Source organism: Sprattus sprattus (assembly GCF_963457725.1).
Source record: "Sprattus sprattus genome assembly, chromosome: 5".
NCBI lineage: Eukaryota > Metazoa > Chordata > Actinopteri > Clupeiformes > Clupeidae > Sprattus > Sprattus sprattus.
In genome coordinates, this window is record NC_137924.1 from 15,410,395 (window position 1) to 15,482,483 (window position 72,089).

The 72,089-nt window shown below is 41.8% G+C and overlaps 7 protein-coding genes across 7 annotated transcripts; 6 read left to right on the forward strand and 1 right to left on the reverse strand.

The window, feature by feature from the left end:
• Nucleotides 1-16,933: 16,933 nt before the first annotated feature.
• Nucleotides 16,934-25,907, forward strand: spopla (speckle type BTB/POZ protein like a). The gene is made up of 12 exons (XM_080839991.1): nt 16,934-17,080; nt 18,505-18,638; nt 19,387-19,522; nt 19,995-20,116; nt 20,250-20,401; nt 20,658-20,785; nt 22,364-22,541; nt 23,100-23,155; nt 23,260-23,382; nt 23,715-23,857; nt 23,974-24,027; nt 24,654-25,907. Exons 3-12 carry the CDS (start codon nt 19,445-19,447, stop codon nt 24,796-24,798), a joined length of 1,179 nt encoding a protein of 392 aa, XP_080696117.1. The 5' UTR covers nt 16,934-17,080; nt 18,505-18,638; nt 19,387-19,444; the 3' UTR covers nt 24,799-25,907.
• A 2,855-nt stretch (nt 25,908-28,762) lies between these two features.
• nxph2a (neurexophilin 2a) lies at nt 28,763-38,502 on the reverse strand (the record flags this gene model as incomplete). The annotated part of the gene is made up of 2 exons (XM_080838845.1): nt 28,763-29,509; nt 38,458-38,502. 2 exons carry the CDS (start codon nt 38,500-38,502, stop codon nt 28,763-28,765), a joined length of 792 nt encoding a protein of 263 aa, XP_080694971.1.
• A 5,764-nt stretch (nt 38,503-44,266) lies between these two features.
• LOC308366042 (UDP-glucuronosyltransferase 1A6-like) lies at nt 44,267-45,154 on the forward strand (the record flags this gene model as incomplete). Its single annotated transcript, XM_080839677.1, has 1 exon — nt 44,267-45,154. One exon carries the CDS (start codon nt 44,267-44,269, stop codon nt 45,152-45,154), a length of 888 nt encoding a protein of 295 aa, XP_080695803.1.
• Nucleotides 45,155-48,127: 2,973 nt separating this feature from the next.
• LOC308366043 (UDP-glucuronosyltransferase 1A6-like) lies at nt 48,128-49,036 on the forward strand (the record flags this gene model as incomplete). The annotated part of the gene is made up of 1 exon (XM_080839678.1): nt 48,128-49,036. The coding sequence occupies one exon, from the start codon at nt 48,128-48,130 to the stop codon at nt 49,034-49,036; it is 909 nt and encodes a 302-aa protein (XP_080695804.1).
• Nucleotides 49,037-54,401: 5,365 nt separating this feature from the next.
• On the forward strand, nt 54,402-58,752 carry LOC308366044 (UDP-glucuronosyltransferase 1A3-like; the record flags this gene model as incomplete). Its single annotated transcript, XM_080839679.1, has 2 exons — nt 54,402-55,271; nt 58,630-58,752. The coding sequence occupies 2 exons, from the start codon at nt 54,402-54,404 to the stop codon at nt 58,750-58,752; spliced, it is 993 nt and encodes a 330-aa protein (XP_080695805.1).
• Nucleotides 58,753-60,703: 1,951 nt separating this feature from the next.
• On the forward strand, nt 60,704-62,284 carry LOC308366045 (UDP-glucuronosyltransferase 1A6-like; the record flags this gene model as incomplete). The annotated part of the gene is made up of 2 exons (XM_080839680.1): nt 60,704-61,573; nt 62,231-62,284. The coding sequence occupies 2 exons, from the start codon at nt 60,704-60,706 to the stop codon at nt 62,282-62,284; spliced, it is 924 nt and encodes a 307-aa protein (XP_080695806.1).
• Nucleotides 62,285-62,668: 384 nt separating this feature from the next.
• On the forward strand, nt 62,669-67,550 carry LOC308366046 (UDP-glucuronosyltransferase 1A5-like; the record flags this gene model as incomplete). Its single annotated transcript, XM_080839681.1, has 4 exons — nt 62,669-63,538; nt 64,714-64,999; nt 65,109-65,503; nt 67,488-67,550. The coding sequence occupies 4 exons, from the start codon at nt 62,669-62,671 to the stop codon at nt 67,548-67,550; spliced, it is 1,614 nt and encodes a 537-aa protein (XP_080695807.1).
• Between the last annotated feature and the right edge of the window lie 4,539 nt (nt 67,551-72,089).

The window sequence follows — 72,089 nt, forward strand, 5'->3', positions numbered from 1 at the left end:
GAGGGTCAAACGTAATGGTAAACACGCGCCGTTTGAAGGCAGACACTCAAAAAAAGAAAAATACCAGGGCTAGTTCGCAGCTGAGCAATGTCCTTGTCATCAGCCCCGACCCTCTTCTTGGAAGGACACTGAGAAATGTACCCTGAAGATGTGAGGCAGAGTTGCTGTCGTCCATCTACCTCTTACTGCCAGGGTCTGGCAAGCCTAGGTGGGTTCTCAACGCGGCGCTGCTGAGGAAATGAATTCTGCTGTCACTAATGAATATGGAGGATGAGAACTATCAAGCAGAGGTGGCAACAGCCTCCTGTGGCTATGTGGATGATATTTTCTATGCTTAACTATTTACTTTGTGTGAAGATTGAGTTATGCAAACTCAGCGGATGGCATCTCACACTCACGTTGGAGTCAACCTCGCACAGAAAAAAAAGCCAGCAGTGAACACCTGAGCATCTTGATTTAACTGCGACTCTCTCACACAAATATCTCTTGTGATTCTGCAACTGTCAAATCCATGTTTGACAAGTGGGTGACTGACAAGAGTTCCCAATAAAAATACCCCACCTACTTCAATATAAAACATTTGATAGTAAAATATTCACTTAAAGTGACAACTTGAGATTTTCAAACCATATTATTATTACATAGTACCCTTTCTGCCTTTAGTATTCCATAGACTTAGACCTAGCAGATGATGTCAGACCCACAAGATGAACTTCTGGATAGATCCACTGCTAGGTCTGGCAAGAGTATGCTGCTATCCCAGCAGAAACACGCAGTATTATGTGGAGAACTCAGATACTGAAATATTGACCGTTTGGGGGTGTCTCTTGAATTGTCTAAAGTATGTACATTTTATAATTTTCATTGTTAATGTTTTGTGCTTGTGTATGCTTTTGTGTTTTTGTCTGAAAAATGTCTGTGTTTAGATGGTTGAAGTTTTTCCCCAGCCTTCGAACTCAAGTGCAGGCTGTAACCACACTGCTCTTAAGGTTAATTAGAAAAATTATCTCATCAGCCGAGAACAAATGGAGCAGTGGAGTCCCCCTGCTGGCAGCCATGCTAATCTCTGGCAGGTCCGCTCCGGGTACACCTGTGATCCGTCTCCGTCACTGGGCTGACAGTCCCCACGGGCCGCCGGGAAGGTTCCACTCCAGCGCGCCGCTGTGACTGGGCTGCTAATGAAAACAGAGGAGACCCGGCCAGTCCAGTCCTGCAGACCAGCCCCAGCAAATCTCTGAGCGCAAGAAAGAAACGCCCAGGATGCTGGCGTAAATGAACCCTAACACCACTCTCTTTCATTTCTTTATCTCTCCATTGTCCTCTCTGTCTTTCTCTCACACTCTCTTTCTCTTTTCTTTTTTTGTGTCTTTGTTTCGGACTGTTTTTTTTTCTCTCTGTTGAACAAATTTCATAAAATGGTGTGCTAGGCCAACACGTGTCTTTACCAGTGGGTGATAAATTATATGTAGAATTAAAGCAAATTTATTCAAATAAAAATGTGATTATTGCATCAAATTCACAATATATCTAATGTAACAACACACAACATACACTCACTACCCTCATACTAATGCTCTCTGTGTTCTCTGATCTTTCATCCTTCCATTGAGTCCTTGTCAAATCCCTGAACCAGGATTAAGCAGGCAGCCAATATTACAGGATACCTTAATATATAAGGTCAGACTTTCTTTTCTGAGAACCCTGTCATATCAGAGGTGGATGGATTACAGCTTAATTTGTTATCTACACTGACATTCACAGGACAAGATTAGCAAATGTGCTTGTCTTACAGCCTCCCTCGTTATTCAATTACCGGCCATGCTACTTAAGTGGTTTCATCCCATCCGAAGAGGTTAAGCAAGAGGTAAGGTCAGATGTGTCAAGGCTTATAACTCAATGAATGTTCTTTGTCCAACAAATACAAACACACACCAACCCACGCACCAACATGCACACACCAACACATTTTTATGATGAGGGAAATTACTGAAGCCTTTGTTTTCCTAATGATAATGATTAAATGAAATAATGAAATGTACCAACCTAAAGTGAACTGTTCCCCTGTGGAGTGATCAAAATGTGATCTATTACGCAATAAGTACAACATAATACATCAATGGCAATGACTGCAATACCACAAATGTAGTTGGGCAGAGGTAAAATGAAAATCTCCCAAAAAAGTAGCTATCAGACCCTGAAGTGTTAACTTTATGCATTGTTACTTCATGCCTTTACGCCTCAGAGAACAGCACCTCGTCGTGGCACTGAGTACTGGCAAACAGGAAACACACAGCTATTAAAACTCCATTCCGTTCCTAACCCTTTACAGGCTCCCTCACACTGCGGCCAAACGTTGTTTTTTTTATGCTATACTTCTCGACAACACCGCAAAACTGTCAGAGGCAGCCTCATTTTCATAAGAGAGGAAGCCATATGTTCCACTGCCTGCTGGCAAGTGACAAGTGGTGACCCTGGAGTGAGGCGAGTAGGAGAGGGGCCCCCTCTTTCTGCCCACTCTACAGGTACCCCAGTGCTGCAGCACCCCACCTTCTCACAGCTTCCTGCCACCGAGCGCATTATTGATGACAGTGGCAAAGGAAACGGCAGTCATCTCTATGGAAATAAGGCAATTTAAATGATTGAAAGTGTGTCCATAGATAACTGCCTTTCATTTGTTACTTTAAAGTGGGCGTGATGCATAGGGTTAACAGGCTTTGGGTAGGGGTGGGGGGGTGGAGGGTGGATCTGCCGCTCGGTAATTGCCAGTGAAAACGATTATATTGTTCTGAATGAAGAGGTTGTTGTTTTTTTCCGGGTGACAGTTATATGCTAGTTGTGTTTGTTTCAGATGTGTTGAGAGTATATAAGTGGAGTGCAGGAGAGACTGATAATACAAACACACACAGTCCCAGTTGTATTTGAACCCATTTCTCTCACAGGAACTCCTGAAACCATTCTGATACTTAGAACCTCTCGGTGGCACTATTAAAAGTGCCCTCCCTTGACTCCCACCCTCAGAACATCCCATTCATTCAGTTTCATCAGTTTGAGAGACTACTGACCCAGTCCCCCCCTCCCCCCCTCATCCTTTAGGTGGTGAAAGGTGAACGTGTTTTTTACTGTATTTGTGGCAAACAGCTCCAATGCAGAACGTGCACACGTGTGTTCTTGTGTGTCGCATGTCTTGTAAGCGTAAAACACAGAGTGGGGGCGTCAAAAAAATAAATGATGTCCCCTATTAGAAAGACTTATGGCATCTCTCCTCTGAGACAGAAATAAATACCAGACATCACCCTTTTATTAGTTATGCCGTGACCCTCAAAATCACGACCCCATCATTAATAAGGGAAGGCCAGATGATGGATCAGAGTATGGTTCACTGGAGCATCGCTGGGCTCCTGTTGGCCTTGGCTCGTATATCAGCGTGGCCCAGGCACGGGGGCTTGAAGGGTTCCTTTCAGCAGTATTTCAGCAGTAATGATCGGCCCACCTTAGACCCATGCCTTCAAAACATGGCTCCCATCATTAGCTGTTGTTAGGGTCCTTATTAAATTATGGGCACGCTCACATCTATGACGATATCTACTCTTCCTAAATGCTTGAGTTTATCATGTATGCCTGTATCTCGATATATCACATGTGCCTCATCCTCACGGTTGGTAACACACCTTGCATTCGTGTATTACTATTGATCCGCTGATGTATATTTCAGACATACAAAAGAGATAGAGGTTTGGAGCTCAATCGGTCAGAATATGTAATGGGCCATCCGATGATAAAATGTGGTACCCCCTGTTTTCAGCCATGTTGCATGTTTACCTGTGCTGAGATTTGAACATGAAAGTGTAGGGTAATGCAGACAAAGATGGCAGAAACATAAATGAAAACATGAGTTTAGTTGCAAGATCTATTTTTTCTATTTCTAATGAGTTACGATATCTACTCTTTCTAAATGCTTGAGTATATCATGTAGTATGTCTGTATCTCGATCCTCACAGTTTGCTAACACATCTTGCCTCCTTTGATGAAGTCTCAGTTTTTGGTTGGCTCCTTGTCTCCAAGATATAAGTTTCATCAGTATTAAATCAACTCTGAGATTCCAGGAGAGTCCAATTCCTTTCCAGTAATGTTTTTCCCTTTTCAGCCAAATTGAAATGATAGTTCCTCTTAGAACAGACATAGCTCAGCTCCTACAGGTAGCCTGCGCCGTGAGTATTACTCTTTCCTTTGGCAGTAGCAGGTGTCAGGAACAATCGTGCTTGCCTGTCAGGGCTGCTCTGTGCGATGTCTGGAGTGATTCATCTTGTTGCCAGGATCATTAACTTCCTGTTGGAGGGGCTGACAGAGAGAAAGTCAAAGCGCACTCTGGAAAAAAAAAGTTTATGTGCCGTCAGTGCCTCCATACTAATTGGAAAATGTTGTCCTTTGTTTTCTCTTCCAGAGAGATTATTTTATTGTGTCCGGGTAAAAACCCTGCATGTGAGTTCATGGTTTGCACAGATGTTGACTTTGAGTCATATATAAATCTTTATTTTTATTCCAGACGCCAAGTTCCATATAAAATAACAGACACACAAATATAAAAAATAGAGAAAAACTAAAAGATACAACACACGTAATACAGTGCATTAAAAAGTATGAAAACTTTTGTGCCAATGTCGTTTTAAGTTCGAGGTAAATCGATAACAGCTCTTCATACTTGTTTTATGTTATGGCTGGCTTTCAGTTTCAAGAAAGGAGCTCCACCTGACCTGTTTATGTACAGTGGGTTCTGTGACACCATAGTGATATGTGATTGATGGAATGATATTTTCATTTATTTTGTTCACACACACAGCCACACACACTGACATCCATTAGTATACTAATTGTCCCATTAAAGTAATGAGAGGTTCTCTCTTTGGCTATTAATTGCTTCATTTGAGTAATGTTTATTTCTGCTCCAACATATGTTTGCTGCTATACAAGTTGTTCATTTATTCAACTCATATTCATTTAGGCCATCAGGTGCTCATCAAAGCCTTCAATTAATTGGTAATAGAAACGAAAAGACCAATCAAATTAACCTCTTTCCAGTACATTACATTTTTATATGAGAGTTAATAGAATGTCAGACATAAAGTTCTCCGCCCATGCATGCCAACACGATGTGAAAATGTTATATTTCCTTGGACTTAATTATGGATGTTAACTTGATGATTTAGAGAGCAGTTTCAACCAGTCATCCTGTAAAACTTTTCATTCTCACGTTGCCTTTGATAAAACCCTGAGATCGATTTCTGAAAGAAAATGAAAGGTGCGTCACCCCATGACCTTTGTACTATTACAGACTTCTATTGTTGTTGCTTGGTAACAAGTTATTACACGGTTGTAGCACTTTCAGACTGTAAAGGGAAAAAAATGTCCCATATATGAGAAATTATTAAAGAAAAGGCTAGACATTAAAATGTATCAGAATCAGAATCAGAATCAGAAAGGTTTTTACTGCTAAGATGACCAGTTTCCCTCCACCTCATTGTATGTAGAACAATGAAGTAGCTGCTCTTTCTTCTCTAAGGGGCTAAGCTTCCATTGTTGTGAAACAAGCCCTAAACCCCTGGATATCTGCTGAAAGGTTACGATCATGGGCTGGACATTTTTTTCAACATAACACTGAGCTAGCAATGATTATATCATCACAAGTCCTAAATCTACACCAGGGTTTGGAGGTTTGTTTGTTCATTTATTTGTTTTACAATATATTACTGTTGACATCTGAAAGAAACCCTTTATGGTATATCCAACTCATATAGAGCCTTTGTGTGCAATATAGCACTCTATATCAGGCATATCACACAGGCAAGCTAGCAGTGCAATTATATCTGCAGTTTCGCTAGTTGTTGCCATTGCAGTGATTATCATAGCAGTTTGTTTTTAGTAGTGTGTTAAGCTATAGTCCAAAAAACCTCAAGCACAGAAATTAGCCCCAAGAATAGTATGGCATTCCATGTGTCACAATCCACCAGATACTGCTGGCTTCAAAATGTTGCAGGCAATAGTTTTTAGAGCTCCTGTGTAAAGCTTTACAGAGCACTAATAGGGCAATGGGAGAGAAGGGGCGATAATATAAGAAGTAAAAAGCACTAAACACGGGGAGTTCCATCTCTGGTGTCTCCACTTGATTAGTTTTAACAGCTCCTTTGATCTTTTGTGGTGATTGAAGTGTTTCAGTGAAACACGGGGGGCACTGCGAGAGCAGGGGAGGAGGCGCCGCTCCACGCGTCAGCACATGCCTAAGAGGCACAAACATCTGAATGTCAGAGTGAAATTAAAACACTTTCCCATTACTGGGGCCTTGAATCTTAATTCGTTCTTCCACAAACTATACAAACTGGGTGACAAGGTCAGTAAATTTTTATTGAATGGGAGGTGAGTGTTGACCTTTCAATGGCGTTTTTTGAAAATGGAGGGCAGTAAATCCATACTGTACACTGTAGAGGTATGTATGTGCTGTATCGCTGCACACAGATTAACTCCAGATGTGCATGAAAAGACGATTTATCCAGATTGTTTTTCTTTATGCCTTATTGACTTTTACCAAGAGGCATTATCGGAAAAAAGGGAATTATTAGCTTCTTAGGTCGAGAAAGAGGTACCACATTGTTTTTCTTTTTTTGTAGTTTAAAACATGATCTGTATTCAGTTAATTTTTAGATGTTTTTTTTTTTTGTCATTGGATTCAGGTATCCCACCTTGCCTGTATTTAGAAAGAAATAACTTCCCCATGAGTTACAAAGGTAGCTTTTTAAAAAGATAAGACAAACCTCTCCATCAATGTTTCATGGCACCTCTTTCGCTGCAGTCGGTGCTCTGAATCAGGTGTCTCTGAGGTAAACACTTCAGTCACAGGAGCCTGAAGTCTCATAAGCTGGAGACGTCTTCAAGACACACTCCACAACACAAAACAATTTTGTACCTGTAATGCTATGTCAATATCAGCTGACAGAAGACGAATGTTGTTATTGCTGTCATTTCAACATTAGCAAAAGCTGTTTTCTAGGAAAGGGGTTGGTGGTGGAGGTGGTAAAGGAGTGGTAGGAGATGAAAGTCCAAAGTAAATATTTCTACTCCTAGAAAATGTCAAAAAATAGTAGGAAGAGAGCATCAAATGTGTTTCCAGTGACAGACCAAGGATGGATTTTGGTCTTTCGTTACTGGATTCTTCTTCATGGTCTGCAGACAGATCCACTCAGTGATAGACAAACTACATGCACCAACGTGCAGTCAAAGAAATCATTAACTGGTATTGAATGCCGTACTCACTGTTTGGAAGAACAATGTATTAAGCAGCTTGCTGAGTAATTAGGTATACGATTGCGTCATTACCCAGCCCATTTGGACAGGAAATAAATCATTTTTGTGTCAGTGAACGCTGAAATGGTTCATCAGTTTTTACCTGCCTATTGATACACAGTGAGACAATGGGCCCTTGGAAGTGATGCATACCAAGCACTTCAGAATGTAGATGTTGTCCTAGGACTAGAGCATTAATACTGGAATTAGATTCAGCCCTCCACATTAAAATAAAGTGTCAAGAGACAGTGCAGACTGCAGACATTAAGAGTCTGTAGTCAGTTCAACCTTATTCAGGCAACATTCACTGTATAGGGCCACTATCATCACATTCTTTAAGGAGCAATACATTGTAATCAGCCACACATTTGTTTTATTTTTAAAGGGACTGACTGAAGCTGACTGAAGCTAACAAACACATTAGAGATCATATAGTAATCCTTAAATCCTTCTTCAGGCACAAATCAGGCCAATTACAACGAGTGCCAAAGTGACTTTTCCCAGTCATCTATCCAGGGAATTCTGCTGCCATCAATTAGAATTGTCGCTTCTAATCTGTGCCAGCTTCCCAGACACTGGTCATTTCCCATTAGAGTCATTTTGCTGGGATCCCATGGACCGATAGACATCTCTGTGGCTCAACAGAGGAGACATAGAGGAGACAATAATTAAAGAGGTGGCATTTACTCCCAGTCAGGCTCTCTCAGAGATCTGAATCTGCAATTACCTTCCAGAAAATAGCATTGTCAGGGCAGGGCCAGTGTTAATAATGGCTCCCATGCTCTGCTGGGATCCGGAGCCCAATCGTTTCTACTGAAGCTGCAGTTTGATTGTTTATCGCTGTACCCTGGGTTATCAGCCACGCGACTGTAGTAAATGTTAAAGGGGGAGAGAGAGAGCGAGAGAGAGAGAGAGAGAGAAAAAAAGGGGCTAGGGTTTATTTCTGCTTGTTTGAGCATTACACAATTTCTGAAATAGCTACGAGATCAATGCTGATCATAAATTGCCAAATCTCTATATCATAGAACTATCAGAGCATAGCATAACCCACACTGAATGACCTAGAAGTATTACTAATATCAGTGCTGCATCTAGAATGGCATATTGAAAACTGGGCAACAGTGTCAGGCTGGTGTTGTGAATGCAGCCTACATGGTGCATGATAGGGATAAGATAAGTTTCCCAATCGGACTTCCTTTTAGCCATGCAGCTCGAAATCACTGTGCAGCTCTTACCAAGCCCACCACACTCCCAATGTGCACACACACACACACACACACACACACGCACACGCACACGCACACGCACACGCACACGCACACGCACACGCACACGCACACGCACACGCACACGCACAGGCACAGGCACAGGCACAGGCACAGGCACAGACACAGACACAGACACAGACACACACACACACACACACACACACACACACACACACACACACACACACACACACACACACACACACACACATACACACAGAAGCACGACGCAGCAGCCGTGTCCAAGCTCTAGGTTCCCAGACACTTGATAAAGTGCAAAAGGACCATTTGCACAGAAGGCAATTAAAAGCTTTACTGGTTCCTGCAGGCAGAAGGTAGTTTTGGGGCCCCAGTCGACACATGAGCCACTGCCTTATTGGAAAAGACTGCTATGAGCAGTGAAATGGCATCAGTAATTTACGCCAAATAGGCTCCAGGTAGCATACCAGTGCCAAGAAGAACACATCTGCATTAATCAATATGAAATTACCCCACATTTAATTAGAGGAGGGCAGCCATGCACCTGACCATAAACGGGATAAAGAGAAAATGTGTTGTTTATCAATAGTTATGCAGGGAGACATTGAAATATGAAAACGATTTTTTTTACAATCTATAACGTGTGTACACTTGCATGCTGCTTTACAGATAATCAAACCTTTTTTCCTCAAATGTATTTGCCACTTAAATGTTTAACACGTCACCTTCCTCACCTTATTACAATAGCATTCGCAAACATCACAACAGCAACTTATGGGAGCTGCCCTTTGGAAAGTGCAGCAAAATATAAACAAACAGAATTGTCCAAGAGGGGAGTCACTTTTTGTTTCTGTGAAGGTGTGAGCACCTGCTCAGTTCATCACTAACCAGTCCCAGGACATTCTTTGTAGGGACAAATAGTTCTGACGAAGAGATGCTCTAAGGGGAGCTGATAAGAGTGTCCTTAAAATGACCATACAGTAGCCGGTGCAAACGAGGAGATAATCAAGACGGCCTGTGGATTAAGACATTTGCATATCTCCCGATCACTGTGATTGCGTGTCTGTTATCCGTTGGCTAAAACCTGTAATGATTGGTACTGTTTTGGTTTGGTTTTGTCGGGCTTATGTCTCTTCCTGAGCCAATCCTCGGCACTTTCCTCGCTTCAAAAAAAGAAAATGTTGTTTGAGAGTTGCGCCCCCACAGCATTAGCACCCTCCTACCCCTGACCTCCTCCCTTGGTGCCCTTAGCAGTGTTGGTAAACACAAGTGAAGGTGAGGCTGCACCAGACTCTGCCGATCTGACCTCTCTCGGCAGGCTCTGACCTTCCTGATCTGTCTACTGCATTGCTCTCCCTGCCTCGTTTTTCAGCACCGCAGACGGGTCCCACTCTTTATCGCTCGCGGGGATCAGCAATCGCTCACTGACCACTTTCACATTAATGCAGCCTGTCTGGCACGCTGTCCACAGGGCTCCTTAAGCACTGCAAATACAATGGGCTCGATCCAATAACGCTGAGGAGAGAAGGGGCACAGCTATGTGGGGTGGAATTTTCTACAGCAGACGAGGTCTTTTGTGAGCATTAACGCCACATATAGCCTAACCCATTCAAATTCAAAGTCTCAGATACAGCCATACTCATTTGAAATGGATAGGAACATAATATTCTACAATAGCTGTGCAAGAATTATGGGGTCAACATTTTTAATATCCTTATCTCATGTTAAAATTCAAATTTTATTTCAAGGCAACTTGTTTGTGTCAAATGATCAAGGTTTGGTTGGGTTTGCTGCTCTGAGCGTATCATTTTCCATTAATTTCTCTCTGGGTGAAAATACAAATTCAAACACAAATAGAGCAGTGCCTCTCCACTCCACCTGTCATAAAGTGAGATTAGAGAGAGGGAGTCGACAGGAGCTTGTCAAGTCGCAGGCACCATAGCAGTGAGCCGGTGCGTGAGTCAGGCCAGAAGAAAGGTATGTTATCTGCAGCTCCCCGCGTTAGGAATGAGATGTACACCTGCCACTGCTCTGAATTAGAGCCTTTTATTCCCCTCTCTCTCTCTCGTCTCACAACCCCCCAGCCTCCTCTGTTCTGACAGCCAGGGAGACATCTTACATGTACAGTAGGCTTCAAATGACAAACCAAGGATTTACTTGTGGGGGGGTGAGGAGGGGGGATGGGGTTCAAATTTTCCAGTTTGCTTAGAAAAGGGAAACAAACTGTATGCAGGCTGAGCAGCATTCTGTGGTAATGATCCAGCCAGGGCTTGTCTGTCAAAAACAGAAGCGTCCCACTGGCTCCGGCAGCATGAGAGAGCATCATATCAGACAAAACTCAAAGTAATTTCACACATGGTCACATTTCAACATCAGTTATTATTTAGGAAAATACACACCAAACCATGTTCTACAGTGATGTGAGCCAGATAAAGATTAATTCGAGACCGTACCTTGTTAAACCATCTTCAGATGAAGAAATTGTGCAGTCTGGTAAAATTAGTATCTCATTTCCATATGAAGCGGCTCTATTAATAATGGGGAGCTTGTGTGCAATTTCTCTCTCCATTCTATGGGAAATGAGCTATGAAGAATGATAGTAATTGTCAATGGACATTTCAGTAATAGAGCATCTGCTTCAGTTCTTCATGCTACATAATCATCCTTGTCATAATCCAAAAAAAAAGAACCAGAGGTTTTTGAAAGGGATAAAACACCAAATACTTAATTAAGTTCATAAGACGACAACAAGTGTAATTTCACCTTGTTAGCGGTTTCATTCCATTTGCTCACTCGAGCTTTCATATTTAATCTTCTCACACATTTATGTCTGTGTTTGCGTGTAATGCTCTCTGGGTGATGTTGATATTCAAAATGTTTCCCATCTGAAAAAACATGAAAAACAAAGACCATTTCAACACAGAGACAGTGTCATTTTCTGTACAAAACTGCCTTTGACTTCAAAGGGACTTCATAGAGTCTATATCCTGCAATTCTTTAATGGACGTTAATTCTGAACACGCTGTTGTATTCATTTTGGTCTCCTGTGATTTGCGCTGATCCTCTTACCATGCATGAAGGTTAAGAAAGATTTTTTGGCAGCAAACCTCAGAGTGGCCACATCAGTTCATCATTCTGACCAACTAAACGGAATTTAAGCTCTCATTTCATCAAGGCTAAGGGTCATGTGCTAACGAGAATAAATGGCCTCTCAGTGTTATTCCAGAGATGACATCTGGGACAAGGAGGAATCCCAGCCTTAATAACAAGGTTTGTTAAAGCCTGCGGGTGACAGACAGGCTGCCACTAAAAGCTACCCCAGAGTGTGCTAAGGATAAATGGTTAGTGAGTTTCTTTTAAGTAATGTTTGAAGTAACTAACGCAATTTAGCATCTAAAGCCATTGTGACTGAATATAGCTATGTCCACATTTTCTTATTTCAGTACTCTCTTGATATACTTTATGTAGGGCCTAAATATGTGTGACAATAGTAAAACAGTGCGTTCAACTTTTTCTGCATATTTCTACTAAACCCATGAGTAATGCCCTTCTGTATATTAGGCAAATACTTTACATAAATCGTGCACTTAATTTCAGAGCTGCTTCAGTTGGTCAGAGAAACCTTACAAGTTGGATTATCCATGGAGAAAAAAAAACCTTGTATGTGACACACGGCTTGAAAAACGAAGGACCAGTCTTTTCCTTGACATTGTGCTTCACAGCCAACACAGTTGTTAAAGAGATTAAAGAGTCTGGGTACATGGACGATGGAGATGATGGATTTAGCAGGATCAAGCTCATTACGCATGCAGTTATTCAGAAATCTGTCTCTTGAATATGTGTACCTCACCTCTGGTCTGCCAGCTCATGCGTGAAACGAAAGGTGCAACACGCAGGGCTGTTAGACTCCCACTGATCCAGCTGTTCATATCACTGGATGCACCAAAAGAGCAAATAAAATGGAATATTTGCATACAATGATTGATGCTGTGGCAGTATTATCTGCATTATATATAAATAGTAGCACTGAAATATGTGTAACATGTGTGTACGCACATATGTTAAGCATGAGAGCCTTCTGTATCAAGGATATTAGCAAACATCAGTTTCAGACAGATTGCACTGGGATGTCTTAACAAATGCTGTAGGTTTTCAAAAGAATGCATGTTCCTTTCAATCAGCAATAACACTAATCTCCTCAAGGGACATACTTAACTCTCTAAGGCCTTTACACTATGCCACCCAATTCTGAATTTAAAAATAATGTCTTGCCCAATCAGCATTGTCAATCATGTTGTAAGGAATAGCAGGAAATACATTTGTTGAAGAGATATCTTCCACAATGCTGCACTTAATGGAACAAATGAGACCACGACATTTTGAAAAAGCAATGAAAGTGCTTGTGAGCAAAGTCGTTCTGAAGTGAATGAGATTAAGCATGTTTGTGTGCAAAGTCATTCAAAAGTGCATGAGATTAAGCATGTTATTCGATCTTATCAAATCTCCTGGAGATAGACAAAAAGGGTATAGTATCAGGCCTGGGCATCTGGTGTTCAATAGCAACGACAAGCCTGCAATGTCATTTGATCAGAATCAGAGTTGCTCTGTCCATGTAATGCCAATGAGGTACAGCGTTTTGATAGTGATGTGTTGATGTTTTGGATGATGTTTTAAGTTAGAGCTAAAGAGGCTGGTAATGAGTCAGTATGGTCAAATAACTATAATTTGAGACTATTTTATGTAAAAAAAAAAAAAAAAAAAAAAAAAAGAAAATGCGTACTTTGGAATCATCAAAATGCTCTTATTTGAGAAGACTTTTGTGACGTTGAGAATTGTGACAAACAGTAATGGAAAAATCTGTCTCTCTCTTCTTCCATCAGCTAGCAGCTTTCAGTGTTCTGATAAGGTCATCTCAGGGTCAGCTGGTCACAATGCCCTTATTCTCAGTTGTCATGAGAAACGTCTTTGCCATTTTTCATCTCACAGGCCATTTACTGGGTGTCATAGGTAATATCTCTACTTTTTTTAACACAGGACATTACCAAAAGGGTGCACCAAATAACATCCACTATGCACGTAGTTCCTTACATGAGGTCCATCCACTTTTTGTGTTTTACACTCACTTGTGTATCCCACATAATGCAGGTTATCTCTTTGGCTGACCTTGAAACAATCCAGGTCAAAAGAACAAAGGTTTATAAATACATATAATTTATTAACTTCCATTAAGTTTAATAGACAAGCAGGACATCTCATATCTACCATAAATGCCCACATTTGATGAGATGCGTGTTGAGCTTTTTTTCTGACAGATTTCTAAGAATATCTGCCTTGATGAAAATCTGAATGCTGTGAAATTACATGATCATCCTATTCATACTGTGTGTAGCCATAACCTATCATTGAAATGCCAAGATATGTCTCTACATCCAATATTGTATTTAGTGCTGATGGAAGGATAGTAGTTTAGTGCAATTAGTGTATTATTCATTTCCGTTCTGATTTTGGGATTGTTTTATGTCTGAGCCCTTTTCCTAGTATCACCCTAATTTGTCATCATCATGGGGATTCTATAGTTAATGCTGAAGGTTTTCATTAAGACATGTCCAAATGGGCCATTTAGTAAGGTGAGTCATGCTTTAGACATTGCTTAAAAATTAAACACTATTGTTGTTTTACTGCTTTTTTTTGTTACTACCACTCTTAAGTTACACACTGATAATTCTATCTCAAGCGGGAGTTCAAATGAACAATCATCTCGATCTTGATATGAAGTTGTATCCTACTAAACAGCTTCCTAAGGACCACTCCAGCATGCTAAAACAGAAACAATATTCCCTAAATAAACTAAGACATGAAAAACATTGAAAGCTGACAAACAGAAGAGTGAGCTCAAACAAGCATACACAGACATACATTTATAGAGATAGAGAGATCCAAAGACACAATGGCTTATATTGTCAAATATTTCAGATTTTGACATGTTTACAAATTGCATGTACATTCACTTTGTTTTTACTTAATTGTAACCTGTTTTAAATACAATGCAAAGAATGAGGCTAAATGCACGTCAGCATGTTTTTGAACCCAAAAAAGGCTAGTTTGTGTTTCCAGAACTGTATCATTTATTTGCTTTGGTCTTCAGATAAAGGACCCCCTTCTAAATTTCACAATCCAAGTATGTTAGCCATGCAAACATGAATTCCACATGATTAGGTTCATATTCAGCAAGTCTCTGTGAGAGGCTTGCATGCTGTGTTATCTCATGCCTGCAGTGCAGAACTGTGAATTGTTTCAGCGTAGCTTACCTAAAGCAGCTTTGTGTTTACTAGACAGACAACACCAGCCTTTCACTTACAGAAAAGTAACCGCACAAACATTTTTGTTCTTCACAAAATCACTGTTGTTCAGTAAGCGGCTGAGACTTTTTTTAGGTGGCTGTTGTTCTTGCCTATGCAGTTAAATTAGTAGTCAACACATATAAAATATACAGTGCCTTCCATAAGTATTCACCCCCTTGGATGTTTTTTCCCTTTTATTGCTTTTATAAAATATCGTGGTCAATATAAGTTTGTATTTTTGACCAAAAAAAACACACAAAAAAGCCCTTTTTAATGTCAATGAAAACAGAACAGAGGTCCAGCCAATTGGTGCTAGAAGTCTCACAATTATGAAATGGGGATAAGTGTGCAGTGAATGTGTCTCAAGTGATTGTAGTATAACGACACCTGTGTCTGGAAGGTCCATTCACTGGTCAGTATTCAGTAATCAGTATTCCTGGCTACTGTTACACCATGAAGACCAAAGATCACTCTAAGAAACTCAGAGAAAAGGTTATTGAAAAGTATAAGTGGGAAGGATACAAAAAACGTCCAAGGCACTAAACATCCCCTGGAATTCTGTTAAATCCATCATCAAGAAATGGAAGGAATATGGCACATGTGTAAATCTGGCTAGAGCAGGCCGTCCCCACAAATTGAGTGACCGTGCAAGAAGGAGACTATTCAGAGAGGCCACAAAGACACCTATATGACTACTCTGAAGGAGTTACAAGCTGTAGCAGCTGAGATGGGAGAGACTGTGCATACAACAACTGTTGCCCGGGTTCTTCACCAATCAAAGCTTTATGGAAGAGAGACACTGTTGAAAAAAACTCATATCAAATATCAACTAGAGTTCGCCAATAGGCATGTGGGAGATTCCATGGTCAAGTAGAAGAAGGTTCTGTGGTCTGATGAGACCAAAATGGAGATTTATTTCAACAGTGGCTCTCTTCCATAAGGCTTTTATTGGTGAAGTACACAGGCGACAGTATTCCCATTCCACTAATTGTGAGTCTTCCAGCACCTTATGTCTGGACCTCTGTTGAATTAGGTCAGTCAATTTAAAGGGGGTGAATACTTATGCTTTCACTTATTTTACATTACATATTTTTATTTCATTGACATAAATGTGTAGAAATATGTATTCACTGTGAGATTAAAGAGGGCTTTTTTTAAGCCAACTTATATTGACCATGATAGATTAATTAAAGCAATAAAAGGCAAAAACATCCAAGGGGCTGAATACTTATGGAAGGCACTGTAATTGTGACAAAAAAGGGTGCTCTCTCCTGCATCTCTCAATATTTGGAGAGGAGCTATTTGTACAATGTTTTAAACCAAATAATCCAATTAAGCTATGGACTGGTAGAGCAAGGGCATGGATTCCCAGGGACCACAAAACATCACCATCACGTCAAAACCAACAAAAACAAACATCACATAACCCTTACAGTGTAGGGGGAAAACATCTTTTGAATTAATTAATAATTTGTCAATTATCCTGCCAAATGTTACTTTTTAATTTGTTTTGAAAGTGAACTTGTGGTCATTGCCAGTAAGACCAAAAGCTGTGTTTGTCCTAGTGTCACAGACACAGATTGAGTCATTGAACGCTACCACACGACAGTCAAGGCAACTAGCAGGGGACATGTGGCTTTTGAAAAGTCCCATAACGCTGCCAGCAAGAAAGTGCCAGTCTACAGTGAATTTTCAGGACCTGGTTATTCATTCATTCTGTGTCCTTTATAAGACTTATTCATTAGATAGAGAGGGATGCAGACCAATCATCAATATTGTAATCTGTCTTTATAGTATATTATTTTGTATCAAAGTAGGCGTATATGGGTTTTTAGACTTAGACATCAAATGTAAAAAGATAGCCTGATGTGATATCTAGTATGGGCTCCAAGCATAGGCTCCAACTTGACGTTGACTTGAAAGCAGGAAGTTGGGGATGTCCCACTACTGCGCTTGCGTGTGTTACTGTGAGGCTAAAGTAGTCTGCTTACACTTCAATGGCCCTATATAGTAAAGTAGCTAGTTAGCTTGCAAGCTGTGAAACAGAAGAGAATTGTGAATGCGTATACAAACACCCAACTTCTACGCAGCCATATAGCATCCAGAGGATCGTTTAAATAATTACATGCCATACTGTTAGACAAAGGATGGGAGATAAAGGTTTGTAAGCAAAGTGAATTCTTTTTCAAGCTAGGTAGCTATGGTGTTCATGTGCGTTAGCTAGCCTGCTCCTTGCTTCACCGTCTAACGTATATCTTTCTTAACAAACAGCAGAAGCTATTTTTTAGATGGTGCTACAAAAGGCCGCTTACCTAGATATCGCGTTTTCCTTGACTAGTTATTTTCTAATGATATAAGATATGGCCATTCAAGACGTTGGATGCACCTTTGTCTCTAAACCGCTAGCTAGCTAGCTTTTGCACTGTCGGGCCCAAGCGAAGCTAGCTAACCCAAGCTTGCCATCTAGCTAATAGGTGCTGTGACGTTGTCTGGCAAGCTTGCCTGTTTGGCCATCGATGGTATGTTTTTGAGAACATGTTAACCACAACCTAGCTGGAGAGTTCGCATGTCCGTTTAGAAACATTTAAGTTGTTGTGATAATAACAGACAGCATTTGCGTCCAGTGAAATATTCAGTAAGCTGATTAACTGATTAGTTAGCTAACATAAATTGTAGCTTGCTAGCATCCTGAAAGGTGACGTTAGTCAATCACGCCAACATTATCCAGCTAGCTAAGCTATTTTGTTTTGAGAGGGATGTAGTTAGCTTGCTAGCCAACCTTTGTAAAACTAACCAGACGTGTGATGTTATCGGCCAATTTATCAAGTAATGCGCGTGGCGTTTTCGTCATTCTTGCATTCTTTCGTTTTGTCTCGCTCTAAGGTTAGATAAAGCAAAGTGAAACGTCTCTATTTCTTGGCCGTTTACTTACTTGACGTTAAGTTATCTGCCTAAGTAACGATAGCCAACATAGTTGCATACTACCTTACAATTACGATTAAGTAAAGTTTAGATTAGGTAAAAGATCACCTAACCTCATCAAAACAAACCGCATGCAGTATTAACATTAACAGACTAGGAGTGTCGTGAAACAATTGCATTCCTTCTGGAAACTCCATCTCTCCCTTGTGGTGTTGCATTATGAATCATGATTACTTGTTTCTCAAACACAGCTTGCTAGATTGGCCATTTGTTTCATTTGGCCATAACTTTTAGCTTTCAGGCATTTTAAAATAATGTATGTAGCCGCTCATCACATTTGGTAACATACAGAAAAAAACTCAAATACTACTGCTGTGATTATTCGTGGCCCTCCTCGGTGGGACGTTTTATTTTACTTCAGTCGGTTCTTGTTGCTTTTTCTATTTTCACCCACTTCGGTGTCACATTAACAAGATTTTGTATGGATAGTGTAATGACCAAATGGCTCGTGGAAATAGTATTCATATTTTGTATGAAAGAGTATTGAAATGAGCTAGCTAAGGTGTGAGAAGGATGCCTTGCCCTGATTGATGCAAAACTTCAGCATCTCAATACATATGATATGTTGAATGAGATACTAAAGCTTCTCTTTCCCTCATCAGATTTGGATCTAACCAACCAAGTAGTCATGCTGTGAATGAAAACCATAACTCTCTTTTCTACTGCTTTCCACTTCACACATTAGAGATGTGTGTTTGGAATCAATTGTAGCATGAGAGATCGCATTCAGGGTCTGGTAAGTACTTGTCAGTGATTTCCAATTCCATGACTATGATAATTCAATGTATTGTCTGAGTGTTATCTTTGTTGCTGTTATTTAAAGTCCCTTATTGTAGCGCACCAATAGTTAAGGACTGAACACTTCTCAATCTTGTTGTCTTTAAATGTGGAAAAGCACTAGAGACAAGTCAGTTTTAACTGGATGCTTGTGGTGCCAAAACAGGAGAAAAAACCCAGCCGATTGAACCACAAGACGCCCCTTGTCTGCGTCAACAAAAACACATCTAGGCCTGCAGAATGCCTGTTCAGACAGATCATATGAACCAGACAAGCAGTCTGAGGAAGGAGACCAACAAAAACTAAGCGCAAGGGACTGGCCATGTTGGCGTTTTTTAAGGCGCTTATCAGCCCTATAGCAGTTTTGCCAGCCTACCTGCCGCTTACATTATTTGGTGGTGTACGTGGACAACAGGGAGGAGGATGTGATAATTGTATGCTTCCTGTTAGTTGCTCAGATATGTTTGGAACTATTGTCTTTAGCCGCTCTGCTGTGTCACTCGGCCTGCTCGTATAGGAGATCAGGTGTGTGGTCACCACCGGCAATTTTGGCATTTCACCACAAACGCTGATGATGGCTGAAGCCTCAAAGACTGCTCCTCATAGAGCAAAATGTTGCCCAAAAAACACCAGTATACTGCACGTTCTCACCATCTTCCTCCTCCTTTTCCTTCACCTCCTCCCCGCCTTCCTTCTTCTCTGCAAAGGTTAAGTGGTGAAAGATAAAGGGACGTCAGCGCTTCTTGTAAAGGGGCAAAGCTGGCGATGTCACGGGTCCCCACCCCCCCTCCTCCTGGGGAGATGTCCGTCGGGCCTGTGGCGGAGAGCTGGTGTTACACCCAGGTAGGACCCGGGGAAGGCTTCTGACCCCTGACCTCTTGTTCACGCTTCATTTTCGTCACACAAGATCATTGCACAGCTAAGCAATCTGTTGCTTTAGTCAGAGAACATGCTGTGTCAAGTTGACTGTTGCCTATAGCCAACGCTGATGATGGCTGATTCCCAGGCGGAAGTTTTTTTTAGATGTCAGTAGAAAGCTTCAGGTGGCAGGTTAACATGCTGGATAGACAGTTAACATTAAAGAGGTCTGCAGAACTGCTCTTTTGTCTTGTTGTTTTTAAGTTCATGTGAGGCATATTTCTTTATCCAAGTCTTTGTTATGAATGTAGAATGCCTCTCTAAGTTAATGGGATTTAATAACCCTAACCCTAGATTTCACATTGTTGTATTGTGAGGTTAAAAGGTTTAAAGTTGAAAGTCATTTATATTACATAGCTAAACCCACATATGTAACAGATTCATTGTTTTGTTTCAGGTTAAAGTAGTGAAGTTTTCCTACATGTGGACCATAAACAACTTCAGTTTTTGCCGAGAGGAGATGGGAGAGGTTTTAAAAAGTTCAACCTTTTCTTCGGGTCCCAATGACAAAATGAAATGGTAGGCTAAATAGAGTTTTCATACAGTTATGTGCATGTGGTCAACCAATTGTAATTCATAAGTTCAGCCTTTAAGATTCTAGAACATTCTCTAAGGAACTTATACTCTGCCATATCTTGTGTTTACTTACTAGGTGCCTGCGAGTCAATCCCAAGGGACTTGATGATGAAAGCAAAGATTATTTATCTTTGTATTTACTTCTTGTTAGTTGTCCAAAAAGTGAAGTGAGGGCAAAGTTCAAATTTTCCCTACTGAATGCGAAGAGGGAAGAAACAAAAGCTATGGGTGAGCTTCTATACATGTTTTTCTGAACTGTTACCCATTCCATTCGGTTTAACTCAGGCCGGGCCGTGTTGCTATTTCTGCTTTTGGAATGCTTCAGGAACAAAGTTACGCTTTGAGGGAGTCACTCAAGGGTGGATTTGATTTCGTTTGGTTTTTGTTAAAACTTTTTTTGTGTCATGATAATGAAGAGTTACATGTCACGTTTTTTGTTTATTTTGTTTTTATCCCTAAATGAACATTTCTTCTCCCACTGCAGAAAGCCAAAGAGCATATCGATTTGTCCAAGGGAAAGACTGGGGTTTCAAAAAATTTATTAGGAGAGATTTTCTGCTCGACGAAGCAAACGGACTCCTACCGGATGACAAGCTCACTCTGTTCTGCGAGGTAATGCTGCAAATGTTTAGCAGTGCTCACTATTCCCCTTCCAAAGACACACACACACACACACTCACTCACTTTCATCGCCTCACACACACACGTATTCTCTTTCATTGGCCCGCACGCACACACACACAGGCACAGTTAAGGTTAGGTGCTAAAGCAGACACTTCTCCATCCTCTACCAAGCGGAAGCTCACACAGGGCTCCAAAATCGGGGGCGGGACCGAATAGTCGAGCGAGCTGCCCCGCGTCCAATCCCCACCACGTCTGTGTGTGTGTGTGTGTGTCACCGTTTGATCAGCATCCCACTGACACAGGGCCGAGGACACGGCAGGCAGCATCTTGCGTGAAATGCAAAATCCACTGGTGTGACTGAGAGGTTTTTTTTTCTGTTGTTTTTTAAATTAGAGGGTGGGTTCGGTTGCATAGCTTGTCATGTTGGAACAACAATCTGCCTCAGCCACGTGTGTGTGTGTGTGTGTGTGTGTGTGTGTGTGTGTGTGTGTGTGTGTGTGTGTGTGTGTGTGTGTGTGTGTGTGTGTGTGTGTGTGTGTGTGTGTGTGTGTGTGTGTGTGTGTGTGTGTGTGAGAGAGCGTGTGTGTGTGTGTGTGAGAGAGCGTGTGTGTGTGTGTATGTGAGAGAGCGTGTGAGCGCGCTTGCTTGATATTAAGCCTTAAAGCTGAGGAGGCAATTCAGGAACAGGGCAGTTCAAGAAGGGTGACACGTGTTTGTGTATTTGGCCTCTCCTGGTAATCCAGCCTGCTGAGTGCCCCAAAGACAGGACTGCTGAGAGGCAGACGGTGCTCTGGGTGTCATGCTACCTTCAGGAGAGTGGCATCCTTGCATTCCTGGGATCAAATACAGCAGGAAATATCAAGCCAGTGTTTAAAAAAATCACTCAAAAACAGACTCACATTTGTTATTTTCTATTAAGTTTGGTGTTTTATTTCAAATTTAGCTGGAATGTTTCGAAAAATAAGATCAATTACTTTGTCCGTGAAATTTTGAAGGAAATTATGCCGAGCTAGAGCGCCTGGGAAAAAAACAAAACAAAACAAAATGGATGCTGAAAGGGGTGTGATAATGAATTGGTCAATGAATTTGTGGTAACTCAATTATCAGAATATTGCCTTGGAAAGAAATGCCTATTGAGATTTGTGGAACGGTTTAATGCTTCGCAAGAAATGAGCAATTTCATAAAGCAAATTATATCCCTCTTCCTCATTAATTAGACAGTTTGCGAAATTAAATTGAACCAGTCGGCTGTCTAAGGCTTTTGTGAATTGCCTTCCATGCTGGGGCTTTTTTGTGTGGTTGCCGTTCTATTGAAAACAGTGCCTGTAAGCAGTACTATTATGTGTAGCGCTTAAAGTGTCGTTCCCAATTAAGAGTCTCTCCTATTTTGTCTAGTTACAAGGTCAGAACATTTGTTTGAATATCTTTGCTTTTCCTAGTAAACACACACCCAGATACACACACACACACACGCACACACAGATACACACACACACACAGATACACACACACACACACACACATGCAGACTTTCATATTTGTCTTCTCTATAACTGTGGCGTTAAGGTGAGCGTGGTCCAGGACTCTGTGAATATCTCGGGCCAGTCCAACATGAACGTGCTGAAGGTGCCGGAGTGCCAGCTGGCTGACGACCTGGGGAACCTCTGGGAGTGCTCGCGCTTTACGGACTGCAGCCTCTACGTCAGGGGCCAGGAGTTCAAAGCCCACAAATCCATCCTGGCAGGTGAGCAGCCGCCCGCCACCTGCTCCTCTAATCCAGCTCCCCGCGACACCCCCATCCCCATCACTCTGCTGACGAGCACTTGTAAGGGGGCGACTGGGACGCCCCTGCCACCCTTCTTTAACTCTTCTGTGTCAGCAGTGCTCTTCCACTAAAGAAACCCATTACCTGTACTTAAAAGACTCAGGGCCTGTCCGGGAGAGCTGTGTTGGGATTAAGATGGAAAGATCTTTTATTTTTTGTGTGTGTGTGTGTGAAGTGGTTTGCATGCATGTGATGTGTTGGCTTCATGGTGTTGATGGGCCCTCTCCGGAGGGTTCTGGTATGACTGTGAGATGGAATTGTGTGAGGTTTTCTCCATCATGTGCATAGTTTATTTTTTTCCTATTTGGTCTGTCTGCTTATCATAATAATATAACCAAACTGGTAATGTGTATTTTTCAATTTGGTTTCCTTTCAAGTCTAGACAGTTCATGTTTAATTTATAATTTTTGTGTGTGTTTGTGTCCATGGTATTATGTGTTTAATTATTTTAATGGCTTTGTTGTTTTTCATGAACAGCGAGATCACCAGTCTTTAATGCTATGTTTGAGCACGAAATGGAAGAAAGCAAAAAGGTTTGTCACGTTGCTTTTTAGACTTGCAATTCTGATTTGATTGTCTGCCATGTGATGGAGAAAGAGTTTATCCCGTTGTTCCTCTTTTGCCCCCCCCCCCATAGAATCGAGTAGACATCAGTGACGTAGACCCTGAAGTCTTCAAAGAGATGATGGGCTTCATCTACACGGGAAAAGCGCCAAACCTTGAGAAAATGGCTGACAGTTTGTTAGCAGCTGCAGATAAGGTAGGACCTGTGTGGCTGCATATCTCTCAGCCCTGAAGCGTAGCCTCAGTCCGTACATTCGAGCTTGACCTTTTAACAAGCCCAAACTACATCAGCTCCAAATACAATGAAGAGGGACAATATAAAGTACACCGTCCACAGGGTTTGCTCCCAAAATAAGCCCTTTATGAAAAATCAAAAGGATGTTTTAATAACAAAACTAGTTTGCCCGTATGTGTGCCTTCTCTGTTATGTTATGTTCTCCTGTCTCCCCGTCTTATTTATTTATCTTTTTCTACCCCCCTCCCCAAACCCTTTTTCTCCCCGTTTCTCCATCCTCTAACCTTCACTAGTACGCTCTGGAGCGCTTAAAGGTCATGTGTGAAGAGGCTCTGTGCAACAGCCTCTCGGTGGAGAATGTGGCCGACACCCTCATCCTCGCAGATTTGCACAGCGCCGAGCAGCTCAAAGCACAAGCCATAGATTTTATCAACAGGCAAGCGTCACTTGGAGAGAAAAAAAGTCCACTTGATAAATTCCTGCTGCCATTTCTGTTTACCTGGGTTTGAATGCTGGTTGTTTTTTTTATATTTTATCTCTCCTCTACCATAGGTGCAGTATCCTCAGACAGCTGGGCTGCAAAGACGGGAAGAACTGGAATAGCAAGTATGTAATTAGCCGATATATGTGACACAAGATTAATAACAAACTCTTATCTCCCCCCCTCAAAGAGATGCATTAGAATTCATTGTTTTGGGCAGAGAGGACTCTGCTGTTTAGCTGCTGCTGGAGCTCCGTATCGCTGCTCACTCTGTTATCAAGAGACTCTAATGGCGGCTCGAGCACCAGTGCTGGCACATTTTTCAGCACGATAGCGAAATAACACGACTCAATTTTAAGTTTATTTCTCCCCCTCTTCCCGACTTTGTGGAAATTTAAAGAACACCTTGCAATGCCTTGGTAATATTTTTGTTTATGTTTCAATAAAGCAGCTCTCTTGGCCCCTGTCTTTTTCCACCAAGCTGGGAAAGGTATGCATTTGAATGGCATAAACTACTGACTACATAGTTTACTTAGTCAGTCAGGAGTTAAGTGAATGTTGAGAACCTGTGGTCCCTGGCCACCGTCCATAAGTTTCTTTCCACACTCTCGATTGCCTTGCTGGTTTTTATTTTATTTTTTTTAACGTTGACTTTTTTTCTTTTGACACTGCAGCCCTATTTGTCTTGATTGATTTTTAATGGGAGTGATCCACTGCTGCTAATACGTTTTCCTCTCCCATTTATTTTCAGCCATGCCGCAGACATAATGGAAACTGCGGGCTGGAAGTCAATGATCCAGTCCCACCCTCACTTAGTGGCAGAGGCTTTTCGTGCGCTGGCATCTGCCCAGTGCCCACCCTTTGGCCTGCCCAGGAAACGCCTAAAACAGTCTTGACTGACTACCACGCCGCCAGACTTTTCATGATAATGCTGGGTAGGGAGATGGGGAGAGCACAAGGGACTATGGGAAAAAACAAAAACAAATCCTCCTTACCACCCTCTTAACAAAAACAAAACAAAACAAACAACAGCAACAACAACAACAAAAAAACAACAAACTTGAAGAGAAATGCTAAGAGCAAACCTGATCCGTGTTTTCTGTAGGGAGGGTGGTAGGCTTGTCATTTATCCACACAACTGTGTTATTCACTTTAAGTGATGGTCGGTCCTGGTCGTCAAGCTTTATCAGCTGATACCTTCTGTCATTTCAAATGGCCTTAACCCTCTCTGCCATTGCTCTGGTGTGGAGCACGCTGGAGCAGCTGATTCCTCGATTCTACGCTGTGCCTGCCTCGTCACGAAGACCCGGCCCTTCCTCCCTGTTGCACTAGTTCCCAAAGTGTAGTCATTTTGATAAATGGAGTTCTATAGGAACGTGTTAATGAGTTTGTTTAATGGGAAAAATATTATATATTTGTAATGTTTAGCCCGTTTTGTGACTAGACATTAAAACTAAGTGTCAACACTTGGAGCGCAAGGTCATTTCTTTTACACTTTTTGAAAAGACAAATATGCCCCATATTGATGGCACAATTTCTATGTAAAGACATTTAAACATATTCAGAAGAGAGGTGTAAAAGCAAGCATATTGTAAAGAAAGGACAATAAATGTATGCAGTGAGATGATGAGATGCTGTATGTAACTCGAACGGAATTCATGTCTGTATTCTGCCCCTAATCTATTAAACCTATGGGATTTAAAACAAAACAAAACAAGGTTTTACCTAGTCTCCAGGTGTACTGATTTTAAAGGTTTTTAAAACTGTCATTTGGAAGAATTATTTCATGCTAGTGATAATCCGGTTCAGATTAAGGTGGTAGTCATCATATGATTATGGGTTCTGTGATCAGCAAAAAAAAAAAAGGGAACTTCTGAAATACTATAATGTCCGATACTGTTTGAATGGAATGTCCAGGTTCAGTGTTAGTCATGTGTGTTTTCCATTTACCTGAAATGACCTCCAGATTCAGACGTTTAATGAAGGCAGTGGGTTTGCAGAAGTGATGGTGTCAAACAGTAACTGGGAACTTGTGAAGGATGCTGAGCATCGGTGTCATTTTTTACTGTATGTGATGTGTGGATGGGAACGAATAAAACAGCTGTCTGTTGTGGATTTATTTTGTCTTGAACTGTGGTATTACAATAGACCTGATGTACTCATCTTGATGAGTGTCCACGATACTGAATGAAGCATGTATTACTGAGTTGTTCTCAAAGGACACCAGAACATTTTGGAATTTTCCATGTTAAATGAATAATGTTTGAAAGAATTGCCTGCAGTAAACTCATTAAATATTTTTTAAACAAGTGGGCTAGTGTAATGTCTAGTGTCGTAGAGCGTTACCATTTAAAGGGGCCCTTAAGTGAGAAAACCAATCTCCTGTGGGGTTTCTTCCAGGAAGTAGTTGTAACGTATTTTGGTTGAGGTCCAGTAACAGAAACATTTGTATTAGAATTCATGGTTTTGATCAGAGTGTCCCACAGTCTGCAATGCCTTATTACTGTGACAAAGGAAATAATTTAATTTGTTGATCCAGATATATTTTCTGTCAAGTAAAAGACAAGAAATCACTCAACCTTGCCAAACTAGTGTGGACTAGAGTGTAGTCTATGTTCAAAGATACATTTTGTTATCAGTGTGTTGGTTTTATATTCCCCTTTCTTCAGTAAATATCTCTTTTTTCCCTTGTATATAGATATACATCATGAAATTACACTTGGGGCCTCTTTGATATGATCACCTTTCCTAGAATGTTCTGGATAAATGGTCCTCAGTGGCTCGATGATGGTGGTAAATAAAGTTTGACCACTGTGAAATGCCATTTTTATTTGTTATTTACTGAGTCGTATAGAAGATAAGATGAAACATAAAAGAATAAATTGTCTGTGTGGTGTGCAGTCAATGCAGTGCTCCATAGCAAGTAGCAGAAGAAATGTCATACTCAAAGGCAACACTGCATTTGCTTTATGTGACGCACAGAGCACTAGACATTACCTGTCAGAACTGACCTGTACTGGATGAGGGCCTAAAGACAGGTTCCCAATGTACGAAAACAAGAATATGAAAATACATTTCACAACAGCTTGCTATCATTTTGTTCCAATGGCAGTCACTATGTTTTTTTTTTTTGTTTTTAAACAGTATTCAAAATAACAGTACAGGCCTACTGTTTTAAATTACTAAACGTATACTGGTCAGACACAAGATATTGGGACATATTATTTTCTGAGATGAGGACCACAATAGAATAACAGGAGGAAATAAAGGCATACTATTGACCACAATATATAAAAATAATAATGCAATATATTCATCTTCAATTAAGCTTCATGAGTCTACATCTATGTTACATCACTATTAAACACCAAAAGTAGGCTATCTACCAGTTTATATACTCATTTATATATCTGTTTTGGAAATGAAAATAAATACCCATTATCTTAATAGGCAAGTGTAAACACAGTTTTGTTATTTCAATGCACACACCACACACTGAATTGCACAAAGAAGGTTAAGGACTGAACGTTATAACAGGCGATGAGAAACCATTTTACTGCTGTTTGTGAGGGCCATTTGCATTTTTAAGAGATAAACACTAGGGGTAAAGCAAAGCTCACAGACAACTAATTTGATTTTCCATGACTGAAATGATTGACTTGCTTTTGCTTCACGGCACTTGGTCTTGGCCTGCTAATGTGTTAAGCCACCTTAAACGGAACAAACAATAATCTCTCCTTTTGGCATTGTGGGTTTGGAACCTGAGAATCCCAAGCTCTGGCTGATTTCACTGTTTGGCAAATTTGTACTGACTCACTGACTAGAATGCTACACTGCAAACACTACAATATGATTTACACTTTGAAAGATGCACAGAAGAAGAAATCACCCATAAGCAGAACTCGTTTTTTTACCCATTTCTCAATAACCTGCCCCTATGTGGGGTGCTTAACTGGTCGACAGTGACAGCATACGGCTTGCTTTAAGCTCACATTATGCAGAGTTTCTACATGAGTGACATACTACATTTTATTTTTTTTTGGCTTGGGCTGCCTCAGTCATGGTGTGTAAGTGAAATTTCCCAGTATAATTAATGTTAATTAAAGCCTGGAAATGTCAGGCCCAGTGGCAGAACCATGACAAAGCATTGTTAATTGGCTGCCAGATTCACTAAATCCACCTGTCCTGTGAATTGTGCCCTTGTGAGACACCTGAAACTCCTTGCATGTAGGGTCTTTTATGAAAAACCCCGGCAATATCCTGCTGAAGGCGCAGTGGAAAACAACGAGTGTTGCACTGTTTGAACAGGATAAACTCCAAGGTTATATATCTAATGGTAATAGTGACTTCATAGGATTCCAAAGCTTTACAGCAATATTGGTGAAAATGAATTCTGAACACAATTAAAAATCAGACCAGAATGACACAGATAATCTAATGTTCCTATACCCTAAGTGCTTTTGACCCTTGGGAATTTCATAGCTAATACTTTACATGACAGAGGTAAGGGTGATGACTATTATAATATTATGGGAAAAGCCTTTCAGGAGAAAAATCCACAGAAGCAGACCAATGTTTTCAAAGTCACTATTTCCTCCTCTAGAACGGCTCCATAATACTCTGAAATAAGCATGTACTTGGTGTCAATGTTGTTTTGAAGGTCTACTGGCAGAAAAGCCCCTTTTTTAATCTACGAGCACATGCCTGTGGTCTAGCCTAATAAAAAACATCTGGTCAATTTTAATTGCCCTCGAATTGAGGAGAACACATGGTGCTGATGATGTTCCAGGGTCGTGGCGGTTCACCCAGGTTCTCTCCGAGCTACTATTAGGCGGCAGCCATCACACAACACCAACATCATCATCCTGTGGAGGAGTATGGCGTGTCACTGTGGTAATTGTAGTCAGGGCACACCTTTTGGACCAGTTTATAGTCCACACTATAGAAGGCAATGTAGATGCAAATGACCTTGAAGGGCTTAGAACAGAGCCAGGATACATGACTCTGGGTCTGTTCTTGGTAGCACACCTTGGCTGGGTCTAGGCTGCACAAAGTAGTCTTCTTATTGCGGTCTGTTTTCTCATACTCAATGCGACAGTTGAAAGATTTGGTGTCCTTGGTGACGAGGGTGGACTGCGGGGCAAACTCAAACTCCACCACCTTGGACGGGGGCACCAAGCTCACAGACACATTTCCCAACCCGGTGGAGTTGTGCCGAAAGTACACACTAAATGTGCCGTTTCCATGGTCCACTATCTTGCCCGTGATGAGCAGGTTTAGTTTCACGGTCTTAATGTTGGAGTGGAAATCGCCCCAGCCGAACATCTTTTTGAATTTCCCAGTCTTCACGATGGGCCTCCGTTTAGTTCTCGTTTGCATCTCCTGAACATCTGTCTGGTTAGATAACCAGTCCCAGAAGTCCTCCATGTTTTCTAAATATGTCATTTCCCTCATGTTGTTTTTGAGTCCAGGAGATCCCCTGGCGAAGAGACGCAGGGGGTTTAAAATCCGGGGACTGGCCCCTTGGGGAGACACACTCTCCTCATTATCACTCTCCCCCCATTCCAGCAGCTCCGTTTCTGGAATTTGCACTTTACGGCTCGTGACCTTCAAAGACAAAAGGGAGGAACATCAGAGGAAAATATTAGAGCCTGGTCACACAGTTATTACAAACATACTTAAATATTATTTATAAGGTTTAAACACAACATTCTAAAACACAAAACTAGGTGAATGTGTAATAAAAGACAAACATTTTAACTAATAAACCTTTCGAAAAAACATTCCAGATTATCACCTTTGCAATGATTATGCCATAAAGACTACAGTACATATTAAAAATTATTTAATGTTTTGATCATTCATTTCATATTAAAATGTAACTGCCTACTGATTTACAATGCGAAAAGACAGTTTGTAACACTAAAGCAGTGAACTGAAGGGCCTAAAAAGCAAATGGATGTTTCATACAAATATTTCACCACAGTGAATCCTATGCACCTTGAAGTGCCTTAGCCTAAAGACCAAATCCTGGGCCACCTCAGATAAAGTCTTCATAATTTACTGCAAAGTGCTAAACTAGTTGTATTAGTAATTAACTGTAGTTTCTTTCCCGAGGCTCAGTTGAGGGGATAATTTGCTGCAGCAGATGTGACGGCTTTAAGCTGGGCTGTCTGAAATCTCAGAGAGGAGCTGCTCAGTATTTTTCCCTTCTAATTATAAATGTGCTGTAAGCTTAATTGTAGCATATGTGAGTACTGTTAAGAAAGTACAATCCTCTGACAACCTTACGTATAAAATTGTTAGTCACAGAATTTCACTATTTCCATAATTCCACATCTATGCAAATCAAGGTCACTTTAAATTTAAAACACCCATTAGTAACTTTAAAATAATGTTGCGGTGTGTGGCCTTAATGCACTAATGGACACAGCAACATGATTTCTCACCAGGCCCAACTTAATAAACGAGGCAAACAGATCATCATATGTTAGCAGTTTGAGAGCCCATTAATGTGAAATCAATGTGTCTCCCACGGACCACAAGTGTATTAATTCATCACTCTCCCTGCTGCTTAATTAAGACAGCACCTCTATGTCTACAAGACACATCTAAAAGATGATGTGTATCCATGCTGCACTAAAGGAAGTCAGAATAGTACAAATCAATTGGGCCTTATGCATTTTGACTCTATCTGCTATGTGTAGTCAGCTTTGTCATTTACTCTGTGCTGCATGACTGGTGGCAGATTAACTTCAGTGGAATGAAGTAAAGAGATACCGCAAAGGCTTCAAGGCGAGCAGCAATTCTGTGATTCAGTACTTCAGCAGTCAGAGGAATATTCCATCACTTCTACCTCCTGGTATTTCATGTGTAACTGTTATTTCCCCCGTTTTCTCATTTATCATCTTTCACAAAAGCCCATTGACTTGGCATTTGGTGAAACGTGGAGAGAAAGGAAAAGGGGGGAAAAGGCAGATGATGGAAGAACAGAACGATTACAATACCGATGTGAAAGCACTTAGAGTATGATGAACGACTGGGGAAATGGCTATCACAACTACAGTATCACAAGAGCAGGATCACATGCTTTGGGGGGGGAGAGGAGAGAGATCTTCAAAGAGCACGCTGACAATCCTCTCTTCCTTCATCACCTCTCCCCACACTCTAAATCTCACCCTGACCCCTCTCCTTCTCCATCTTCGTCTCCCTCTCTCCCTCTATTTCTCTTCCATGCACACACACACACAAAAACACACACACACACACACACACACACACACATACACACACACACACACACACTCTCTTCTCTCTCACATACACACACAAACACACACACAAACACACAAAATGGGCAACTGAATGTATGCAAGAAAATGTTTGGTAAATACTGAGATTCTGCATCTGCAGAGAGAGATGTATATATTATATTATATTAATATATATATATAAAATAGATGTATATAATGCAATGTCCTGCTATACGCAGACTGCTCAATGTCAAACCACTCACATTTTAAGTTCATATGGACATAATAATACTAATAATCAAATTTGTAAAATACAAGAGAAGCTCTTGACAAAATGATCTTGCAAGCATTAAAGCCTTGGAGGATCAATTCCACAATGATATAAATTAGTTGGGGGAACCTATTGGGAGAAAATGGGGCGCCTGAACTGTGAATATGTGATTTAATAACCTGCCGTGCCAAAATGTCACTCTCCATTAACCAGAGGTGGTCAAATTCATTTGAGACCGACACCACAATATGAGACAAACAAAAGGCAGGGTGAGCCATGGCAGACATTCATCTGTAATGAACCTCTTGGAGCCGTGGCTGACTGCTGGTCCCCTGGGTGGACATATCTTTTACAGCTTGACATAAAGGTAATTGCCATGGTGACCAGGAATAGCGTCTAGAAAGTTGTTAAGGAGTCAGTGACATCTCTCTGCTGTATCATCTGTGAGGATGCTGTTTGAATGCATTTGCAGCGGGGCAACAACAAGCAACGGCGTGATGTTTTCCTGACCAGAGGCTAAAGCCGCGCTGCGATGTCAGATTTGCTGTGCTATCTTTCCCCCCTCCCCCGTCCTCCGTCCATCGTTTATCCTTGAAAACCACCCTTCCTCATAGATCTGAAAAAATACATATTTTGACAGGACCTCGATCCATCGGTCTTCTTTAAAAAGAATATATAAAGGAAAAAAAACAATGAATTACAAACAGCATTTTTAACACTTGTTTCAATATATATGTGTCTTATATCTAATCTAATAACATCCTTCAATCCATCTTTTAAATATACCTCACTCCTTGTCCTAATCACACAATAGTACACATTGAAGCATCCCCTCAAACCATGTTCCTTGATTTTTTTTCCTCCCCATTTCACCTGGAGTGTTTAACCAGAAGGCCATTCCAGCCCTTCTTGTTGCTGAAGCTAAGAGACAATCCGTCCATACGAAATCAGGAATTACTATTCCCCCTTGTCTTCAGGTGTGCAACATGAAACACTGCTAAAAAGACACACACACACACACACTCTCCCCCTTCCATCCTGCCATTCCCAACCCCCCTACGGCGAGCTCCCTCTGCTCTTGTCTCCTCTGCACAGCGTTATAGGGCATTTCATTTGTAATGATTCACAGCAAAGAGCCGGTTCCAGGAGAAGGCCCTGGAGGCCCCGGGCAGACGAGGGCTGGAATCTACACGCTCCTGCCCAATAGATTGCTACCCTGATGGCTGAGAGAGTCTCATGCTTCAGAGCCATCACTCTTAATCAAGGGCCAGCCCGGCTAACAAATGGCAGGTGTTCGGCGGACAGGATCACAGCGGCAAAATCCTCACACTGAGCCTCCGCTGATTGCCGGCTACACTGTGTGCCGCATATCTAACACCATATAATCCCCTCCGTCATTATCACACGACCCTCGGGGAGCCACCGCACTTCAGCAGAGCCCCCGCCCTTGCACAGAAACATTTGACCCATCGGGTCTCAGAGGCGGTCTGTCTGACATTAACTGACCATTCATTATTTCACGGCAGTACACTGGATTTTTTTTTTTTTTTTTTTAAGATTGCTGTTGTATGATTTCCAATCTTGTTTTCTGTTTCTTTTGAATCATTTTACAGGTGCACTCTGTCATGTCATTGGTGGTAATGCCGCTCTAAACAAGTCTATCTTAACCTATGTGTATCACACCACATAACCCAAGAGAAAGTAGAATGGTCAATGATCAATGATCAGCTTAGAAGTGAAGGTCCATTTGGAACAAACACAATTCCTTTCATTCTGAAGAGCCAGTGGCAACTCAGCCCAGCCCTGTGTTCTCCTTCGCTCAGCAGCTATGGGTCAAACAGCAAGCTGCAGTATATTGGAAGGAATGGTGATGGGGAGCTGATGCTTTCAGTCTGTCAGCGATGCCCCACCTCACCTATCCAACCCAGCTGACACATGCTGCGAGGAGAGACGTGAGGGTGTGGGAATGTGCTGTGAATGTCCAAGATCCTCACTCTTGTTTCTAAGTGAGAGACTTCACTTCGATGTAGAGAATGGTTAGTCACACTTTCTATAAAATAACGAAAACATGGGTAAACATCAAAAACATTCATTTTGGCCTTAGTTTCGTCAGATGTATTTATATTTTTCTTGTCTTCATTTTTTTTTCTATCATGAAGTTCAGTCAGTAATTATTAAGTGAATCTTGATAAACAAGGGTATTTTTACCTTGTGAATTTTTGCAGTGAAGAAAGGGAGGAGGGTTGTGAAAAAAAAACAACAACAACAAGCTTCTGTATTGTGTCAGATTTCAAAAGCTGCTAATAAAGACCTACAGTGAACTATAGAATATCTTGAGGGCTATTGGAGAGCCATAAGGCAATGAGACGTTCCTGTTATCTCAGCTCATGGCGAGCCTAACAGGATATCTATGTGCTCATTCTCTGGCAGGTGAAACCTTTCATCACATCAACGCTTTCATAATCCCACTGCTGCACTTCACAAGAAAACGCCCTTTTCCCACCCCCCTTTTTTTTTGGAAGTAGCAGACCAGGCTCAGGAGTAGGGGTTAGGCAGAAATATGAAAAGAAAGTGAATTAGCCTCAATCAATGGGGCTCTAAATATCGCATTCTTGTGTGCAATAATGTACATCTTTGTTTAATGGACACACAAGCACATGCAACCACTTATCATTACATGTCTTCATCAGGGTTTTTTTAATTCATTCTCCAAGAGAGCAATTTCATGCAAATTGCACAAATACTGACAGTTAGAATCTAATTTGTCAGCAACACGCACAATTTACTCAGCATCTCAGGCTGGGTTTGACAGAACAAATCTGCTCTTTGGGCCGACTGAGAGCAAGCTGATTTTGTGGAGGAGACACTATCGTTTGAAGAAAAACGAGAAGGAGCAAAAAAAGAGGCAAAAAAAAAAGCTCTTTTCACTCTAGTACAGACAGGTACTTCACAAGAAATATGCCGAGACAGAGGATCTGACAGCACCGCGTGAGCCTGGAAATGACAGGCTAAAAGAGCTTCAAGGCGGAGACAGAGAGAGGAGAGCCGAGCCAGCATGATTAATCAGGGGGAAATGTCTAATGTTTCCTCTCGGGCTGACAAAACCCCTCTGCAGTGGGGGGGGGGGGGGGGAAGTCATAGAGATTTAATTAATGGGGGCCAGCCATCCCGTTCTGCACATACAAGCGTGGTGATGGCCTCTGAACATAGCAAAGGGTGACTGCACCCGCATCCTGGCCTGGTGGAGGCATCATTATCTGTGTGACCACTGTGCTTTGTCGGAGGAGAGTGTCTCACTGATGAGCTGTGCAGAAAAAAATCAGGTTTTATTTTTTATTTAATTTTTTATAGTGAGCTGGAATGCACCGAACCAGACATGAGGAAATACTGGAGCTTGGTCGAATAAACTACTGAAGGGAAAAAAACATAATGAACATTAACATTTACATTTAAACATAAATTTGAACAACAAAAAAGGTGTAAATAGCAGATCAAGAAATAAATCTTCAATGATTAGTTTCAGACAATACTGCATCAACTCAAAACACCACCCTTATATATAGTAAAGGGCTATGAGATCACCATGGATTATTTAAGTACTCATCTAGCAAAACAAGGTGATGGTGAATTGCTGGGAAAGGCTGCCATACAATGGCAATGCAGTGGGACACACCCAACTCAGAGGTGTGTCCAACAATGAGGATCCCCATGGAAACCTCTACATAGCTAAATTCACAGTCTGGGAGAGCGGTGGACGGGGACGGATTTAAGAATCTAAATAGGATTCTTACTCTTTCAGCCTCTGAGAACAAAGTTGTAAAAGGCTGCTTTCCCCTGCTTACATACACATCAGACCTGGTTGTCAGCTGTTATTATGTGTGATCCTGTTAGATGTGGCTATATAAAGAAAAGCCCATGTATTCTATTTCCCCAAATAAGATTTACTATGTACAGTACCTGATTTTAGATTAGAAGGCATACTGTAAACTGAGTTTGTCTTGTGCGTATGAAATCCTTTTCAGATCTTTGCACCAGAAACAAGCTTAGGAAATTGACACTTCACACTCCAAGCCTCAGCGCTCAGAATTGAAAATGTCACCCAGACAATGTTGTTTATTGCGGATTATCAAGCCAAGCCTTCAGGCAACAGAATGTGACCCCAATATGAGTCAAGATACCCATCAAGAGCAAAATAAGCCCTCGATGATAGTAAAGATGCACAGCATCTCCCACAGTTATGCAGCGACTCACTCAAAATCCACATTTAATCTTTCCCAGAGGAGTCTCTGGGTTAAAAGGACCCCACTGCAACACATTTTATTTATTTGATTTAACTGCGCCCTCTTTTCCCCTCTTGCTCTCTCTCTCTCTCTCTCTCTCTCTCTCTCTCCCTCCCTTGACTTCTTGACTGGTTTTTGAGAGCAATGCAAGTTCCCGTCTCTCACAGGGCAAATCCAGCGCGAGGTTGATGTGAAGACTCGGCCGCAGCAGGTTCTGAAGAATATAAACAGCATTTTTATTGTCCAGGGGGACGGGCCCCTGAAAGCGACGAGGACCTTATCGCAGCCCAGCAGCTCTGTAATTCGCCGCAATGATAAAGTGCCAGAGCGGAAAACCTTACAAGGCTGGCACAATCCAAAGACGGATTAGTTTTTCTGACATAAGCTTCCTGAAAAACTAATCAATCAGCCCATGCAGTATTATCAGAAGCATGAGATTAAAGAGCTGGCCCTAATCCCCCCCACTGTACATTTTAGTACACTTTCCACAGCAAGTTTTTTTGGTTAAACGTAGCACAAATAAATAATAGAAATCAAAGCTAATTGGACATAGGAAAGAGCAGCAGGGCAAATAACCCCTTGAGAGGGAATTTATGTTGAATTTATGTTTCATAATGAAGATTAGCCTCTAACTTTTGTCCCAGCGAATATGTCACTCTCAAGCATACATTTCCTAGAAAGAAAATTCACTTGTGTGCAATATTAAATGTCTAATCTCTTGAGAACAATGGCACTATGGTCACCGCAGATAGAAATGTTCTTATTAGCACTGTTTCATAGCTATGTGTTTAAGTAACACTGTTTGTGTTTAACAGAGATGTAAAAAAAAAAATATTCCTCAGCTCTACTGGGTGTCTCACTCTGTCTATTCTGAAGGCTTGCAAATATCACACTTCACTGTTCCCTAGCCTCTCAGCTTGAGCAACGTCCTTTCGAAATGCACAGACTCTGCAGGGAGTCTGTCCAAACACTTCAGACCACAACCTCTAGAAGTTGATGCGGCAGAGCTACTTATCATTACTTTAAAACCAACAAACGGCAGTTGGCAGTTGACAGGCTTTTATATTCTCAGCGTATTACATGACAGCATTACTTAAAATACGCATAATAATTACAAAGTTGATTGCTTTAAATGAAAGTGAAAATTTGCATGTTATAACAGCATCAATGATTATTTTGTCTCATAAGCTGAGTTAAGAAATAAAAACGTATCTTACACGACTACATTCATCAAATGGATAGAGGATGCGGGGGACGCAACAGACATCTGAAAAGTTTGCAATATTAATTGTGTCATCTCCACTGTGCTTTCGTCTTCACTGAAAATGTGTCTCATTTAGCTGTGCTTTTCCCTCAGGACAAAATCAGAATGCATTAATGAACAGTGCGGGCAGACATTTTTACCAGACAATTGTACTCAATACTTAGGAGATAATACAATAATGACATCTTCTCTAGCTTCCCACATGGCAAAGGGCACATTTACTAGAGTAACCATCGTGAGCAATGCCATCAGGTTTGGCTGAGAAGCTGAAATGCAGAGTGCACAGCTCAAGTGGTCCTCCCATTCAACTGCATTGTCCCCCTGTCAGCTTTCAGGGTTTACCATAGCAGATGTCAAAGGAAGAATAGCTACTCATGTAGAAGCTTTGACTCTCTTATCTGTCCCTTGGGTACGACACAGGTGCAAGGCGACATTTCCAGTACTTTGTGATATGAGTGTGAGCATGTGCATGTGCATGTGCTTGTGCGTGTGTGTGTGTGTGTGTGTGTGTGTGTGTGTGTGTGTGTGTGTGTGTGTGTGTGTGTGTGTGTGTGTGTGTGTGTCCGTGATGTAAGATAAGTCAAAGACAATATGTCCAGTGGAGGACTACTGGGACGCAGAGGCATTGGAAGGCTCCCCTGAGGAGAGCACAGCTCCCACAGCTCAGCGCTCAGAGTCTGGTCCCACTGGCACAGCCTCTCAGGGGAGCACTGCACCGAAGGACAGGGGAGTCTCTTACTACCGGAGCCTATTCACAAGACTGGCTGTAGAATAGCACAATTACTGTACAATCATTCCTGCCACAAAATCCATCATGTAATAAGACATGGTTACTCAGGTGCTACACACACAGGGATGGACAAACATTTAGCAAATCTGCACAGAAAAGAATATTTGTACAATTTAATGCATCAACAATTTACACAGTGCATGAACATATATATACGAACATATGTATATAGTGACAATAGTTAAATAGAAATATATATATAAGTAATAGTTAAACAAAAATATACATATTCATAAGTGTAATGTACAGGATGAGTAGTAATCCTGATCATTGTACTGTTTAATTTTGATGTCATCAAAACACCAAACACTTTGTTCCAGACAAACACTTAAAGAGTTATTCTTAAGCATGCTCACCTTAGAAGGGCTGTGAGGACAATTAACTTGTACAAGGACCGCTATTTATACCACAACTAAATATGCCATTTATGCACCATTTAACTGCAATTAAGAACATTAATTACATCCTGCATGTCAATTTAGACCATGGCTATGTCCTGCACTCAGCTCAATACAATTAAGCAGAGCAACCTGGGGAAACATAAAATGTTCCATATTTTTCAAAGTAATACCTTTGCATAATGACTTGCCTGTTAATATTTATCACTCCATCAGGCTACATTTTCTAAATACATATTATTTTTGCTCCATCTCTCTCTCCATTCACACGTGGTTGAAAATCAGTATGATGTACTCACCATATGCAGACAAAACAGCAGCAACAGAGTCTGCAGTTTCCTCATGGTTGATTATAGTCCTGCTGTCCTATTAGTGGCTTGACGAAATGCACAATTGTTGGCTTTCTGGATAAACAAATGCCATTTCTGTCAACACCTGCACAGACAGCAAAAAACTCAGTGTTACAATGCAGTTCTTCCTTTAAATTAGTGTCCGTTTTTCTTTGTATCTGTATATGTGAAATGTACTGTCGATAGGGCCTATAGATAGCACGGTCTTTACGCCATTAGTTTGATAAAGCCAACAACTTGGAAATAAACATGAGCGCAGACCCTGCAGCCGACCTTTCAAACCTCGCCCCCCGAATCTCCCCATAAACCGCGAAGTAGATTATTACTTACCATCACCCTGGTTGAATAGTTATCCTGCAGGGAACACTAGCCCACACTTTTCAACATGTTTAAACAGCAACACTCTTTTAAACAAGCCTTCGCGAAAGCTGTGCTTGGTTGACAGGTAAAGCAACCTTGCATACAGCTGGAAAACTGTCAAAACTTAGCTGAGGATGTCAGAGTCGATTGTCAACACCTGTCCTAGCTGGCCACGTTTAAACTACTTTTGTTTATTGCTGAAAGTCCATTTATTTCCAGATTCAAAGCCTCTTCGCATTTTGTAGCATTCTGGTATTTCGGTCACTGTCCAGCAGTAGCATAAGTCTGTCCTATCACTCACGAATGTTTATGGTCTATGTTAACCAGCTGGTGGCTTCTGTGTCGTCCAGTGATACTGCCAGTATGCCTCCTCCTCCTCCCTCTGCTTTGTCAGACGAGGCACTCCACTCACCGTGCGTTTGCAGATGAACTCAAGAGGGATGTGATGAATCCTCTCCAAAGTCTGGACTTGAGCGCAAATGAAAATCCGTACGTCCTTTTTAACCCATTAAATACCCTTCGTTCAAAGTTCTTTCCTAAAAATAGACAATGTCTTATTCTTTTCAAAGAACATCTCTCTCACTTGTCAATCTTAATTAGTCAGTCAGAATGTCAGAAATGTGAAGTGATTCTGATCATGCCCCGTTTAATCGCCCATCATTAGATGCTTAAGTAAACAACGCAATCCCATGTATTATAGGCTCAACCATCTGGCTGAGTATTCTCTTTTTCTTTTTATATCATTACACGTTTGTGTTGATGGGGCTGTCCTTAACCGACTTACCCAAAAGCTGTTGTGAGTTGTCTGTTGTGTTTTAGTTTTTGAAAGGAGTGTTAAACATTCTGTGTATCAATTGCGCCACCATGCGACGGAAACATGACAGGTCGTTCTGTGTGATTTGGAGCTGGCATTTTGGCTGATCTTTGCGTTCAAAACTTCATCGAAACCTTTTTTTGTCGGCGTCTTGGATGGTCGCTTATTAAATATGAACACCAGTCTTGAATAGACGAACGAAAGAAAGTAATTTGTTCAAATGTGTAATACATAGGCCTACTTTATTAAATAGGCTATATTAGAACTGTGATACTATAATAGACTACTTCGTAGTACTCTGAGAGTGTGTTATGTTTATAAAGCTGATTAAAAACCAACTCCTTTTCCCACATATACTCCGACATATTCGATTAGGCTATACTATTATTTTAAATAATAATGTATTAATCATTTATTTATAATAAACCCATTGTATGCACTATATGTATTATTGTGACAACTGGAATACTTAGTCTTTTATACCATTACGTGCTGCGCATTTATTACAGATTTGATGTAATGTTTTTTTTTTTCTTTGCATCAAAATGACACACAAACACACCATCATATAAATAGATTTTTCCACCAACCAACACACTGATGTGCTCAGTACAAAACACGACTAAATGACATATCAGTAGGTGTATAACTTTTGCATTTTCAGTGTAACCCTGTAGCCAGTTGTAACAGACTGTTAGGTTTATGTATATTTACCTCGAAATGTTCCTAAATAAACACAAACAAATGAAATTGCATGGTTTTGGAACACTTTGGAACACTGCTACTCTCTGCATACCCAACAGGAGAAAACCAGGAAAAACATTCAGTAATATATAAAAAAAAACATTTTTTTAAAAAGGCAATTTTTTTTTCAAACCTCTCAACACAAATACACAAACCACTGCAAAAATTGTGATATTGTGATATTCCCTCCACACTCTCCAGAGACATTTACAATGGCACGATGGCCACAAATGTTTCATCCCCTTTTGGCTAGGTAAAAGCAAGCCTCAATAAAAATATATATATATTTTTAATTGCAGCGCATCCTGCTTCAAGACTTTCTAAAACCGATAAGACAATGAGAAATAGATCAAGGCAGTTAATACTTACAAGTTACAAGTTACAAGTTTTGTATTTGTCAGATGCACAAAATGACACAGGGTCAGGCAGGGCACTGAAATTCTTAAGGGATTTTACAGATGCAAGAGTGCAATATTTATGATATGGTATTACTGCTAGTGCAAACAGTAAGTTGTGACAGAATATGTAGTGTAATCACTGACATAGGTCTATAAACAGAAAAGACTGCTACATACACAGCATAAGCATAGTGTACATAGTAGGCTAGGTAACTTACCGGTCCTCAATTCTGCATGTATGGATGATAGATGCAACTGTGCAGCGGCTCAGGTTGGGCTGAACTCTCTGCCCAGCCAACCACATACACTCACTCAATAGTTGGGCCCCTAATCAGCCAATGTGGCCCCGATCCATCCATCCATCCATCCATCCATCCATCCATCCATCTATCCATCTATCCATCCATCCATCCATCCATCCATCCATCCATCCATCCATCCATATATCTATCTATCTACTGTATCCATCCATCTATCTATCTATCTGTCTAGTTATCTATCTATCTATCTATCTATCTATCTATTTATCTACTGTATCCATCCATCCACCCACCCATCCACCCATCTATCTATCCATCCATCAATCCCTTCCTTCCTTCCGACATTTTATATTGCTACAGCTTCGATGTCTACGTGAACAATTAGGGAATTAGTGTTAACACCTGTCAGGAGTGGGTGTTGCCAATTGGTAAATAAAGCTTGGCATTGTGATTGGTGTTGCTTGCCAAAGGAACACTAGAGATTTTAGTTCTGAATGTCGTGCCTAATCTTGTGTGTGTAATGTTTTGCAAAAAAAAAGTGTGATTTAGAATAGAAAACTGAGTGTAAAGCAGAAATTGTGCTTGCAGTTTTGCAGACTTGGTTTAGGGATTTGGCACATGAGTAGTTCAAATTTTAGTGTGTACACGTTAATCAGAATTGCAGAATCAATCAATAAGTGGCATTGGTGTGCCAATATGCTTTAGAACAATAGATCCTGCAATGTACAAAATTGCAAGACACCAGAGGGGTGACCAGAGAAGGACAAGCACAAAGAGGACGAGGAAGAGAAAGACTGCAGTAGTGTATTCCATCGCTGATGGAAGTGGAAATATTGCTCCTCACCCCCACCACTCCTCATCTACGCACATGGACAGCTGAACTCTACCCACTCACCTTCTTTCCTTTCTTTCCCGTTTCTCTCCCTACTAATCAAGACTATCTCCGCCATGGGACGCTGCTGTAGTCTCTCCACCTGGTCTACCTGGAGAAACCCTAGGCCAATTGCACCCACCGCCACTGCATTGCCGTACACTTACTCTACCCCATACTATGCTAGCATTTATATACAATATACATTATTGCCACCACTGAAATGTTTCTCTGTCCCTACATCCCTTACCCCTGTAACAGTAACCCTATTAGTACAGTAAACTGGTCTTGCGTGTATCATGTATTTACCAACGGATGTCTGTATACATACTATGTCCAGCGATCAAATGATGGCTGTGTACAACCCCTGTTGCTTCCTTTCCCCTTCTGCCACACAACCCTCCCCCTTTCCCCCTTCCTACCTTCCTATCTCCACCCGGCCGACCTCAAGCAGATGTGTCCCCCCTTATGTGAATTGAATTGAATTGAATTGAATTGAATTGAATTGAATTGAATTGAATTGAATTGAATTGAATTGAATTGAATTGAATTGAATTGAATTGAATTGAATTGAATTGAATTGAATTGTATTTACCCCCTTGTGAGCCAAAGTTCTGCTGAAGGTTCCTTTCAGTTTAGCAGGGAGTTTTTCCTTGCCCGTGTTGCCTCTGTGCTTGCTCCAGTAAGTTTCAAGCTCTGGGCTCTGGGCTTTGCATTACTGTAACTGCAATACATATATTGTACTTTAAACTTGTACTTCGTGCAAGAATTGTATCAACACTTATTCTCACTGTGTTGTTGTTGAGAATAAATTCCATAGTAATGGGTGACAGCAGTAACTGCTGAATTATGTTTTTGTTTAGATAGAACTGTAAGGCAGACACCTTTTGGAAGTAGGCAGACTACTTATTTTGATGAGAAAGAAACTGCTTTTCAAGTAGTCAATATGGTCATTATCATCAAAAGTGCAGAAAATCTAACCAGGGCAACAAGAGCACTCCAAACATGTTATCATTTGGGAGAATGTTACTGTGTTTTTCATCAGACTGCTTTGATTTGCGCCTGGTTCAGTCACAATCCCAGGATTACAAATCTTTTTTTCACACGCATTCCTCATTTCTCATGGCATTTGAGGATATGTTCTCTGCATAGATTATACACACCAGGGCACCCAAACGTCTGGATAGGAGTGCTCATTAGCGTATTATAGCGTATTATAGTGATCATAGCTACATATATGCAATTATTAAACTTGTAAACTAATCCAAACAGCAAAAGAAAAGTCTATCCATACCTACCACTAGGTGATGGTATAATACAAATAACATTTTAAACATCAGACGCTGTTCAAATCCCTCAATGATGTCAAAAATGTACATCAACCTGATATCAGGGAACTTCACACATGTTATCATGTCTCAGACCTATCAGACATAGAATCAACATAAAAACTCTTTGTTGTAGTATTGTTACTGCTAGTAGAACAATGTGTACTACTAGTTGTAGTAGTTAATGCAGCTATTCAACCCTGCTTATTGAGCAACATCATCGATTTCTAAACTTTTAAAGATTCATAGTTCATATATTTGAAGTGGGATAGTCCACATTAATACTTTTAAAACTGCTATGTCATCCTGACCATGCATACCTGTTTTGATCGTGAGAAGAACTGGTTTCCTCTCACCTCTGAACTAGAAAGGGATTGGATAAGAAAGGGCTGGGCTACCATTAATCACCATATTAGGTGCTGATAGTGTACATTAGAGTACAAAGTTTACGTTCCACTGAGGCACTGTGTCGCAGCTCTTGAAGATAACTTAACGTCACAAGTTTCTAATAGAAACAAGTTTCACCATACTAATAGCAAAGCACATTATGGTATGTCACAAAGCACACATGTACACAGTTTGTGTTATAGGAAAATCACCTAAGGTGCCCCATAAGCAGAAAACCAACCATTTGGCGCTCAATGTCCACAGTTTTGGGTAGATTAGAATCAGTCCCTCTTTAACAAAAGGCAGGGACCTAAAGAGAGGCAATGAAGTGATGAAGTTGTGTTGAACTGATGATGCATGTCGATGCATGTTGTTAACGTAGTGATGTTGTTGGCCTGTTTGTAACATGTTATCTTTTGTGTGTGTGTGTGTGTGTGTTGGGGGAAGGGGGTGGGGTGCATTTGCCTAAGGCATGACATTTGAACACACCTCTCTTGAACAATAAACCCCTGCATAACTGTGAGCCTCAGCTTTCTCCTCCTTTGGTATATATATACTCTCACTCTGCCTGATCTGCAAGTTATTCAGTCGTCTCCATGGCTGCTGCACGGATATCTGTGAGGAGTGCTTTCACCGGGCTGCTGATCAGCCTCTTGTGCCTGGGCTCTGCTCAGGGTGGGAAGCTGTTAGTGATCCCAGTAGATGGCAGCCACTGGACGGGCATGAAGCCCTTGGTGGAGGAACTGGGGAGGAGAGGCAACCAGGTTGTGGTCGTGATCCCAGAGGCCAGTCTTAGCATGGGCCCCTCAGAGCACACCACCACCCTCACTTTTCCTGTACCATACACCAAGGAAAGCATGATGAAGACCATGGGCAACAACCTGGGCCGTTTAATGACCACTGATGTCTCCACCACTGTGGCAAGGTTAAAGAACTACTGGAACACAATGGTCATGCTGAGTAACTTTACCATGATAACCTGCGAAAGCATGCTGTACAACAAGGAGCTGATGCAGACCTTACGGGATTATAACTTTGATGCTCTCCTCACTGACCCGTTTTGGCCGGTAGGAATCATCACTGGAGCTTATCTGGACATTCCCTCTATCTACATGCATGGTTCTCTTCCTTGTCCCCTTGACATTATAGCCACACGATGTCCTAGTCCTGTTTCATACGTGCCACTGCGTTACACACACTACAGCCATCGCATGAGCTTGTGGGAGAGGACTGTCAACCTACTGAAGTCCTTACTGGAACCTGCAGGCTGCAGTCGTCTGTACATTTATGCAGACAAGGTGGCCTCAGATATCCTGCAGAGGGAGACGTCCATTGTGGAGCTGGCGAGTGATGCTGCACTGTGGCTAGTTCGATTTAACTTTGCCTTTGAGTTCCCCATGCCTTTGATGCCTAACATGATCATGATTGGTGGGATGAAAGCTGGAAAGCCGAAACCTCTACAACAGGTGAGTTTGCTGTTATAAGGTTATCTTTTATAATTGTTTAAGAATGTATTACATTCAATGGAATAATACATTTTGTTTCATTTTAAATATCATTTAGTAACAAATTTAAATCAAATGATTTACACACAAATTTTTGGAAGTTGAGTCTGCCTTTTGCCTGGATATGATGATGGCTCCACTGTTTTGAAAGCCATTCATCAATACTGATGTTGACACGAACACTGAACACTCTCAGGCACACAAACATCAACACCTTTGTATTTGCTTGTTGTGGCATGATGTGCCATGCAGGGCGCTCGTACAGTGCTTGTCAAAGTTTCTTCTTTTCTTCTGTACTTTTTATTATTTTTGTACCAATGTTTGGCCAGTGATATCATATACTTAGATTTCATCAATCAACCTGATATTTGGTATGGTTGTAGCCCAACATGGCTAATATACGGAATATAAGGTTTGTGTCCCTAGGCAGTGGCGCAAAAAGTGGGTATGCGCTGTATGCGGTGCATAGGGGCGCCGCACCATGGGAGCGCCAAAGCGATGGTAAAAAAAAAAAAAAAATGTTTGGGTAATTTTCTATATGTAGCTGCTGTTGTGCGTTTCTAAATCATTTCTGCATTTCCTTAATATTATATAACATTTTAGAGGACTAAACAGGCTAGAGTAGGCGCCTTATCTCTTAAGATTCCATAATAGAATTTTGACATAGAAGAGGGAGAGTGAGCGCCGTGACCGCTCAACACACAAGCAGTTAGAACTAGGCTACGAGTAGTGAGTTGGTTGGATGGAAGATGGATAAAGCAAAAAAGCTGTCAGGAGCTGAAAACAGAAAAAGAAAGGGGGAAAAAGAGAACACATGTCAGGGGATGCAACAGCAATTAAATAAGTGGATGGTGAAAGGCAACAGGTAGGTTTTAAGGTGACTTTACGTTTATGCTTGGAGGCTTGCAAATAATGCAGGCTAGCTAGCGTTTGATAACATAGAAATGTAGCAGCCAAATGGGGGTTTATGGCTAGCTTAAGCCTCATCAATTAGGCTGATGATAGCTACAGATTTTGGTCAAACCCTACTGTACCAATCCCATGTATGACACATCTCAATTGTATTAAGGCAAAATAACAACTGGTAAATATAAGGTGGCAGACGGGCTCTGGTAGCATTCACAGTAACTAACAAGAAGCGGGAAACGTAACTCTGGTTACCATGGTTACCATTAGCTGTTCATGTTAGCTGTGCGGTCAAACATACAGGCTATCTGTTGGCATTGTGCAATACAAGATAAATGGGCAAGGGAAAAGGCACGGCGTGTTATTATTTAGTAGCAACTAAAGAGCACTCTTGAATATTTTGGTAGCAGCATTGTTACACATCATCACCTTTAAAGATCTTTATTTGTAGGCTTACTTTTGCGTTTTAAGGCATTATGTTGCAATGGTTATCATTTTAATGTTAGTGTTTGCAACTGTTTATTATTTGTTAACATTGTTACTAATATATATATATATATATATATATATATATATTTGTGTGTGTGTGTGTACAGTATATACTGTATGCACCATAGGGCACCATTATGGTAGGCATGCAGTGGCTGATATACTTTAAAATAAACCTTTATTATTTAAAGCCCATACATGATGATGTCTGGCACACTTATTTATTTATTTGTTTAAGAAAAGAAAAAAAAACGTGTGTGTGTGGGGGGGGGGGGGGGGGGCGCCAAAATTGTTGCTGCATACCCCCCTGACATTGGGCAGTTGCGCCCCTGCCCCTAGGCGTCCCTGAAGTGGGGTATGCTCAAAGCACCTTTTGGGCAATAGCTCGAAAACTGTTTTGCCAAAAATGATGAATACCCAAACTCATTATGACTTATTTGTGGAGTGGCACCAAAATCTGGCACTCAGGAGCCAATATCTTGTGATGTAAAGGTTCAAACTTCACAAAATGTCAAACCCTGCATCACTAACACATTCCTTGTACGCACACCCCATTTTGGGAAATATAATGTGTAGGGTGCACAACAACTGACACATTTCAAAATTTCAGGGAGCTAAAATGTTTAAATTTGGCTACATTTACTCACCTCTCCTGAAGTTCCATTTGGCTCACTCATCAGATCAGAATGTGGTCCCTGCTCAGGGTCAGAGGTCACATGGGCATCAACTACCAAGTGCACAGAGAAGAGAAGTGAAGCAAAAGAGAAAGAGAGCAGGAAGCAGTTTACATCTTTGTATAAAATGTTCTATTCAAATCAAGCTTGCCTTGCCTGATTCACTTTTTGCTGGAGACAGAGATATATCAGTTTACCTCATAGACGTCAGATTCATAAGTTTCCCTCAAAGACTTTTGTCACACTGTGCACCTTTGACGAGTTGTGAGGAGCTTTGGGATGTCATAGAGATAAATATTTCACCTGCATCGAACCACCTTTAAATGGCTACTCATCTCTACCCTTGGTGGCATAGCACCTGCATATAGCATACCTGCATACCTGCATGCAGAAAGAGCAACAATAATCTCAAGTTTTGAAATAATTCTAATTATTTCAGATTAGATCATATAGAGTCTAGATATAAAGTCTGTAGGTATGTGAAAGGAATTTCAATATGCAGGGAAAAATTATTTCTGAACGTGACAATCTTTTTTTTCCAAGTGCAATTAGTGACCAAATTACAACACTGTTTTACAGCCTGAGTTCTGACTGTCCACACAAGCCTTTCCCTTTCTTATTGCACCTTTGTTGTCTGATAATTCATCTGAAAAAACATGAAGGCCCGCCCAAAAAAAATAAAAGTGAAAAGTAAACAAACCGCGCAGTGAGTAAACTCCTGAGCCATTGCTGGCTCTCATTTTTATCTCATGTTACCTGACTACATTTGAACACACCTCTCTCGCACAGTAGAACCCTGAATCACTGTGGGCCACCTCCTTCTCCTCCTCTGGTAAATATATACTCTCACTATGCCTGATCCGCATGTTATTCAGACGTCTCCATGGCTGCTGCACGGATATCTGTGAGGAGTGCTTTCACCGGGCTGCTGATCAGCCTCTTGTGCCTGGGCTCTGCTCAGGGTGGGAAGCTGTTAGTGATCCCAGCAGATGGCAGCCACTGGACGGGCATGAAGCCCTTGGTGGAGGAACTGGGGAGGAGAGGCAACCAGGTGGTGGTCGTGATCCCAGAGGCCAGTCTTAGCATGGGCCCTTCAGAGCACACCACCACCCTCACCTTTCCTGTACCATACACCAAAGAAAGCATGATGAAGACCATGGGCAACAACCTGGACTATTTAATGACCACTGATGTCTCCACCGCTGTAGCAAGGTTAAAGAACTACTGGAACAGCATGGTCATGCTGAGTAACTATACCATGATAACCTGTGAAAGCCTGCTGTACAACAAGGAGCTGATGCAGACCTTACGGGATTATGACTTTGATGCTCTCCTCACTGACCCGTTTTGGCCAGTAGGAATCATCGCTGGAGCTTATCTGGACATTCCTTCCATCTACTTGCAGGCATTTCTACCTTGTCCCCTTGACATTATAGCAACGCGATGTCCTAGTCCTGTTTCATATTTGCCACTGCGTTACACACACTACAGCAATCGCATGAGCTTGTGGGAGAGGACTGTCAACCTACTGAGATCCTTACTGGAGCCTGCAGCCTGCAGTCGTATGTACATTTATGCAGACAAGGTGGCGTCCGACATCTTGCAGAGGGAGACGTCCATTGTGGAGCTGGCGAGCGATGCGGCACTGTGGCTCATGAGCTTCGACTTTTCCTTTGAGTTCCCCATGCCTTTGATGCCTAACATGATCATGATTGGTGGGATCAAAGATGGAAAGCCGAATCCCCTGCCACAGGTGAGTTGTATTTGGTCAGGTGATGCAAATGTGGACTGACTATCGGCAATCGAGGAAAAGTACATTTGGGATCTATATGTTGGATACAGCTGCATTATTCTAGCAAGTAATCATTAACTTAATTTACTGTTGTTGAATATTGAATATTGGAAATGCAGCCCCAGTCTTTAGATAACATACCATCCTTCTAACTATTCACAATTCTCTTGATATCTGGTGGGTTAATGTCAACCTAATGTAAAAGACATGCAACATAATATTAACCAGACAAAAAAAAGCATGTCACCCTCTGTTCATTCACCTTCATTGAATCCCTGTGTCTGCACACATTACATTTGTTAACGCTGGTTTATGGAGTAGAGCAGTGGTCCCCAAATGGCGGCCCGTGGGCCAGATCCGGCCCGGGTACGGCACATTTTTTTTTTTTTTTTTTAAGATTAACGCTCTTTTTGGCCTCGCAAACTGTGTAGTAGGCTAACGTTACGGTTTGAGTGATGGTGAGCGCGATACGGCGAAATGTTTGATAAAAAGCTTCTGAATAGAAAGTTTACCTTTTAAAAGTTGTGCAAAAGAAGCGAGCTTCACTGTCAACGGGCAGCTTTTCAGCAGAGTCTGAAATGTGCACTTTATAATTTTATTTTGTACACCCCTGTTTGGCAATGTTGTTTTTCAATAAAATAAAACATTGCATAAAGCAAGCCAATCCACTTTTCCATGATAAGAGCATTAAAATAAAATTTGCGATTAATTAATTTGTGATTAATCGTGATTAAATATTTCAATCGTTTGACAGCACTAATAAAAACTGTTATTTTTTTAAACCGCTGTCATTTTTTTTGGGGGGGGGGGGGGGGTTGTTGTTGGCCCTCAGCCTCACTTGCTTTACATAATTTGGCCCTTGGGGAAAAATAATTGGGGACCACTGGAGTAGAGGGTCGACCTCCATTTTCCTGAACTGTACCATTCAGGTTTAGACTTTTGTACACCCCTTCACACCCCCCTCTTACCTTCCTCACCTCTCCCCCCACAAAAAACCCTTCCTCACACTTACAATACACTTCTACGACACATTGGTTGATAGATCATTGCACTGTCACGCTTATTAATAAGATTTACCTCACTTGTAAGTCATTTTGGATAGAAGTGTCACCAAATTATTTATTTTTTTAATATAAATCATTACTACAATGAACTGACACATTTTACTAGCTATAGATATGTAATGCTGCTGGACCGTAGAATAGTGTGTTTCATGTTCATTTTAAAATATTACCTAGATTTTTTTAAATATATTTTTACGCTTACAATTAGGTTGTCTGAAAATGCATCCCACACTCTGGTGTACATTCCTTAGCACTATAAGTCTCATGTTTAGTCTTTAATTATTAAGGCATTCCACTAATAAGAAGGTTTCTGTGCATTTTAAATGAAGGCTATTATGAACCTTTTTTCAAATTGTTTGAAAATGTGAAACCATTTCTGGGAATTCCTTTTTTGATTGTGATATCTGGGGAAAAACTACAAGTCAGCAAAATTCAAGATAATCTGCCTTTTGCCTGAGCATCATGACTTGCATCAGTGAGTTGAAAGTTAATTAGTCATTGTTGATGTTGACATTAGTGGGTGAAAGATCAAGCCTGACAGTTCAGGGAGTTTGCTGCTTCTGTAGCTTTGGGAAGTCAAACATCATGCCAGACAAAATAAAGAGCAAAGGGCTTAAATCCTCTTCACTTTAATGGCGTTTCAAAGGTTACGCTTCTATACATTATCAGCGTTACACACACTAGAGTGATCTCATGAGCTTGTGGGAGAGAACTGTTAACCTGCAGAGGTCCTTTACTGGAGCCAGAAGTCTGCAGTCATCTGTACATTTATGCACACAAGGTGGCGTCCGATGTCCTGCAGATGTAGAAAGAGCAACAACCTTTTTGTTTTGGAATAATTCAAACACAAATTACAGTACTGTAGCATAATGTGATGCTCAACGCATAAAAATAGTATCAGTAGCTTCCACCCAGAGGTAAATTACCATTAATTTCAGATTAGATTGTATAGAGTTTAGATCTAAAGTCTATAGGTACTGTATGTGAAAGGATTTGCTAACATGCAGAGAAGTATTCTCTCTCTGAATATGACTTTTACTTTTTTTCCAAGTGCTGTTGTACAGCCTTTCTTCTGACTTTGTCCATACAAATCTTTCTTATTGCACCTTTGTTGTCTGATAATGAATCTGAAAAGACACAAAGTCCAGCCTACTGAAGAGTTAACACACCTCACAGTGTGTAAACTCCTGAGTCACTGTGAGCCTCTCAACTGGAATATATTTCTTCTTGCCGAGTTACAGCTGTATGTTATTCAGACTTCTCCATGGCTGCTGCACGGATATCTGTGAGGAGTGCTTTCACCGGGCTGCTGATCAGCCTCTTGTGCCTGGGCTCTGCTCAGGGTGGGAAGCTGTTAGTGATCCCAGCAGATGGCAGCCACTGGACGGGCATGAAGCCCTTGGTGGAGGAACTGGGGAGGAGAGGCAACCAGGTGGTGGTCGTGATCCCAGAGGCCAGTCTTAGCATGGGCCCCTCAGAGCATACCACCACCCTCTCCTTTCCTGTACCATACACCAAGGAAAGCATGATGAAGGACCTTGGAAAAAAACTGGACTTTTTAATGAACACTGATGTCTCGACCGCTGTAGCAAGGTTAAAGAACTACTGGAACACAATGGTCATAATGAGTAACCGTACCATGATAACCTGTGAAAGCCTGCTGTACAACAAGGAGCTGATGCAGACCTTACGGGATTATAACTTTGATGCTATCCTCACTGACCCATTTCGGCCGGTAGGAATCATCGCTGGAGCTTATCTGGACATTCCCTCCATCTTCATGCAAGTAGCTCTCCTTTGTCCCCTTGACATTATAGCCACACAATGTCCTAGTCCTGTTTCATATGTGCCACTGCGTTACACACACTACAGCAATCGCATGAGCTTGTGGGAGAGGACTGTCAACCTGCTGAGATCCTTACTGGAGCCGGCAGGCTGCAGTCGTCTGTACATTTATGCAGACAAGGTGGCCTCAGACATCTTGCAGAGGGAGACGTCCATTGTGGAGCTGGCGAGTGATGCGGCACTGTGGCTCATGAGCTCCAACTTTGCCTTTGAGTTCCCCATGCCTTTGATGCCTAACATGATCATGATTGGTGGGATCAAAGCTGGAAAGCCAAACCCCCTGCCACAGGTGAGTTGGATTTGGTCAGGTGATGCAAATGTGGACTGATTATCTGCAATCAAGGAAAAGTACATTTGGGATCTAAATGTTGGATACAGCTGTATTATTCAAGCAGTTCATCACAAGCTTCACTCAAGGTTGTTGAACATTGGATAGAAATTCAGCCCCATCCATTAGTTAACGTACCACCCTTCTACCTAAGGAGTGATTTCTCTTGATATCTGATGGGTTAATGTAAACCTTGACATGTGAATCGTCTTGAACGCATACATTTTTTTGATCTGCCCAAAAAAAAGCATGTCACCCACTGTCCATTCACCTTCATTGACTCACTGTCTCTGCAAACATTCAATCGTTTAACGCTGGCTTATGGAGTGATGATAGGGTCGACACCACTTTTCCTAGACTGTACCATTCAGAATTACACTTTTGTACACCCTAGCATGCCTTCACACCCCCTCTTACCTTCCTCACCTCTCCCCCAACGAAAACCCTTCTTTACACGTACAATGCACTTCTACGACACTTAGGTTGATAGATATTTAAAACTGCCACACTAATTACTTAGATTTACCTCACTTGTAAGTCACTTTGGATTTTTGTCTTGCTTGTCTTTGTCTTGTGTTGCACTTGCTTGATGTTTGACTGTGTTAGGACAGTTGTTGACTAACTAGTTTGTTATAGTGTCAAAGTAAGCATATTTCAAGAGGTTTCACTAGTTTTGGCAGCCAGCATCTCGTTAGCAATTAGCAATTAATCAGTTATGCTACTTTAAATATTACTTAGATTTTTTTTAAATACATTTTTACGCTTACAATTAGGTTGTCTGAAACTGCATCCCACACTCTGGTGTACATTCCTTAGCACTATAAGTCTCATGTTTAGTCTTTAATTATTAAGGCATTCCACTAATAGGCAGGTTTCTGTGCATTTTAAATGAAGGCTATTATGAACCTTTTGCAAATTGTTCGAAAATGTGAAACAATTTCTGGGAATTCCTTTTTTGATTGTGATATCTGGGGAAACAATACAAGTCAGCACAATTCAAGATAATCTGCCTTTTGCCTGAGCATCATGACTTGCAACAGTGAGTTGAAAGTGAATTAGTATTTGTTGATGTTGACATTAGTGGGTGAAAGAGCAAGCCTGACAGTTCAGGGAGTTTGTTGCTTCTGTACATTTTGGAAGTCAAACATCATGCCTGACAAAATAAAGAGCAAAGGTCTTAATCCTCTTCACTTTAATGGAATTTCAAAGGTGAAGCTTTTATACATGATCAGTTTTATCGGCTCACCTGAGTTATGCAACATTATGTTGATATTTCAATGGTAACTAGTCAGTTGAAGGAGATATTCACAGTGTCATTCCCACTCACCACCTATGTCCTAGTCCTGTTTTATACTTACCACTGCACCAAACACACTACAGGAATCGCCTGAGGTTGTGGGAGAGAACTGTTAACCTGCTGAGGTCCTTAATGGAGGCTGCAGTCTTTTGTACATTTATGCAGACAAGGTGGCCTCTGATGTCCTGCAGGTGTAGAAAAAGCAACAACAATATGAAGTTTTGGAATAATTCTAACACAAAATACAGTTTTGTAGCATAATATGATGTTCAGCACAAAAAAGGAGTATCAGTATATCTTCCACCTGGAGGTAAATTACCATTAATTTCAGACTAAATCATATACAGTATATTCTATATCTAAAGGTATGCAGGTATGTAAAAGGAATAAGCTAATATGCAGGTGAAAAATATTTCTAAATATGACATTCATTTTTTCCCAAGTGCAGTTAGAGACTAAATCACACTCCAGTGTTCTGACTTTGTGCTGACAAATCTTTTCCTTTCTTCTTGCACCTTTGTTGTCTGATGATTAATCTGAAAAGACACAAAGTCCAGCCTACTGAAGAGTTAACAAACCTCACACTGACTAAACTCTGTCACTGCGAATTTCTGAACTGGAATACATTTCTTCTTGCCGAGCTACAGCATTTTGTCATTCAGACTTCTCAGTGGCTCTCATTGTTTTCTCATGTTACGTGATCTCGTCTGACTACATTTAAACACGCCTCTATCGCACGTTAGACCCCTGAATCGCTGTGGTCCCCCTCCTTCTACTCTGGTAAATATTTGCTTTCACTCTGCCTGATCCGCATGTTATTCAGACTTCTCCATGGCTGCTGCACGGACTTCTGTGAGGAGTGCTTTCACCGGGCTGCTGATCAGCCTCCTGTGCCTGGGCTCTGCTCAGGGTGGGAAGCTGTTAGTGATCCCAGGAGATGGCAGCCACTGGACGGGCATGAAGCCCTTGGTGGAAGAACTGGGGAGGAGAGGCAACCAGGTGGTGGTCGTGATCCCAGAGGCCAGTATTAGCATGGGCCCCTCAGAGCACACCACCACCCTCACCTTTCCTGTACCATACACCAAGGAAAGCATGACAAAGGACCTTGGAAAAGAGCTGGACTTTTTAATGACCACTGATGTCTCCACCACTGTGGCAAGGTTAAAGAACTACTGGAACACAATGGTCATGCTGAGTAACTTTACCATGATAACCTGCGAAAGCATGCTGTACAACAAGGAGCTGATGCAGACCTTACGGGATTATGACTTTGATGCTCTCCTCACTGACCCGTTTTGGCCGGTAGGAATCATCGCTGGAGCTTATCTGGACATTCCCTCCATCTACATGCATGGTTCTCTCCCTTGTCCCCTTGACATTATGGCCACACGATGTCCTAGGCCTGTTTCATACTTGCCACTGCGTTACACACACTACAGCAATCGCATGAGCTTGTGGGAGAGGACTGCTAACCTGCTGAGGTCTTTACTGGAGCCCAAAGCCTGCAGTCGTCTGTACATTTATGCAGACAAGGTGGCCTCAGATATCCTGCAGAGGGAGACGTCCATTGTGGAGCTGGCAAGCGATGCGGCACTGTGGCTTGTTCGATTTAACTTTGCCTTTGAGTTCCCTATGCCTTTGATGCCTAACATGATCATGATTGGTGGGATGAAAGCTGGAAAGCCTAAACCCCTGCCACAGGTGAGTTTGCTGTTATTAGGTTATCTTTTATAATTACATTCAATTGAATAATACATTTTATTTCATTTTAAATGTAATTTTGTAACAAATTTAAATCAAATGATTTACACACTCATTTTTGGAAGTTGAATCTGCCTTTTGCCTGGATATGATGATGGCTCCACTGTTTTGAAAGCCATTCATCAATACTGATGTTGACACGAACACTGAACACTCTCAGGCACACAAACATCAACACCTTTGTATTTGCTTGTTGTGGCATGATGTGCCATGCAGGGCGCTCATATAGTGCTTGACAAAGTTTCTTCTTTTACTTTTTCTTTTTCTTCTTCTTCTTCCTTTCTTCTGTACTTTTTATTATTTTTGTATCAATGTTTGGCCAGTGATATCATATGCTTAGATTTCACCAATAAAAATGATATTTGGTATGGTTGTAGCCCAACATGGCTAATATACGGATTGCGTTATTTAGCTGTTTCTGATTGGACGAGAGACGTTCCATGCTATAGGTTATTCGTCAACATACCAGTTTGGGACTTTTCACAGCTAATACTAAATCACTCCGCGATGAAACATTTGCGTTGATGATAACCGTTAATTCAAAGTTCTTAAAATTCCAAACCAAGACGTTGACAATAGAACAATTTTTTTGTTGTGGAGAAACAATGGCGAAATAAACCATTTTTAATCAATAACTTTGTGTTGAAATGTTAATTTGTTGACTGTAGAATTGTTTTATGAAAGCAATATAGCAGTCGTGGGAGTGGGGTAGGTAAGGGATAATCCCACGGGTGTTGTTGCCTACACCACTCGGCCTGCAGCCTCGGTGGCTACGGCCGAACACCACCCGTGGGATTATCCCTTACCTACCCCACTCCCACGAGTGCTATATTGCTTAATTCTATTTTTTTGAAATTTCACCAAATCCTGATTTGTTTAAACAAAATCGTGTAAATTGAATACACTGAGGGCCTGATTTACTAACAGGATTGCGCCCATTTCTGGCGTAAAATAGCGGTCATAAACATAAAACAGTATTTACTAAGGGGGCGCATTTAAGTAGAGTCGCATATTAACGCTTTGAGGGTGTGTACCTGCAAACAGGTGGGATGGCACGAAAACGTGGATGGTAGCCAGGGCGTGTAGCGCAATTTAATGGGAGGAGTGTGCCTAATGATGTATTGCGTGGTATTTACTAAAACTGCCTGTCGAGCGCACGTCTCTGATTTGCGGGCTAATTCTCCGCCTCATAAAAGCACGTCTTAACCAGGAAGCGCATTTCCATTGAGTCTGAAAATATGATATGGCAGCAGTTCTAAGAGCCAGGCGAAGAAAGAAGGCAGAGACAGCGCACAGAAATAATTTTTTCAACTCGTATAACACATTTGCAGTTAAGCGACCCCTAAATCATTAGACGGTACAGGTTAACCAGCCACGCAATACTTCAATTACTGGACCAGATCAGAGACGACATCAAACCCGCCACCCGGCGATCACATTCCATTCCATCAGATGTTAAACTCCTTAAACATTTGCAAATATTGGCCTCCGGATAATTTCAAACAGTTATAGCATCTGCAAACTGTAATTGGAGACATTGATCGCACACCCACATGCAAACAGTCCCACCTTCAATCCACGAACACGTTTACCGAAACAGAAAGCACACATATTCAATGAATGTCCAGGTCATATGTGATGCCAACATGACCATTACTTACGTGGTAGTGGTCTGTCCATGACAGTTTTATCTTCCGGAATAGTGCCATCTATCCATGATTGAGCAACGGTGATTTTGGAGAGGCCTGGCTACTTGGTAAATTTATTTGTTTCAATGGGGATATAGTGTAGTGAACCCATGTCCCTTGTAGAACGTATTAATCTCGCCATGTACACATCTATATTGTTATAATAGACAGTTTTTGCATTAATGCCACCAATAGCATATTATTTATAATCGTGTTCTTTTAAACATCTCGCTGTAGGTGATGGCGGGGAAAACAACAATATAACCCATTGAATCAGGTTCAGTGATTGAGCGAACGTGAACCAATATATCTATCTCGCTTTATCTATTCGCTAAACCTTAGATTTTTCTTCCTCGAATCTCCATGGTGGTAGTAACTTGCAGGCAATTTCTCCAGTCTTTTAACGGTGCGCTACATAATGATTCCCCAGCGCGGATCTGGCTTGATAAATATCACGGAAAATGCGGGGAAACACCGTGCGTTAATGTGCGCCTGGCAAAGGCGCAGATTAAGCTGAGATCGCAAATCAATGTTAGTAAATCAGGCTCTTTAAAGGGCGGAGTAAGCACCGATTGCCCAGCGTGTATCTGGTTTGATAAATACCACGAAAAATTCGCAAAAACACTGTGCATTAATGTGCGACCGCAGATTAAGCAGCGATCGCATATTAGTAAATCAGGCCCTGAGTACTTGAACTTGTACCGCCCCTTTAAGACACTTGGTTTATTTTTGTTGGCATGTCCGTTTGGTCTTCAGTCTGTGGTTGCTGATCTGAAGAGAGGTAGGCTTGTTCCCATGTCAAAGGAACTTAACTTAATTTATAAGTCTTCAACCCACACAGATATAGTATAATGCTGTCATAAGGGTGTACATACTAAAATATAGTGAACATTAGGGTGCATCAAATTGCAATGCAAAAATTAAATCTCAACATATCAAACCGTCTGGCATTGCATTTTGTTCGGACACACATAAAAATGACTTTTGCAAAGTTTTGGGAAAATTCATTGAGATTTAGAGGTGGAACACAGCATGTGAAAAATATGAAAATGGGCCTCTTTTTTTTCCTCTTAAATTTAGCATTTTTTGCACCTGTATTTCCTTCAGGACATGCATATTCTAGTTCTTCTTGAAACCAAACATCGAAACCAAAGCCCAAAGTGGCACCAGAGAATGATATCAAAAATTGTCCGTTTTATCAAGGCTCCCCCAATGGGTAAAAGCTGATGTGTTGTTCCACCTCTAAAACACCACGTATCGCAAAAATATTTTGCATTTATTGTTTTTACATGGATGGTAACACTTTGAGCACCCAGACTGATCAACATGCTGGAACTGTGTTTTTTGATGCACCCTAATGCTCAAAGCACCTTTTGGGCAATAGCTCGAAAACTGTTTTGCCAAAAATGATGAATACCCAAACTCATTATGACTTATTTGTGGAGTGGCACCAAAATCTGGCACTCAGGAGCCAATATCTTGTGATGTAAAGGTTCAAACTTCACAAAATGTCAAACCCTGCATCACTAACACATTCCTTGTACGCACACCCCATTTTGGGAAATATAATGTGTAGGGTGCACAACAACTGACACATTTCAAAATTTCAGGGAGCTAAAATGTTTAAATTTGGCTACATTTACTCACCTCTCCTGAAGTTCCATTTGGCTCACCTGCTCAGGGTCAGAGGTCACATGGGCATCAACTACCAAGTGCACGGAGAAGAGAAGTGAAGCAAAAGAGAAAGAGAGCAGGAAGCAGTTTACATCTTTGTATAAAATGTTCTATTCAAATAAAGCTTGCCTTGCCTAATTCACTCTTTGCTGGAGACAGAGATTCATCAGTTTCCCTCATAGACTTCAGATTCATAAGTTTCCCTCAAAGACTTTTGTCACACTGTGCACCTTTGATGAGTTGTGAGGAGCTTTGGGATGTCATAGAGATAAATATTTCACCTGCATCGAACCACCTTTAAATGGCTACTCATCTTTATCCTTGGTGGCATGGCACCTGCATATAGCATACCTGCATACCTGCGTGTAGAAAAAGCAACAATAATCTCAAGTTTTGATATAATTCTAGTTCAAGTTTGGGTATTATAGCATATTATTATACGGCTCTTCAGAATGTTCCAAAAAGTACCGTTGATTTGAATGGGCCATCCCTACGTCATACCCATACATTAATTCCTGCTAACATATAGCTGCGAAAAGATAATGACCGCTGTCATTGGCAACGGGTTTTGTGCTTCTAATTCACCTCTTTCATATCATTCCGCCAGAAGTCCTGTCATTTTAACGCAAGTAGACAGTAATTTGAAGTCAGCAAGTAATGGGTTGCTATGCAACACCTGAAACTTCAAAGTTCTATTTGCTTGAAGAACTATTTATTTCTAAACGGGACTCATGAAACGGCAACTAAATCACTAAAAAGATGTTGGAGGAATGTCTTCTATTGTTTTTGGCAAGTAACCGTATAATCAGCGGGATAATGTATTGTCCGTCGCTCCGCTGCGCGTCGGGGTGTTGTTCGCCCCGTCGGGAATTATTTTTGGAGAATGACCTCCGGACAATACATTATCCCTTACGTAATGCTGCTGGACCGTAAATATTACCTAGATTATTTTAAATATCTGTTTACGCTTACAATAAGGTTGTCTGAAAAAAATGCATCCAACACTCTGGTGTACATTCCTAAGCACTGTAAATCTCATGTTTAGTCTTTTATTATAAAGGCTTTCCACTAATAAGCAGGTTTCTGTGCATTTTAAATGAAGGCTATTATTGACCTTTTTCAATTTGTTTGAAAATGTAAACCATTTCTGGGAATTCCTTTTTTGATTGTGATATCTCGGGAAAAAATACAAGTCAGCAGAATTCAAGATAATCTGCCTTTTGCCTGAGCATCATGACTTGCATCAGTGAGTTGAAAGTGAATTAGTCATTGTTTATGTTGACATTAGTGGGTGAAAGATCAAGCCTGACAGTTCAGGAGAGTTTGCTGCTTCTGTAGCTTTGGAAAGTCAAACATCATGCCAGACAAATAAAGAGCAAAGGGCTTAAATCCTCTTCACTTTAATGGCGTTTCAAAGGTTACGCTTCTATACATTATCAGCGTTACACACACTAGAGTGATCGCATGAGCTTGTGGGAGAGAACTGTTAACCTGCAGAGGTCCTTTACTGGAGCCAGAAGTCTGCAGTCATCTGTACAGTAATGAACAGAAGGTGGCGTCCGATGTCCTGCAGATGTAGAAAGAGCAACAACCTTTTTGTTTTGGAATAATTCTAACACAAATTACAGTATTGTAGCATAATGTGATGAACACATAAAAAGAGTATCAGTATCTTCCACCCAGAGGTAAATTACCATTCATTTCAGATTAGATTATAAAGAGTCTATAGGTATGTGAAAGGAATATGCTAATATGCAGAGGAGTATTCTCTCTCTGAATACGACTTTTTTTCCCCCCAAGTGCTCTTGTATAGCCTTTGATCTGACTTTGTCCAGACAAATCTTTCTTATTGCACCTTTGTTGTCTGATAATGAATCTGAAAAGACACAAAGTCCAGCCTGAGCCTACTGAAAAGTAAACACACCTAACAGTGTGTAAACTCCTGAGTCACTGTGAGCCTCTCAACTGGAATATATTTCTTTTTGCCGAGCTACAGCTGCATGTTACTCCATGGCTGCTGCACGGATATCTGTGAGGAGTGTTTTCACCGGGCTGCTGATCAGCCTCTTGTGCGTGGGCTCTGCTCAGGGTGGGAAGCTGTTAGTGATCCCAGGAGATGGCAGCCACTGGACGGGCATGAAGCCCTTGGTGGAGGAACTGGGGAGGAGAGGCAACCAGGTGGTGGTCGTGATCCCAGAGGCCAGTCTTAGCATGGGCCCCTCAGAGCACACCACCACCCTCACCTTTCCTGTACCATACACCAGGGAAAGCATGATGAAGTCCATGGGCAACAACCTGGACTATTTAATGACCACTGATGTCTCCACCGCTGTGGCAAGGTTCAAGAACTACTGGAACACAATGGTCCTGCTGAGTAACTTTACCATGATAACCTGTGAAGGCATGCTGTACAACAAGGAGCTGATGCAGACTTTACGGGATTATAACTTTGATGCTCTCCTCACTGACCCGTCTTGGCCGGTAGGAATCATAGCTGGAGCTTATCTGGACATTCCCTCCATCTACATGCATGGTTCTCTCCCTTGTCCCCTTGACATTATGGCCACACGATGTCCTAGCTCTGTTTCATACTTGCCACTGCGTCACACACACTACAGCAATCGCATGAGCTTGTGGGAGAGGACTGTTAACCTCCTGAGGTCCTTACTGGAACCCAAAGCCTGCAGTCGTCTGTACATTTTTGCAGACAAGGTGGCTTCTGACATCTTGCAGAGGGAGACGTCCATTGTGGAGCTGGCGAGCGATGCAGCACTGTGGCTCATGCGCTTCGACTTTTCCTTTGAGTTCCCTATGCCTTTGATGCCTAATATGATCATGATTGGTGGGATCAAAGCTGGAAAGCCTAAACCTCTACCACAGGTGAGTTTGCTGTTATTAGGTTATCTTTTATTATTTTTTAAAGAATTTATTACATTCAATTAAATAACCAGTTTTATTTCATTTTAAATATAATTCTTTACTTCTAACTAAGGAGAGTGAATTCTCTTGATATCTGATGGCCTAATGTAAACCTAATGTAAAAGACATTCAGATGGTCCAGAACGTATACATATTTTTGACCAGCCAAAAAAAAGCATGTCACCCACTGTTCATTCACCTTCACTGACTCCGTGTCTGCACAAATTCAATTTGTTAACGCTGGTTTATGGAGTAGAGGGTCGACGCCCATTTTCCTGAACTGTTATATTCAGACTTACACTTTTGTACAACCCTTCAAACCCCCCTCTTACCTTCCTCACCTCTCCCCCTACAAAAAAACCTTCCTCACAGTTACAATACACTTCTACTACACGTTGGTTGATCGATATTTAGACGGTTCTGACTTTGTCCTGGCAAATCTTTCCTTTTCTTATTGCACCTTTGTTGTCTGATAATTAATCTGAAAAGACACAAAGTCCAGCCTACTGAAAAGTAGACACACCTCACAGTGTGTAATCTCCTGAGTCACACAGCTGCATGTTATTCAGACATCTCTATGGCTACTGCACGGATATCTGTGTGGAGTGCTTTTGCCAGGCTGCTGATCAGCCTCTTGTACCTGGGCTCTGCTCAGGGTGGACAATGAAGTGATGAAGTTGTGTTGAACTGATGATGCATGTTGATTCATGTTGTTCACGTAGTGAAGTTGTTCGCCTGTTTGTAACTTGTTATCTTTTGTGTGTGTGTGTTGGGGGAAGGGGGTGGGGAGCATTTGGCTAGGGCATGACATTAGAACACACCTCTCTCGCACAATAAACCCCTGCATAACTGTGGGCCTCTGCTTCCTCCTCCTTTGGTATATATATACTCTCCCTCTGCCGGATCTGCAAGTTATTTAGTCGTCTCAAATCAAAGCTGGTAAGCTAAAAAGTAAACACACCTCACAGTGTTTAAACTCCTGAGTCACTGTGAGCCTCTCAACTGGAATACATTCCTTCTTGCCGAGCTACAGCTGCATGTTATTCAGACTTGTCCATGGCTGCTGCACGGATATCTGTGAGGAGTGTTTTCACCGGGCTGCTGATCAGCCTCTTGTGCGTGGGCTCTGCTCAGGGTGGGAAGCTGTTAGTGATCCCAGTAGATGGCAGCCCCTGGACGGGCATGAAGCCCTTGGTGGAGGAACTGGGGAGGAGAGGCAACCAGGTGGTGGTCGTGATCCCAGAGGCCAGTCTTAGCATGGGCCCCTCAGAGCATACCACCACCCTCACCTTTCCTGTACCATACACCAAGGAAAGCATGACAAAGGACGTTGGAAAAGACCTGGACTTTTTAATGACCATTGACGTCTCCTCCACTGTGACAAGGTTAATCAACTACTGGATCGGCATGGCCATGCTGAGTAACTATACCATGATAACCTGTGAAAGCATGCTGTACAACAAGGAGCTGATGCAGACCTTACGGGATTATGACTTTGATGCTCTCCTCACTGACCCGTTTTGGCCGGTAGGAATCATCGCCGGGGCTTATCTGGACATTCCCTCCATCTACATGCATGGTTTTCTCCCTTGTCCCCTTGACATTATAGCCACGCGATGTCCCAGCCCTGTTTCATACGTGCCACTGCGCCAAACACACTACAGCAATCGCATGAGCTTGTGGGAGAGGACTGTCAACCTGCTGAGGTCTTTACTGGAGCCCAAAGCCTGCAGTCGTCTGTACATTTATGCAGACAAGGTGGCGTCTGACATCTTGCAGAGGGAGACGTCCATTGTGGAGCTGGCGAGCGATGCAGCACTGTGGCTCATGCGCTTCGACTTTTCCTTTGAGTTCCCTATGCCTTTGATGCCTAATATGATCATGATTGGTGGGATCAAAGCTGGAAAGCCTAAACCTCTACCACAGGTGAGTTTGCTGTTATTAGGTTATCTTTTATTATTTTTTAAAGAATTTATTACATTCAATTAAATAACCAGTTTTATTTCATTTTAAATATAATTCTTTACTTCTAACTAAGGAGAGTGAATTCTCTTGATATCTGATGGCCTAATGTAAACCTAATGTAAAAGACATTCAGATGGTCCAGAACGTAAACATATTTTTGACCAGCCAAAAAAAAGCATGTCACCCACTGTTCATTCACCTTCACTGACTCCGTGTCTGCACAAATTCAATTTGTTAACGCTGGTTTATGGAGTAGAGGGTCGACGCCCATTTTCCTGAACTGTTATATTCAGACTTACACTTTTGTACAACCCTTCAAACCCCCCTCTTACCTTCCTCACCTCTCCCCCTACAAAAAAACCTTCCTCACAGTTACAATACACTTCTACTACACGTTGGTTGATCAATATTTAGACGGTTCTGACTTTGTCCTGGCAAATCTTTCCTTTTCTTATTGCACCTTTGTTGTCTGATAATTAATCTGAAAAGACACAAAGTCCAGCCTACTGAAAAATAGACACACCTCACAGTGTGTAAACTCCTGAGTCACACAGCTGCATGTTATTCAGACGTCTCTATGGCTACTGCACGGATATCTGTGTGGAGTGCTTTTGCCAGGCTGCTGATCAGCCTCTTGTACCTGGGCTCTGCTCAGGGTGGACAATGAAGTGATGAAGTTGTGTTGAACTGATGATGCATGTTGATTCATGTTGTTCACGTAGTGAAGTTGTTGGCCTGTTTGTAACTTGTTATCTTCTGTGTGTGTGTGTTGGGGGAAGGGGGTGGGGAGCATTTGGCTAGGGCATGACATTTGAACACACCTGTCTCGCACAATAAACCCCTGCATAACTGTGGGCCTCTGCTTCCTCCTCCTTTGGTATATATATATACTCTCACTCTGCCGGATATGCAAGTTATTTAGTCGTCTCAAATCAAAGCTGGTAAGCTAAAAAGTAAACACACCTCACAGTGTTTAAACTCCTGAGTCACTGTGAGCCTCTCAACTGGAATATATTCCTTCTTGCCGAGCTACAGCTGCATGTTATTCAGACTTGTCCATGGCTGCTGCACGGATATCTGTGAGGAGTGCTTTCACCGGGCTGCTGATCAGCCTCTTGAGCGTGGGCTCTGCTCAGGGTGGGAAGCTGTTAGTGATCCCAGTAGATGGCAGCCCCTGGACAGGCATGAAGCCCTTGGTGGAGGAACTGGGGAGGAGAGGCAACCAGGTGGTGGTCGTGATCCCAGAGGCCAGTCTTAGCATGGGCCCCTCAGAGCACACCACCACCCTCACCTTTCCTATACCATACACCAAGGAAAGCATGACAAAGGACGTTGGAAAAGACCTGGACTTTTTAATGACCATTGACGTCTCCTCCACTGTGACAAGGTTAATCAACTACTGGATCGGCATGGCCATGCTGAGTAACTATACCATGATAACCTGTGAAAGCATGCTGTACAACAAGGAGCTGATGGACCTTACGGGATTATGACTTTGATGCTCTCCTCACTGACCCGTTTTGGCCGACAGGAATCATCGCCGGGGCTTATCTGGACATTCCCTCCATCTACATGCATGGTTTTCTCCCTTGTCCCCTTGACATTATAGCCACGCGATGTCCCAGCCCTGTTTCATACGTGCCACTGCGCCAAACACACTACAGCAATCGCATGAACTTGTGGGAGAGGACTGTCAACCTGCTGAGGTCCTTACTGGAGCCCGCAGGCTGCAGTCGTCTGTACATTTATGCAGACAAGGTGGCCTCAGACATCTTGCAGAGGGAGACGTCCATTGTGGAGCTAGCGAGTGATGCAGCACTGTGGCTCATGCGCTTCGACTTTGCCTTTGAGTTCCCCATGCCTTTGATGCCTAACATGATCATGATTGGTGGGATCAAAGCTGGAAAGCCAAACCCCCTGCCACAGGTGAGTTGGATTTGGTCAGGTGATGCAAATGTGAACTGATTATCGGCAATCAAGGAAAAGTACATTTGGGATCTAAATGTTGGATATAGCTGTATTATTCAAGCAGTTAATCATAAGCTTCACTCAATGTTGTTGAATATTGGATAGAAATTCAGCCCCATCCATTAGTTAACATACCATCCTTCTACCTAAGGAGAGTGAATTCTCTTGATATCTGATGGGTTAATGTAAACCTTGACATGTGAATCGTCTAGAACGCGTGCATATTTTTGATCAGCCAAAAAAAAGCCCACTGTTCATTAACCTTCATTGACTGTCTCTGCAAACATTCAATTTGTTTAACGCTGGTTTATGGAGTGATGATAGGGTCGACACCACTTTTCCTAGACTGTACCATTCAGAATTACACTTTTGTACACCCTAGCATGCCACACACCCCTCTTACCTTCCTCACCTCTCCCCCAACAAAAACCCTTCTTCACACTTACAATGCACATCTACGACATGTAGATTGATCGATATATAAAACTGCCACACTTATTACTTAGATTTACCTAACTTGTAAGTCCCTTTGGATTTTCATCTTGCTTTGTCTTGTGTTGCACTTGCTTGATGTTTGACTGTGTTAGAACAGTTTTTGACTAACTAGTTTGTATTGTCTCAAAGTAAGCATATTACAAGAGGTTTCGCTAGTTTTGGCCGCTAGCATCTCATTAGCAATTAGCAATTAATCCGTTATGCTACTTTAAATATTATTTCGATTTTTTTTAATATATGTTTACACTTTCAATTACGTTGTCTGAAACTGCATCCCACACTCTGGTGTACATTCCTAAACACTATAAAACTCATGTTTAAGTAGGGTGATCAGATTTTGAGTTTGTGAAAAAGAGGACACTTCAGCGGTAACAGTCGGGGGCGGGGGGCGTAAGGTAGTTACGACAGGCCCTTGTGATAAAGCAACAATAAACTCTGATAGCTGGCCTCCCTCACATTAAAACGTCTTAATATTAATTTATCTAAGAATATATATTTCCAGAAATGTGTTGAATTAGTCGAATTAGTTACTTCGGCTATTGTATTGGGAAAGTAGACATGTAAAAAATAAAGCTATCAACAATAGCACTCTGACACACTAACGTAAACAAACGTTCAAAGTGCTGAAAGGTTCTTTAAAAACACTTATGAAAGGCACGATTTGTTGTGGCGGCACAGCAGCTTTACCAACATCTGAAAAACACATATACAATGAAACAGGCGCTCGGCGGCGACCTGAGTCCGAAATTATAACAACCTGTTTAATAGGGACATGGCAGTTTGATTGATATCAGCTGTGCAGGAGACGTTATTGCTATGTGCCTGTTGTAGTGGTCATCAGCTCGCAGGCGATGATGAGCTCCTACAACAGGGACATAGCAATAATGTTTCTTCCACAACATCTATAATAATAATAATAATTCGATTTTTTATAGCGCTTTTCTAGATACTCAAAGACGCTTTACAAAGCAACCAAACAGGACAAGACAAGGCAAGCAAACAAGACAACACAACACAACACAACACAACTAAAAAATAAGAAAGACAACAGATCAAACCAAAACAAACAGACAACTACAAGTTAGAAAAAAAATAAAACTGGACATGTGAGTGGGGGAGGGGAGGGAGCAGGGGAAATTATTAGGTGAAGGCGAGTTTGAAAAGGTGAGTTTTGAGGGACTGCTTGAAAAGTGTTATGTTGGGGGCCTGACGGATGTGGATGGGGAGGTCGTTCCAGAGGGAGGGAGCAGCAACAGAGAAAGCCCTGTCACCCCAGGTCTGGCGCTTAGTCCTGATGGTCTTGAGAGTGGTTGCGCTGGCGGACCTGAGGCAACGGGTAGGGGCGTGTAGGGGGAGGAGGTCTGAGCGGTGGGGGGGGGGGGGGCAGGTTATTTAGGGCTTTGAAGGTGGTGAGCAGTATTTTGAAGGTGATCCTGTGTTTGACCAGGAGCCAGTGAAGGTTTCGGAGGACCGGGGTGATGTGTTCATAACGGCGGGTGGAGGTGAGTAGACGAGCAGCAGAGTTCTGGACGTATTGAAGTTTATTTATGACAGAGGTTGGGGAGCGTAGAAGATGCCATTGCAATAGTCCAGTCTGGAGGTTATGAGGGCATGAATGAGAGTTTGGGTGGTGGCAAAGGATAGGGAGGGTCGGAGGCGTGCAATGTTCTTGAGGTGCAAGAAGGCGGTTTTGGTGATGTGATTGGCGTGGGGCAAGAAAGAGAGGGTGGGATTAAGGATGACACCAAGGTTACGGACCTGTGTGGAGGGGGTGATTATGGAGCCGTCAATGTTGAGGGAGAAAGACTGGGCTGAGTGGGTGAGGTGCTTAGGGCCGATTATAAGTATTTCTAATTTGCTGCAGTTGAGTTTGAGGAATTTTTTTTGCATCCATGATTCTATTTCAGCTAGACAGATGGTGAGAGTGGAGTGAGTGACTGGGGTGATGGCCTTTGAAGAGAGGTAGAGCTGGGTGTCATCAGCATAACTGTGGAAATCAAGTCCGTGGCGGCGGATGATTTGGCCAAGGGGTAGGATGTAAATGATGAAGAGGAGGGGGCCGAGCACGGAACCTTGGGGGACACCGTGTGTAACAGGGGAGGTGGAGGATTTGCAGTTATTTATGGAGATGAATTGATGTCGGTCAGTGAGATAGGAGGTGAACCAGGAGAGGGCAGTACCAGTTATGCCAAGGGAGTGCTGGAGACGTGAGAGGAGGATGGAGTGGTTGGTTGATGGTGTCAAATGCAGCACTAAGGTCGAGGAGGATGAGGATGGTGAGGAAGCCAGAGTCAGCAGAGAGGAGTATGTCGTTAGTGATTTTGAGGAGGGCAGTTTCAGTACTTTGTTTTGAACGGAAGCCAGACTGGAGGGGTTCATAGAGATTATTAAGGGTGAGGTAGGACTTAAGTTGTGAGCTGACAGCTCTCTCAAGAACTTTGGACAGGTAGGGGAGGTTGGAGATGGGACGGTTGTTGGGGATGCCGGGGTCAAGACCAGGTTTTTTCAGTGCGGGGATGACAGCAGCGAGCTTGAGTGGGGGGGGTACCAGACCAGAGGACAGTGATGAGTTGATGATGTTGGTGATGAGAGGGGAGAGAGAGGGGAGGCAGGCCTTGACTAAGGAAGAGGGGAGGGGGTCAAGGGCACAGGTGGAGGTCTTCATGCTGCCGACTATGGAAGAAGTTTCTGTTTCAGAGATTGGATTGAAGGAGGAGAGTGATTTGGAAGAAGGGGAGGGTCGTGTTGAGGGCTGGGGGGGGAGGTAGTGGGCAGGGGGGAGGCAGCCAGCTGGTTGTGGATTTCAGTGATTTTGTTGTTGAAGAAGGATAGAAATTAGTTGCATTTGCTGGTGGAGAAGGAGGTTGAAATGGTGCCTATGGGCTTGAGGAGTTTACTGATGGTGGAGAAAAGCGTTCTGGGGTTGTTGGAGCCAGATTGGATGATGGAGGAGTAATGAGAGGAGCGAGCGGTGTTGAGGGCATCTACATATTGTTGCTGGTGGAGTTTAAAGGCGTCCAGGTGAACAGTGAGGCCAGTTTTTTTGGCCAGACGTTCAAGTTGTCGGCCATGCCGTTTGAGGTGGCGAAGTTGGTCAGTGTACCAGGGGGCGGAGCGGGTAAGGGATGATAGTTTTGTCTTAATGGGGGCGATGATGTCCAAGCAAGAAGAAAGTGCATCATTGTAGTAGTTGACCAGAGCAGTAGTGGAGACAGTAGAAGAAGGGACAGAGGCTGAATCTATCATTCAGGGCCTGTTTTGGAGCAGATTGCCTAGCAGTCCTTAGTCTCCCAATTTGCCAAGATGCTAATTGTGGATTATCACTCCCTAAAATCCACCTTCGGTAAGGTGTGCACTGCTCTGCTATTGTTTCTGACATCTGTGACAGTGGTAATAGCCAAGTGATCTTTTTCCAAATTGAAACTCATTAAGACCTACCTGAGGGGCCGCATGGAGTAGGAGAGGCTGAATTGGCTGGTTATCCTTTCCATTGAAAAAGCATATCATGCATCACCACCTTTATGTTTGAAAGGTGCTTGCCTGTGTGCTTTGCCTCTAGGTCTTGACGTTTAGATTTTGCGTCAAAATGAGATACATCGTGTCGTCGTATCGTCACATGATCAAATAGAGACTTGACATGGACAACAAAATATTACCCAGCAATCATCATTGCATATCTGTATATGACAACAATACCAATGAAAATAAGAAATTATTCATTTAATTGAATAGTTTTTTAATAGTTTCCATAGTTTAGGTAGGATAAGCATATTATTGTGTTATAGATTGCTACTGACTATTTCCCTTCTACAAAATAATTCACACCATGACCGAGATAGGTTGGCCATTCCAAGGGTATATATAGCATAAGGTACTCCATGTTAACAATATAACTAGTCATAACTAGTCATTGCTCGCGGGTGTTTTTCCAGAAAGTTCCCAACACTCAGTTACTTTGACGAAACAACAAGTTGCGAAAGACTAGAGAAAATAAACAGAAACACCCGACGAGGTAAAATCCCGGACGATTTGGCAATCCCTGCCGGACAAATTTTTAGGTCTCAAAAAGAGGACATGTCAGGGAAAAAGAGGACGTCTGGTCACCCTATGTTTAGTCTTTAATTATTAAGGCATTCCACTAATAGGCAGGTTTCTGTGCATTTTAAATGAAGGCTATTATGGACCTTTTGCAAATTGTTCGAAAATGTGAAACAATTTCTGGAAATTTCTTTTTTGATTGTGATATGTGGGGAAACAATACAAGTCAGCACAATTCATGATAATCTGCCTTTTGCCTGAGCATTATGACTTGCATCAGTGAGTTGAAAGTTAATTAGTCAATGTTGATGTTGACATTAGTGGGTGAAAGAGCAAGCCTGACAGTTCAGGGAGTTTGTTGCTTCTGTACATTTGGGAAGTCAAACATTATGCCTGACAAAATAAAGAGCAAAGGGCTTAATCCTCTTCACTTTAATGGAATTTCAAAGGTGAAGCTTTTATACATGATCAGTTTTATCGGCTCACCTGAGTTATGCAACATTATGTTGATATTTTGCAGTTTTATATGATAAGGTTCTGTAGGCAGCTAGTTTGTATAGTGTCCTCAAATTAATTTCAATGGTAAATAGTCAGTTGAAGGAGATATTCACAATGTCATTCCCACTCACCACCTATGTCCTAGTCCTGTTTTATACTTACCACTGCACCAAACACACTACAGCAATTGCATGAGCTTGTGGGAGAGAACTGTTAACCTGCTGAGGTCCTTAATGGAGCCTGCAGGCTGCAGTCTTTCCGACATTTATGCAGACAAGGTGGCCTCTGATGTCCTGCAGATGTAGAAAGAGCAACAACAACATGAAGTTTTGGAATAATTCTAACACAAAATACAGTTTTGTAGCATAATATGATGTATGATGCACAAAAAAGGATAGGTTCCACCTAGAGGTAAATTACCATTCATTTCAGACTAAATCATATAGATTCTATATCTAAAGGTATGTAGGTATGTAAAAGGAATACGCTAATATGCAAGTTAAAATTATTTCTAATTCATTCATTTTTTCCCAAGTGCAGTTAGAGACTAAATCACACTCCGGTGTTCTGACTTTGTGCTGACAAATCTTTTCCTTTCTTCTTGCACCTTTGTTGTCTGATGACTAATCTGAAAAGACACAAAGTCCAGCCTACTGAAGAGTAAACAAACCTCACACTGACTAAACTCTGTCACTGCGAATTTCTGAACTGGAATACATTTCTTCTTGCCGAGCTACAGCTTTTTGTCATTCAGACTTCTCAGTGGCTCTCATTTTGTTCTCATGTTACGTGATCTCGTCTGACTACATCTAAACACGCCTCTATCGCACGTTAGACCCCTGAATCGCTGTGGTCCTCCTCCTTCTACTCCTCTGGTAAATATATACTCTCACTCTGCCTGATCCGCATGTTATTCAGACTTCTCCATGGCTGCTGCACGGATATCTGTGAGGAGTGTTTTCACCGGGCTGCTGATCAGCGTCTTGTGCCTGGGCTCTGCTCAGGGTGGGAAGCTGTTAGTGATCCCAGCAGATGGTAGCCACTGGACGGGCATGAAGCCCTTGGTGGAGGAACTGGGGAGGAGAGGCAACCAGATGGTGGTCGTGATCCCAGAGGCCAGTCTTAGCATGGGCCCCTCAGAGCACACCACCACCCTCACCTTTCCTGTATCATTCACCAAGGAAAGCATGACAAAGGACCTCGGGAAAAAGCTGGACTTTTTAATGACTACAGACGTCTCCACCACTGTAGCAAGGTTAAACAACTACTGGAACACAATGGTCGTACTGAGTAACTATACCATGTTAACATGTGAAAACATGCTGTACAACAAGGAGCTGATGCAGACCTTACGGGATTATAACTTCGATGCTCTCCTCACTGACCCGTTTTGGCCGGTAGGAATCATCACTGGAGCTTATCTGAACATTCCCTCCATCTACATGCATGGTTTTCTCCCTTGTCCCCTTGACATTATGGCCACACGATGTCCTAGTCCTGTTTCATACTTGCC

Bases quoted from the DNA above. Each gene is read 5' to 3' on its own strand.
- spopla (XM_080839991.1), top strand. From the start codon at position 19,445: ATGTCACGGGTCCCCACCCCCCCTCCTCCTGGGGAGATGTCCGTCGGG. The intron at 20,786-22,363 runs GTAATGCTGCAA...TGTGGCGTTAAG, and splicing joins AGCTCACTCTGTTCTGCGAG to GTGAGCGTGGTCCAGGACTC. The intron at 23,858-23,973 runs GCAAGCGTCACT...CCTCTACCATAG, and splicing joins GCCATAGATTTTATCAACAG to GTGCAGTATCCTCAGACAGC.